Below are 72,089 nucleotides of genomic sequence, written 5' to 3'. Positions count from 1 at the left end.
GCTATATTTTTCTACACCAATATAGTCAGACTGATGGCATTCCCGTCAATTGGCTGGCATTGTTCTTTTGGGTGGGTAGAGCCAGAAGGGCTCAACTTAAGCTGGCCCAAGAAACCTGTTCCTTCTTTTGAATTCTGAATTTGAATGTCTAGTTTAAGTTCTTGTCCTTTTACATGTTGACATTGAAAGACTTTATCCAACTGTCCAGTTATCCAGCAAAGATGTATTGAAAGCTTGCAATGTGTGAGACATCGTATTGGGCATTAGGAGTTCAAAGATGAGTAAGACACGGCCCTTACATTTTAAGAGCTTACCTTAATGTCTGGAGGTGGAGACAAATGGGGTATCAGACCTATTCCTACTGGGAGGGTGATGGAGTTCCCTTAGGGCAGTATATGGCTGCTCTGCCGCGCATTTCCAGGAGGATCACGTACGAGATTTTCTCTGTGAACGGCAGCCCTTGGGTACCCTATAGGTAACACGCGAAGTTGTGCCACATGGCTGCTCTGGGAGAAGCCACAGAAAGGCTGCATAGAGGATGAGACACTTGAGTTGAGCCTTCAAATGTTGAGTAGGTAGACAAAACATAGAAGGACATTGCAAGGATTGACCCAGACAGGGGGTAAACTATAGATATGGTAAGACTAGGGTTCAGTGCACAGAGGAGGAATGGTAGGAGATGAGGTGGAAGACGGAGGCAGAAGCCAGAAATAAGTGTCTTGGGCGCCATAGCAAGGAGTCGAAATGCATCCAATTAGTGCTGGAGAGACTTTAAAAGACTTTAAATATGGCAGTGACTTGCATTTTTGAAAGATCACCTTGAAAGTAATGTGGAAGGTGGACTTATACAGGGGAAGGGTAGAAGGGTGCCCAGGAGAACAGGGAGCTAAGTTAGGAGGCTATTGGAATAGCCCAGCAGAGAAGTGATGGAAATTTGAGTTAGGGCGATGAGGGGAACAACGATTCAAGACCCTTAGGAGGCGAGATCCATAGGTCTAGGTGACCACCCAGAAGTAAGGAATAGACAAAGGGAGCTGCTGGGGAAGAAAGCCATATGGGTAAATTGTAAATCACTGAACCACAGTTGTGGACCCAATGAAGGTGACACTGGGCACAAGGATGACTGTGGTTTTGAGGCATGTTGAGTTGGAAATTGAGACAACCAGAAGGGTTGCAGAGATAAGTCTGGAGTCAAAGAGAGATGTCGGGGCCACAAAAAGCAATTTAGAGCCATCAGTGTTTAGTGTATGTTGGACGATATCCCCCTAAGTTCCTAATTTCTCCCTTCTCTCCACTCTAAAATGATCTCTGATGAACTTTCCTGATGATTGAACTTTTTCAAGGCCATCACTTGGAATCTATTCAGTCTTAGCTGTCAGACTGAATTACCACTTACATGGCCCCTTACTTGATTGTAATACAACTCCAAGTCCCTTCCTAAGGCTTCTCTGCTCTTCTCTTTCCCTGACTGCTTCCAGTTAAACAGTTGAGTAGACTTTCTCTTGGGCTCTGTTCCAGCATAATGCAGTGAAAAGATCATAAGTCTGGTTCCCTGCTCTACCACATTCGAGCCATGGGGTCTTGTGCAAATTATTAAACTTCTCTGAGCCTCAGTTTACTTACCTTTGCAAGCAATTGTAATAATAACCCGAGCGTGATTCTTTTGTGAAATTTAAATGAGATGACTCGTAACAATATTTAGCACACCACATCGACAGATGCTCAAAAGACACGAAACACGTTCATTCATCAATCCTGTGAATCAGAATCTATTAAAGTCGGGAGAAAACGTCTCTCCCAAGACTCTCTCAGCTGCTCTTATCAAATGAAAGAGGAGAGAACTGGGCCCCAGAGAATGAAAATGACTTGACAAGATTACACAGCCTGTTAACGCTACCCTGCTGTTTAACTCTGTACCATGTTCCTTCCTTCCAGCTTGTTTTAGAAGAGTCTCTGGCTCCCCATGTATCACCATGGCTCTCTCAGGAGATAGGAAAACGAAGGCTGGATTAGCTATCCTTCGCTGCATAACGAATTGCCACAAACGTAATGGCCTAAAACAATGCATATCTATCAGCTCACAAATTCTGTAAGTCAGAGGCCCTGGCACAGCATGGCTGAGTCCTCTGCTCAGGGTCTCAGAAGGCTACAGTTAAGGTGACAGCCAGGCTGCCTTCTCATATGGCGGCTCTAAGAGGGCAGAATTTGCTTGCAGGCTCACGCAAGTTGCTGGCAGAATTTATCTCCTCACTGTTAGAGGACCGAAGCGTCCATTTTCTCACTGGCCGTCAGCTGGGGGCCATCAAGGTTGATACCATCTGGCCCCCTCACAGGTCCTTCACAGCACAGCATCTCAGTCTGCCACGCCAGCCAGAGAGAGTCTCTGCTTGTCTGTGAGCAAGTCGTGTATATACAGTTATGGGACATAATTACAGGAGCGACGTCCCATTACTTTGCCGTATTCCGTTGATTACAAGCATGACCAGGTCCCACTCACACCTGAGGGGAGGGGATTACATAGGGTGTGATACCGGGGCTCCGAGATCATGGGGCCATCTCGGAATTCTCTCTGCGGAAACCGTGGTGGGGTTCATGGTGAGAGCGTCATAGAGCACCGCCTGGTTGGCCATCAGCCTCCTCTAGTCACAGTTCAACACATGGCACTGATGGACCTGCAAGGGCTCTGGGGTGACTGCGGCAACCAGACCCCAGGTGTCCTCAAGACACTCTATCAGGCCCCTAGTGGCACCAAAGGACAGGGTGGTGCTGTTGGGAGGAGAAAATATGTGTGTGTGCGCAGGTAGGTATGTGTATCTCTGTGTGTATGTGTGTGAGACAGAGGGGGTCCTTCCTGAGAGCACAGCCAGAGACACTGCCTGCCATTTGGCATTGTCTGAAGTGGCTTCTTCCTGAATTGTCAGTACACTCTGTGACATGAGTCATGCAGCCTCTTTATTAAAAACCCATCTTCTCCAGCTGAGACAAAGCAAATATTTACCCATCTCTAACTCTGGTCCCAGCCCTGGCAAATGCCTGGGCCTTCTCCATGGAGCTGTCCACAACCAATGGGAATGGCTAAAAGAAGGAAGACATTGTATTTTCCCTCAGTCCTTCTGGGGACTGAAATACTGGAAGGTGCTTTCTTCGTCTCCAGACCCCCGTCTGGGGTGAAGTCTGCCCAGCACCTCTGGACAAGCCTTCTTGAAACACTGGTCTCACCATGCCGCTTGCTTGCTTTAGCTGCCTAAGAAATGCCTCATCTTACCCTTTAAGATCCACCAAGCTTTGCAGCCCCTCCACTCACCACCTTTTCCCTTGCCTACTGTAATTTCCTACTGCTCCTCCTCACGCAGGGCACATCACACCCGAGCGAGGCCAGCTGCCATCTATCTGCTAGTGTGGTTCTACTGTCTCTCTCTTTTTTTTTTTTTTTTCCAGTACGCGGGCCTCTCCCTGCCGTGGCCTCTCCCGTTGCGGAGCACAGGCTGCGGACGCACAGGCCCAGCGGCCATGGCTCACGGGCCCAGCCGCTCCGCGGCATGTGGGATCTTCCCGGACCGGTTCATGAACCCGTGTCCCCTGCATCGGCAGGCGGACTCTCAACCACTGCGCCACCAGGGAAGCCCTACTGCCTCTTTCTCATCCCACCAAAGTCCCCTCCTTATCCCACCAACTGCTGAGAGCCTGGTCGTCTTCCAAATCCCACCTCAAATCCCACTGCTGCAACAGCCATCCCACAAGCGTCAATCTGCACCAACTCTGACCCCTCCTGGCATTTGCTAACTGAACCTAAGGGCCTATTTTAGGCAATTTATTGTGTTCTGTGTTGCATTGTTATTTACTTATTCCATGGGAATGTACCTCATCCCTCTAGTAAGATTTTAAATCTCTTGAAGGCAAGAGTGACATTTTCCTAATTTTTCTTTCTTTCTTTCTCCCTCCCCCTTTCCTTTTCTTTCCATCGTGTTTAAAATTTGAGCTTTGGGGCTAGATGGGCCTGTATATAAATCTCAGCTCCACCACTCTCTACCTGTATGAAACCTCTGCGATACTCATTTCTTCTCACGGTTATTGAGAGAAGTCAGTGACATACCGTGTGAAGAAATTAATGTACATATATGTGCTGGCACACAATAAGTAGTCAATGAACAAAAGCTATTATAGAATCTTTAACTGCTTATTAGTGACTATTTCTGTTCAATCCAGCAAGAAATATCTGAGCACCTTCCATGAGCCCAGGACTATGCTCAGGTGATGGAGAGACGACAGAAAGCCAAATGAGCATATTCATGCCTTGTAAGACCTCTTAAGCCTTCCAGGAGGCTCTGGAACATGACCCAAACCCTAAAAGAGACAAGAACAGATAGTACTTGTTTTTAAAACTTGACAAGCATTCCCTGACAATGATTTCAGTGGGAATAGCCTTTTCAGTGCACGGTGCACACCCTCTTGCATTCACGAGGAGAGCAGCACAGAGCTCCCAGCTGTGGGATGCTGTCCATTGCTCCTCGCGACCCCTGCTGGCACTGGTGTGATGAGTTGCTAGTGAGATGACAGGCGGGTCCTTCCTCTTCTGCTGTAGGTGCAGAGGGGAAGGCGGGGATGAGTTCCTCGCTTGTAGCATCCCCCTCTCTCTCCTCTGAGCTCGCCCTTCTCCCCACTTCTTGGGGAGCCTGGGGCAATATCTCACGACGCCACTGCCTTGCAGAGCTCTCGGAGTCCCTTGTGTAGGATGGGCACAAAGGTTGCGGTGGAGTCAGCGCCCAGTAAGTGTGGGCTGAGTGAGCAACTCCTTCCTCTGGGAGCTGACGCCTAAACCCTATAGCACCTGCCCCAGCCGAAGGGGATCAGGGTCCTGACAAGATGTCTCTGCACTAAAAGTTAAAAATGGAACTTGGGGGAATTGATCTCCGAGCTGAGGTGTGTTTATCTGGGTTGTTTTGCTTGCACATGAGTTTTTAGAGGAATTCAGGCTTTCTCCGCTCCCTCTTTTGGGTGGCTCAATAAAATGGGAAACTTCCACATTAATTCCTGTCAGGGTAAATCTGCAAGTGGAAGAATTCATCGCTTTTCCCTTTTACGGAAGGCAGAGTGCCTTGATTATTGTAATGAAACCCCACATTGTGAAAGTCCCAAAGGAGCACGAGATTTCTTCTCTGAGAGGCGCCCCCTGAGCCAGTGGTTGCAGATGAGGAAGGCACACGCTTCGGAGGGTGGGAAAGCCTTCTGCCTTGTACCTGATCCACCGAGCACCCCACGCTGGGTGTACTGATGCATCTCCCTGGCATTTGGTGATGTTCTGTTTTCCTGCCCCTATCTTGTCTGATTCCTAGGTCGGTTGATGTCAGTTTGCACCATAAACTACCCATTAAACCATATCACCCTTCCACCTGCTAATCAGATCATGTCCCCTAAGGAACTTGGAGGTGCAGAATGAGCTTCTGGTCCCTTAAATCTCTTCAACTCTGTGGCCAGGTGGTGGAGAAGAGTAGGAAGAACTTCTGCATCTGAGAAGACCCCAGCCCTGTGGCACTGAGGGGAAAGACAGTTTCCATTTTAGCTGCTCTCTAGCCCCATCCCTAACCCATCCTCGGGTCAGGTTGGGCTTGAGGAATTTTCAACAAATGTTCCTTACTCTCATACAACTACAGCTTCTGATGGCTTTCCCTCAGCCTTCTCCTGTGAGAGTTTAATGGAAAAATAAAGGACAAGCAAATGGTTCTTAAACTCATTACAGGATTTAGTAATAGTAGCTACCTCTACACATTGATCACCTCTTACTGTGTGCCGGTACTGTGTGCTTGGTACACATTGATTTGCCCAGAAACCCTACCAGGGAAGTGCGCCACCAGGGAAGCCCAGTTAGTTTATTCTTAAATATAACTGTCTTGGCAGACGAGGTGCTTTAAATCTATGAATGCTTGCATCTATCACTTATTCTTGCCCATCACACGGCAAGCACAGGAAACAGAATAAGTCTCAGGGTCTAGCCCAATGGGTCAGGTCCAAGAAAGGGAAGGGCAGTGAGGCTTGGAAAGGACTTGCTGAGGGAGACTTCGGCCTAGGCTTAGGTGTGGTGCAAGCACAGAAAAGCCTGCTGGGAGCAATTCAGCCAGCAGGTTTGGCTATTAAAGAGTGGGTTTTTGCCAGAGCTCAGATTACCATACCTTAACCTAGCGAGCCATCTTCACATCACAAAAAGTGGGACAACACGTGGATCCTGCTGCAATGCGCTCTGAGGCAGGCAGCATCAGCAATGAAGTCATTTTTGCCAAAACTGTTTGAACCGGGTTTTATCTAACTTCCAGCTTACAGAAGATAGAGGGGTTAGAAACCAGGGTAAATGACTCAAGGAACGAGTAACGAGACAAATCCAGAGGGCAGAGCATTCCGTGGGACCCCTGCCAGTTAGCTCTGCTGGTCAATAACATGGAAATAAAAATGTACGGACAGGAGGTGTGGTGGAGCTCTGCAAGATTCAGAGAGAATTAACAAATGGAACAACCGGGCTTCCCTGGTGGCGCAGTGGTTGGGAGTCCGCCTGCCGATGCAGGGGACGTGGGTTCGTGCCCCGGTCCGGGAAGATCCCACATGCCGCGGAGCGGCTGGGCCCGTGAGCCGTGGCCGCTGAGCCTGCGTGTCCGGAGCCTGTGCTCCGCAACGGGAGAGGCCACAACAGTGAGAGGTCCGTGTACCGCAAAAGAAAAAGAAATGGAACAACCAAACACAATTTGTGGACCTTGATTGGACGCGGCTTTGAATAAATGAGTCATAAAACACATTCGGGAGACAATGAGGGAAATTTGAATAAGGACCAAGGACTGCATAACACGCAGGTATTATTGTTAATTTTGGTAGGTGTAGCAAAGGGATGGTGATTATATAGGAAAACGTCTTTAGTTTTTAGAGATGCTGCGGACGTCTTCAGGAGTAACATGTTGTCACCATGTCTGAAATGTACTTTAAATAGGACATCAAAAAATAATAAAGTACACGTGGCAGAATGTTAATAATTGTTCAGCCTTGGTGGTGGGTGTATGGCTTCACTATACTATCGTGACTATGATAAATGTAGCGAAATGGAAAATTACCACCTTGGTTTGGCAGTGTAAGAGCAACGTAGTGATTTATAAGACCTATTTATGGGATAATTGCCACGTGTCCAATGGCTATTAGGCAGGCATTTTGTGAATATGTCAGATTCATTTTGGTGAGTCTTTCTGAGTCCCAAACCACTGTGCTCAAGTGCCCTCAGGCGGCTATTGGAGTAGAGCGGAAAGAGCCTTCTTGTGTGGTGTGGTCCAGCTTACGAAGCACATACAGGGAACCTTGTCTGAGTCCCTGAGGACACCCACGGCCAGAGGGCTGCTTGGCCCTCCACTGGGCAGACATGGGACAATGCCCGTGGTCAGCCCCTTCAGAGCAAGGAGTAGCAGCCTCTACAGCTCGGAGAGAGGATACCGTTTCCTGTTCTGCCCTCTGGTATCTCGTCCTCTTCCCCTCTTACCTCTCCTGTCTTCACAAGAGGTGTTACATTCATCAATTTTCTTACATAGAGACCGGACCCATTCTCTTGCCCTTCTTACGGTAGAAGAGAAATCTGTTGTTTAGCACTTTTCCTGCTTAATTTTTCCAAGTTGGTGCCACTTCCTGATGCCTTCCGCAATTTTGCCTGTCCTTTCTGAAGCTTTCCTTGTTGCATTTTTACAACTCATCCTGTGTTTGCTCTTCTTAAGGATTTTATCATGATTTATACTGCGGGTCTCTGTTTGACAACTTTTTTTTTTTTTTTTTTTTTTAACTGGTACCATCTGCCTCTTTGTAGAGAGCTGGTGATAAACCTACAGATTCACACACAAACGCGTACACGTACACCTCTGGTGAATGTCAGGTTTGAAACTGTTCATGTACTAAGTGACACTTAGGAAGAGGATTGCAAAAGGTGAATCGCTCATCAAAGCCACACCATCTGCCTAGCATTTGGGTCAATGGGTGAGTTTCATTTCTGTTCGCTGTCACAGTATTTTCCTCCCAGTGGTAAGAGCAGCTCACCTTCCCCTGTGGCCGAATTCTTCATCCACTTCATTTATGTCCAGCCCTGGTTTGTTTGGGGTAATTTAGGTTTTGAGGATTCTTCTTTTGTTAAGAGTCTATAATGCCTTTCCTCAATTGAAATTCTTCCTTCAGGGGGCGGAGAGCTCTGATGCTTCTAAATTTACATCTGGGTAACAGATTTGCTACAAAGTTGGAATACAGGGAAACAAATTCATTGTTTCAGAAATTTTATAATGAGTTACATTCCTCAAGGTCTCATCCAGTGAGTTCTGTCATCAAGGACAGATGGTCTACTTTAAGGATGATCAGGAAGTTTCAGAAACATGACATAATGTTTATCTCTCTTAAGATTTTTCTTTTGGGTTTGGCTTCTGAGAAATATTCCCTGTGTCCATCTCATTCTTTTTCTCTCTTTGGTGGATTCTTATAAAAATAATGTCTGGAAAGGCTTTTGCCTTGTCTCTGATAAAGAGAATATATTTACTTCTCATATACTGGCCACACATTACCATCTTTAGATCATAAAAGCTCAGTTTTTTTCTCTTATGAAAAATAATATGCTTTATTTAGAGCAAACCGATAAACCATAATCTCTCTGAAAAAGGACTATTATAGGAAAAGAACCCAAAGGTAATCATTTTGACCCCAAGTGATGATCAAAATTGTCCTTTATACCTGTCCTACATCTGACATTTAGATTCAATTTCCAGCTGCAACTCTCATGAGCTTGTTCCTAAGATGACATTTAATAGAATGGGTCTGATGACATGATGTATGTTCAGTGATTTTAAAAAATCTGAAATGCAAAACCATCTTCATGTGAGTAGGAAAATGCCCTCAAACCCAACTGCGTCCGTTCCTTTGAGGAAATAGTGTTTATTTAGAGGCAATCATACATATTAGAATTCTTTCAATTACCTTCTATGCTGATATCCTTCACTTAAAAGTAACACATGTATTCTTGTCATTTTTTCTCCCGTCTTAAAATGTAAATATATTATGCTTACAATTCGTTTGAAGCTTCTGTGCCCACTGCAATTTACACACACGGTGTCACTCCTCCCTTACATTCTACAGATCGTTTAATGTACTTCAAAGTCCTCAAAGCTTTGATGGGGGTGGGGATGGAGCACAGGGAACGCGATGATTACGCTAGGTACAGAATGACTCAGGTTCCCCGTGACATGAGGCACTCCGGTGCAAAACTGGAGTCCTTAGCTACTACATCACCTGGGGCTGTTTGTTTGTCCTGGAGGCAGATGGAAAGCAGCCTTGTGCAGAGGCTGAGGATCTGTGACTGAGGAACCAGGGGGCCTCCGCTCCAACAGAGGCAGCCAGCGCTTGGTCACCTTTTTGTGGGGCTTTTATATCTCAGAATATCCGGTTCCCTAAAATAAGGCGCTGCCAGTCAGTGTTTTTCACTTAAGGAACTGAGCCAGAGAAGTTAATTTACAAAACAAAGAAAAAATTAAGTAACAATTCTAGATGGAACATTGACAAAGGGGAAAAGAGGAAGCAGAACAAGAGACGTAAAAGCCCAAGGGATGTTATCTTTCTCATTTAATGAGAACTAATGCATATTATTACTTTACTATTTATTATTAATTGTAAATAAAACAGTAGAAAGTGGTTGCTTTGATAGAAAAGTTTAGTAAATGTAAGGTATTAATAATTGTGCATTTTAAAATTCATTAATTAGTAGTCCTTGATTTCCTACCAAGAATGGAACTTGGCTTGTCTTATTGAAATAATATATTCACGTCTGCTTTTTAACTGTATATAGAATCATCAAATGCTGAATGCAAGGGCTTTGTCTCTAGCCCCTTAAAAACAATTCCCATCGCGGTTACATCTTTGAAAGTGTTTGGAACTGATATGAAAACTCAACTGTTCTCAGGTCTCAGTTCCTCAGGACCTAGAGATGACCAAGCCAGACACACCTCCCTACACACCCCATGGGCTTGAAATAGTCAATGGCTGGCTCAGCGAGGGTCGTGCCCACCTGTAGCTTCCCTCTGAGCTTCTCCTGCCAGCCTAAACCCACATCAGCTTCCCGTCCTCCATCTTAAAACCAACAACTTGAAGGCACACTCCCTGGAGAACTGACTTACCCCAAAGGGAAATCTGGGATATATCTAGTGGCCCAAGAAATAGGACTAACACACAGCTTTGGAAAACTTAGCTTTGTTTCTGTATCATAGAAAATTTTCTAGTTTGCCTTGAGAAAAATCAGAGCTGTTCCTCAGGAAAACTAAGAAGGTGGTCAATCTTGTCTTTGGTCCTTCTGGTTTCCCAAGAAGCACCAACCTCCTCCGCTCAGGACCAAGGACTCTTCATGTCCCAATTCCCAGGTAGCTACCTGGTCCAGATTCATGCTGCCAATTAGCTTTGCAATATAGTGTTAGTCAACAATGGCTTAAAAATTAGTGTTTTTCCTCGCAGGTATGTTGTTTTTTTATTGGTTCTTCTGAAAACTAAAAAAACAAAACAAAACAAAGCAAAACAAAAACGCTTTGTTCTCAAAGGAATAATCCTCTAGTTGTAAAATTGTGTCAACATAGTAAACATTGAGGGAGACACTTGAGAAGCTTTCCTAGTGTGTGTCCTTTATCACCTCAGAGAAGCATCCATTTACATGTAAACACTCCCAATGTTAGACCAATTTGTGTCTCATCATACCACACAGACTTCAGCTGATTTGAGTCACAGCCTGGAGGTAACACAATAGAAGTTGTTGAAGGACCTTCCTTCCACCTCACAAATTCCTCAATGGCCCTATGCTACCCAGGAAGGAAGTCTAAGATGCAAAGCTACACACAGCAGGTTGGCGATAGTAGGCATATTGGCTTCTGGTTTTCTGGTCCCCAGAGCTACCTGACTAAGCAGTATGAATGCATAACATTTATACCCAAATAAAGCACACTTGCCTTTCTTCAACTCCCAGGTAATGCTTTATGGATAGCTAAGATTTGGCTTTACCCTAGAGATTTCCTTGTAATTTTACAATGTAGCTGTTTCCTAGGATTCATGCTTACTACAATTGATACTAAGTAAACCCTCCCCCCTGTATTTTTGCTTTGATTCTTTACTATATATTTGTAAAGTATAGTGGTTTGACTCTGACTTATTTGGAGGGCTGCTAAATGATGGCTATGGAGGAAGAGAGTTTGTTTAAGTGATATTAATATGGAGTCATGCAGAATGGGGAAAGGGAGAGTGTGCTCCAAGTGAGCTCTAAGCAGCATGACTTCAGCACCAACTGCTGGGAAAGACCAGTGTCCCCTAGGACTGCATCTTTCAGTGAAGGAGAAACCTGAACTAGGGCCCCGCAGCTATAGGGTCCTGACACAGCCTTCTCTTCTGCCTACAGAACTATCATTGTGTTACACCAGAGATGATGCATTTAAAACCACGACGCTCTTCTCTCTCTTTTTTTTTTTTTTTGCGATACGCGGGCTTCTCACTGTTGTGGCCTCTCCCTTTATGGAGCAGAGGCTCCGGACGCGCAGGTTCAGCGGCCATGGCTCACGGGCCCAGCCGCTCCGAGGCACGTGGGATCTTCCCGGACCAGGGCACGAACCCTTGTCCCCTGCATCAGCAGGCGGACTCTCAACCACTGCGCCACCGGGGAAGCCCGCAGGTGCACTTTTATCTGATGTGTATAGCTGGCTTCTACCTAAGATTTTATTTGAAGAAGGTGTTCTCATTTCAAAAGAAAAAAAAGTTTTCTAACAACAGATCCAGTCTATCATGGACAAAATGTCACACATTTCTCATATTCCACCCAATATCCTGTATAGAATTAACGCTTCATTCAGAATGAAATGAGGTTTGCAGTTTAAAAATATGACTTCTTAATGGAAGAGTGCTGTTGGCTAGAGATCTCATTTAATCGGGGTGGGGGGGACTTAAGAATGGCCAGTGGGTAATGAAAGACCTAGAGGGAGGGTCCTGTAGAGGGAGTACCCTTTATGTTTAGGGAGTGACTGGAGCAGGAAATTGCCTGAAACTCTGACTTTACGGAAAGCCTTTTCCCTGTTCAGAATCCCAAGCCATATTCTAGCATTTTCATTAGCATGCATGGCTAATCTCCCATCCTACCCAGAGCCAGGAATAGTTGCCAGGGATGCCTAGGATATATCTTGTTCCCAGGGCACCTTGGCCGGTCCCCCAACAATCAGAGGGGTTATTAACTTCTGGGGATGAAGTGCATGAGACCAAAATGAAGCCTTCGAGGCCACTTCTGGTTTGGATAGGAAAGACACACTGACCACCTCTCGGTGGAAAGGTCACTCTTGGGTCTGCAGCAGGACTGAGGGGGATTCCTGCTGTTCTGTGTACCACAGTAGACCCCTACTTGTTTTGGATAATTTGGCAAAAAGGAGGTAGAAAGCAGCAGCATCTGGAGGAGAGTGTTGGACACTAGATTCTATTGGAAACGGAACACAATGGCAGTTGTCCAAACAGCAGCAGAGACAAGAACAACATCTGGAAATTTGAAAAGTTACATGAACTACTATGGTTGGCTCTCCTGCTTCTTTGGTTGCTTGCAAAGTAGGCAAGTTGCTTGAAGCATGAGAAATGCCTCATGTACTCCTAGTACTCATGGCACTGTCCATTCACTTTTTATTATTCCAGACTTTGATCCTTGCAGGAATATTTCTCACCTGTGGATTGGTGAGATTTCTAAATTCAGACTGTATGGAAGTAATCTGAGCTGTGTTTATATAATACATGTTCATGTTGGCAGTTGTCCCCAGCTCTGTTTCCATAACCACGCCTCCCTACCCAGTACTGTAACTTTGGCTGAGTACAAAGCAATAGCCCACCAGCAGCTAGGAATGGTCCCACATGGACAATCTAGAATGATTTTTTTTTCCCCCACTAACTAAATAAAGAAAGGCTCATAGGTACCTGATGTTTCAGCTTGCAATTGAAATAGGCCATTTCTCACGTTGGTTATAGCTCAGGAGCTGCTTGGTTCTGGAAAAATATAACGGAGCCAATGAAAACTAGAGCTTTGTCTGCCCTCGAGATCTAGAGAGAAAAGAAGCAGCATTAAAATCAGCGTCCATTTGGGTACCCAAGGAAGGATGGCAGAAGTTGTTTCATCTGATGTCCAAGGCACGGTTTTGATGAGAAACAAGAAGAAATCATAGTTTGAAGACATCTTTGTAGACTCACGAGAGTGAGTGAGGAAGGAGGTGACTGGGCAGACGGCAGAATTCAGAGGCAGTGACACAAAGCTGCACCGTGCGGGGAGCAGGGGGGAGGGGAAGGGAACACTGAAGACACCCTGGCTCTGGGCAGCTACAGGAGGGAACTAGAAAAGGGAGAAAAATGACCGCAGGTCAGGCGTGGGTCAAGGCTCCAGTCAGCCTAAACTGCCGCTGTGTGAGCTTGACCTTGGACAGAATAGGAGTCGGCATGGTTGAGGAGAAATGGTTGAGAAGCAGAGATGCTGAGCCACCTTACTTACGGGGAAAAGAATAACCATGCAGGCTCTGTCCCTGAAAACATACTCATTTATTGACAATGTTCATTTGAGAATTCTGTGAAGAAAACAACAAATTTTTTAAGTTGGAGCCTTGCTCTATCATTAGAAAATGTTCTTAGCTGAGACAATTCTGTCTGTGGATCCTGGGAAGGAAAATCTCTGTATTCATGTCCTATTCTTTCAATCTGGTAAAGCCCAAAGGACTGTTAAAATAAACCCTGGACACAAGTCATTATACATCTGTCAAAACGTATAGACTGTACAACAAACAGCAAGAGTGAGCCCTAAGATGAACTACGGACTTTGGGTGATGAAGATGTGTCAGGGTAGGTTCATCAGTTGTAGCAAATGTCCACTCTGGTGGGGATGTTGATAATGGGGGAGGCTGTACATGTGTGGGGCAGGGGGGTCTATGGAAAATCTCTGCATCTTTGGTTCAGTATCGCTGTGAACTGAAAATAGCTCTAAAATAAAGTCTATTTTCAAAAGAAAAATCTGTGATCTTATAAAGAGGCAGCATCATATAAGATATAGATCAATATTACTTTATTACCTACTGTCTTCCATGGAAAATTTCAAGATTTTTATGCTAATGTATATGCCTTATACCTGATATGTTCAGAGTTAGTGAGTGACTTCCATAGGATGGGATGAAATCCAAAGTGATTTCCTGTAGTGATAATCACTATTATTAAAGGTAAAAGTGAACTAATTAGGTCCATTCTTAGTAGAAATATACATGCACTCGTGTGCACACACACTTGTACACACACTTCTGCACACACAGAGGACGTTTCATGATTCAGAACAAATGAAAGATGCCTAGAGAGGAGCAAAGACTCAAACCCAGCTTGCGGCTTGGGGACTTTCCACAAAATGTGTTCGCTGTGTGTAGGGAGTTGACAAAACCTGTCTGTGCTCAAGCCAAGACACACTGTGGCTGAGCTGCTTTATCCTGGAGATGCAGGGCGTGGCCTCTGAACTGTGTGGGTGTAAAATAGAGGGCAGAGAAAGTAATGGGGCAAGATGCAGCCCTGGCAGGCAGGAGAGAGTGTAATATTCTGCTTCCTATGGTACCTTCTCATTAGCGCTTAAATGAGGACATATTCAGGCTTCAGATGGATGTTTAATGCCTTGTCTTAAGTGAAACGTTCCTGGAGATAAATCTGTCTGCTTTGGGGTACGCTCTGGACGCTCAGTAAATATTTAATGTCAACTCTGTGTCTTCCTCAGTTTCAACTCAGTCATTCTCTGCTTTCTCCGGGAGCAGCCTGGCTCTTGACCAGAACCTGCCCCTCGATCCATACCTTCAAACGCAGCCGCCTTGGGCTTCTCTGGTGGCGCAGTGGTTGAGAGCCTGCCTGCCGATGCGGGGGACGTGGGTTCGTGCCCCGGTCCGGGAAGATCCCACATGCCGTGGAGCGGCTGGACCCGTGAGCCATGGCCGCTGAGCCTGCGCGTCCGGAGCCTGTGCTCCGCAATGGGAGAGGCCACAACAGTGAGAGGCCTGTGTACCGCAAAAAAAAAAAAAAAAAGCAGCTGCCTCGAAGGACTCTCAGCTGCTGGGGGCAAACATGCCACCCACAGGAACAACCCCACAGCCGCAAACACTTAGGGAGCTCATGAGCCAGCCTGCAGGCCACGGCTTTGCACCTACCCCTCCTAGTAACTTCCCCAGGTAGTTCTAATTATCACCTCAGTTTCCAGAAGGTGAAGTTTAGAAAAGGACAGTTGCCCCAATACAAATGGCTAGAGACTGGTGGAGCAGAGGTTAGAATCCACATATTTCTAACTCCACATGCGTATGCAAATCATTTATCAACTCTGTTCCCACCCTTGAAAGGTAAATCTTCTTTTAAGATATTTGTTTATTTATTTGGCTGTACCAGGTCTTAGTTGCAGCATGTGGGATCTTTTGTTGTGGCATTGCAGGATCTAGATCCCTTAGCAGGGGTTGAACCCAGGCCCCCTGCATTGGGAGTGTGAAGTCTTAACCACTGGACCACCAGGGAAGTCCCTGAGAGGTAAATCTTGAGGGGATGGATCCCTTTCCCTCTCGTCTCAGCGGGGAAGTTGTTCTCTCAGATGTGAAATCAGGAAGTGCATGGAAGTAACTGGCCTGAGGTGCTCCCACCATATTGCACACCGGTCACCAGACACAAGGTCTCCCAGGAGTCTGGGCCAACAACTGTGGAGCGTGTTTCCCATTGTACTTTGGCGCTACATGGTTGCCTGCTGTCACAGCAGTGTTTGTCTCAGAAATTGTTGCCAATCTTGTAACCAAAAGTGGAAAAGTTTTTCAACCCACGATAATCATTCATCCAACACTCACCACCGCTAGGTCCACCAGGAACCGAATGAAAGGAATCAGCAAGGCTTTACCCTTGTCCAGGACACGTTTTTGTTAAGTAATCTGCCCAGAAATGCCATTTGTTCTCCGGAGTTATTCGGTTGAGATGCCCCCTTACCTCTTGGAGCTGAAAAACTGAATTTAACAAGATGAATGGTGTGAACCTGCAGGCTGCACGAAACAGGAGTGAGATTAGTTATTTCTCAACTGCCAGATAAATCCTAACCAATTTGTAGGCCGACAGGTAATGGCGCAAATCCACAGGATCTCTTCAGGTTGCCCTGGTACTTGGAAACTTTTCCAAGAGAAAATATGTATGTGTTTTACAAAGACCAGTAAGAGGGAGTTTTCAGAAAGTCAGAGTTACCAAGTTTGCAACAGTTGGCAAAGCCCCGAATAGCATCAAGCAAGTACTTAACAAATACGTGGTGACTCCATCCTCACTTAATGCAGTTCTGCTCTGCCCCAAACAATTCTGACCTGCGTATTATTCACTGGAGCCCAAGAAAGGCCACCTCGGCTGTGGGGCTGCCCATGGCCCTGAGAGGTACTTCTGGGTGGGCCCAGGGTAGGAGGAGTGTTTCAGGACCACTCTGACTCTTGGCCTGCCCCTAAGACACCATAAACTCTTCAGTTTGACTTTGAAATAAAAAAAGGCAGATTGAGTTTGCGTTGACTTTGCTCCTCCCTCAAACCACTGAATGGACTATAAAAGGTTAAAAAAGAAAAATAAAAAATGGTATAAACCCTAAACAAAGAGGAGAAAACAAGAACCTAATTTTGCACGCTGGAAAACAGATGGATGAATGGCCGCTGACTGGGCCGATCCCAGAAAGCTGAAACCTCAGGCAGCAGCACGTAAAGACGAGAAGTAACCTGACTGTGCTTCAGAAACTCAGGCCTGGGGGTGCTGGGTGCTTTTCAAAGAGCGGGTGAAGAGAGGGTGGAAAACGGGAGCGTGGTCTGAAAATCTGAGAGGCAGTTAGATGCTAGATTCCCGCTCTCTCTCCTACTCTGCACAACCTCATGAACATGTTTCCTTCCCCCAACCCTGGCAGGAGACTTAAAGTGTATTTTTAGAGGGGTAAACCGGAGGAGTCCTGGCATGGGGAAAGACCGGACACAGCTGGGGGCAGGCCTAGTGTGCTGCATAGAGCACACTGGTTATGTTAACAATCCACTCAGCGTTCGGGGGCATAGAGGGGGAGACGACTTGTCTCCCCCTTGCCAACTTCGGAGGCAGAAATACTCCCCCCAAAGCTAATTTCAAGCTAACAACATAACGTCTCTGATTGTGGAATTGGGAAGAGATGCATATAATCAGCTTTTTGTGAATTGGGGCAAGCCGGCTACAGGACCACTAAGAATGCTCAAAATAGAGAAAATAAGTGGAATTTTACACACATAGTTATGAAATAACCTCTACCTCCACCCCCTTCACTATTTGATGCCTATATTCAGGCAGTCAGGATAATACATTATAGATAGTATATTGCAATTTTTTTCCCTTGGAGAATCTGACTAGTTGGTAAGAGATAAGAGGGACCTGGAAATTCTTAGGGTCATCAGTGCCCTCATAAAATGACCAACAAGATTGCTCTATAATGAGTTTCACCTGACAGCAAGCCCTCCCTGCAAAGAGCTATCATTGGCACTTTACCGACCCACTCATATGTGAGCAGAGAGTGAAAGATGAACAGTTGCAATAGGAAATATGCCAACTTGAAAGTCAGGAGTGGAAAAAAAAAAAAAAAGAAAGAGTAAAAAAGGAATTTGGAATAAAAAAAGCCAATGTAGAAAGAAGAACACTTCAAAAAGATTGAGGTGGATTATTACATTCATGAAACAAGAAAAGGAAGCCTTTATAAAGAAACATTCTGGAACATTTAAGAAAAGAATTTAAAAATTTTTTTCAAGTATGATAGGAAAATCTCAACAGAGGAGTTGAAAGATAAAGTTTTCTCCACTAGAAAGGAGAAAACACAAATAAGTGAACAATGAGAGAAAAATATTTTAAAATAGATAATCAATCCAAGAGGCTCAGAACCAAATGACAAGAGTTTCATAAAGAAAGAAAGTGAAAACAGAGAGGAGAAGATAATCTAAGAAGGGTTACAAATAAAATTTCCAGAATGTAAGTATGTGAGTTTCCACATGAAAGGGATTACCAAGTGTGAGCAAAATGAATAGAAAAGGCCCAAGTGCGTGCACATCATCACCAAATTTCAGAACATTAGATGCAAAGAAACATTTTCATAAAGCTTTCAGAAAGTAAAAACAAATGATCAAGATTCAGAATAGCATTGAACTTCTCAATACCGTATGGGAAAGTAGAGATAAACGATCAACACAAGCCTTCAAAATTTTGAGGGGCATGATTTCCAATCTAGTATTCTATACCCAGCCCACCATCCAGTGAGAGGATAAAATAAAGACACTGTCAGACATTCAAGGTCCAAAAAGTTTCCTCCCTTGTACCTTTTCTCAGGAAGCTACTGGAAGAGAAAATCTTCTAAAGCAAAGGAGTATGTCAATAAAAAGGCATTGGATCCAGGAAACAAATAATCAAACACAAAGAGTAGCCAAGGAAATAGCCAAGATGATGGTGAAGAGAGATCCCAGGAAGACATCTCAACAGTAAATAAAGAGAACATTAACTGTGAATTGGAGCAGGAAGTCAGAAGGCTCTGGAGGGATGTCTCAAAACAGAAGAACCAATGACTTACCAAATGTGTGTGGCTAAGAGGAGATTTACATTTATGGTAAGGAGTCTGGGGATTAATTAGTAATAGGTACCTAGAAAATTAAGCAATCCCCCCAATCAATCAATCAATCAGAACAGTTACTAACTCTGCAGACATAAAAATGAATTAAAGAAAGGAAATGTAATCAGGACTTAGATGTGAATAGTGTTCTCCAGCCTTACAGTAACATAAAAGACAATATACATATCCAAATCAACATTGCAATCTAATTGTGTAAGAAGAATACTGGGAGGGGGGTGTGTGTGTGTGTGTGCGCGCACACTGAGGATGGGGGGCTGAAAAACCTCAATTCTAGTCTTCTGCAGAGAACCAAAAAAAAGTAGCAGAAACAGTATGAGCACACTATTTAGATAAATATAAGTATAATCAAAAGAAATAATCAAATGGAAGTAGTTAAAGCAGTTGGGAGGCAGGTGAAAAGAGGCTGCTGGAACAAAAGGCAGGTGAAAAGAGCCTTGTAGAAAAAAATTTTATTTTAATCCCATGAGCACAGATAATTTTGATTAAACAGTAAATATAAAGCAAGAAAGAAAATGATTATATTCAGAGAAAATAAAACCTTTAATAAAACTAGAACTATCTATGACTACCTGAATATTCTCTGAATGATCAGGACAAAGGATAGTGTATACTCCTGGCAGAAGCAAACCATGAAGTATGACACCCAACCCCAGAGGTCTGGTGTCCTTTCACAAAGGACTGACAACAAAGTGGCCAATGGCTTGACCATGTCCACCTTACCGTGAAGTTTCCTAATGCCTGGAAAACGTGCCAATATGCTGGATTTCAGGTAAATTGTACCTATAAATTTCTCCCGTACGCTATGGCTACCCCTTGACATACTTCTATGCAGAAGAGACTTAACCAAACTCTAATGATTAATTTCTAGGTCTGCTTCATTCGCTGGATGTTGACTCTGTGAATTCAGTTTCACATAGTGAATATTTCTGGAGGACAAATACTCTGTACCAGACTATACAGTGTGCTCAGGAATCAAAGGCATTCCTTCCTTCTTTCATTCATTCAATATTTGTGCCTAATATGTCTCGGAGCTGGAGAAACTTGATTAACGAAACAGGCAGAATTTCCTCCTCCTGGACCCCCAGCCGTAAAAGAAAAAAAAAAAAAAAAAAAAAAGGGGGGGGGACCTCAATATTAACATAATCCCCCACCCCCAAAAAAAAAAAAAAAAAAAAAAAAAGACTGGAGGTGGACCGACCTTCTCATTCTCATAAGAAAATTAGATAAGTTTTCACAAGAGGATTTTAACCCTATTTTTCACCCAGTTGAGTTTTTAAGCATATGGATTAGCATCAGCAGTGCAAAAGAGGGAGTGATTAAATCTGTCTGGAAGTAACACGGAAGGCAGAATAGAAGGGTGTCTTATTCTGCTTTTATCCCTAAGGCTTAGCAAAGTACTTGCCACATGGTTGGTACTGCATAACTGTTTCTTGAATGAATAAATGGTGGAAGGAAGGAAGGAAGGAAGGAAGGAAGGAATTCACCTTGGCTTATTGCAAAGGTGATTCTAAGAGTAGAGGGGACCATACATTGCAGACTGTGTAAATAGGTTGCATTGATTCCAAAAAAGAAATCCTTTGGGTAGATCTGATTCTATGGCTTCTCTTACAGTCAGGACATGAATATTCCAGCCCTTTCAGCTTCCGTAAGTACAAATTTGAGATGAGCCTAGACTCCCAGGGGCCATACTTTTTCAAAGGGCTCATTTTTAGAGTTCCTTGTTTCCTTGGTTTAGATTTCAGGGAATCATGGGACTAATTACACCCATGGACTTCAGGATATGTTTCAGCTATTTTTATTTGACTTGGAAACACATTTTCCATGCTCTCATTCCAAGTTGTTCTCTTTAGCAATGGCTAATATACGTATTTTTAGATCCAGGTTTTAAATACCTTTTCTCTTTTTTTTTTTTGAATTTTATTTATTTTTTTATACAGCAGGTTATTAGTTATCTGCTTTATACATATTAGTGTAATAACTTTTCTGTCTAAAATCAAGTTCTGTTCCTCTCATTCTCACCCTTGTCTAAATCCAAAGACATTATATTTGCTGGAAAGGAAGTTATTTTCTTATGTTTAAAAGCCAGTATAGCTGTTTGGGAACAAATTTCTATAACATTAACTCTGGGGTGAAAGAGCCTTCTGGAATTAAACTTGTCTCTCAATCGGATTGTGTGATTTAAGCTGAGTTGTAAGGAAAGTCCAAATTGCATTTAGCTCACCTTGCTGAGCTAGCTGCTTCTGTGTTTGCTGCCAAAGGCAAAAAGAAACCCCCTAATAAATCTCAGATTGTTTTCATTGAAAGGAATCATTGCTTCAACGTAAGAATAAATGTAGGTCCACAACAGGATGACTTCCACTTACTAGAAATAAAGGGCAGTCATATCTTTGTTTCTGTCTAACTGCATTTAGTTTGCACTTAATAGGTCTTTGAAAACCGTGTGGAAAATGAGGCAGCAGTAACTTCAGTTGCTTGTCAGGTACCTAAAACACACAGAGAGACAGACAAAATTAGGCAGGTGAGCCTATAAATATGCTTAAAAGGTCTATGGCCAACTATAAAGGCACCTTTTGAAAATTAAAAATATTGGTTCCATCAATTCTCTTTTGGATCTCTGCACTAAGCTCTCTCGGCTTTGTAGGGGAGTAACTCAAGGCAGCGTTTGGACCACTTTATTTATGGAATGTAATTTCTGAGGTAATAATAAAGCGTTTAAGCCGGTTCTCAGCCCCCATTTATTCTCTGAGCATGGAAGTGCTTCCCCACTTGTTCTCAGGGCACACATCAGATGGGTACTGGTAAGCTGTGCAGCCCTGGTTGGCCAACATCCACTGCCTGCAGGGTTCACCCTCCCTCTGCAGCCTGGGTGGCTGCCCCTCTGCTTCGTTAGAGCCAAGCTAACCATAGTTATCGGCACTGACTTTTCATTCTCAAGGATAAACACTGTGGAATGAGAATCAGGAATCTCAGGTCTCCAACCTTGCTCTTATTATCATGGATGTAGCCAGAGATCGGCTTTACGGCTTGCTGAAGAGGGACTTATTTCATTTCACTCAACAATTGTTTACTTCTTTAAAACCTATTTTTTTCTGACACCACTGTTTAGGCAAAAGTGAAAAGAAGCAATTCACACTTAATTTTTCAGTGGAGTTGGAGAATGCCATGCTAAGTTTTGTCTGAGATTGAAGGTGGGATTTTCTGTGGTTTGTGGGAAGATGCTGGTTAGTCCTTAATGATCAAATTGTGGTCTATAGACAACATCACCTGGAAGATTTTAGAAATGAGGAATCTCAAGCCCTCCATCTTCTTTTCAACACAATCCCCAGGTGAATCATATACACAGTAAAGTTTGAAAAGCACTGGTTAGGCTGTCTTTCACTGAAGCCAACGCAGATTAATTCCAGTGGCATTGGACATCGAAAGGAAAATTAATCCAGTTGGACTTCATACTCTTTGGTTGTTAAGAACCCAGCATCTTCTCTTGCCCACCCCCCTCTAGAGACGTTTTCACATTTGGCTCTGTTCTCATGGCTTGTTCGTTATACTCATCATCTTGACTCCTTTTACAGCTAAGCTGGACCTCACCACAGAGGGTGAAGGTAGTCTCTGGGTGGGTTCCATGCCAGTGCTGGACTTAAGGTCAGAAATTCCCAGAGGAGTTTGGAACGTTCAGCTTCTCTAGTAACATCCTGCATTCTAAAAGTTTCAGGCAAAACTTGCATAAATAATTATGAGTTTTCATTATAATTAAGATTGTAGCCGTAACATTTTTATGAATGAACAAGTAAGCTTAAGAATCACCTTGGAAATATCTAAAATATGTATTTATAACAGAATAGCATATTTGAGATGACCGTGGATTCTATCATTACACTGACGGAATATTAACATGCCTGATAGAACTGGGAACTTAATAGCAGTTAACAAACAAGTGCTTGCCATGTCTTCAGTTGCCCCAAGCTGTGAAAATTATTTGGAACCGGTAGATATATTTACATTGTTTGGGATCCATTTTTTAAAAATATACTGAGTGATATTTTAAAAGATAGAAGCTCTGTATTTTAACACAGGGACACAGGGTCTGAGGAGTACATCCAGTTGAGATCTACATGAAGCCACCTCTAAGAATGAAAAGTATGGTGGAAGAACAAGAAACAATGCTTACTGGGCTCCAACCTTGGATAAGTGGAAACGTTCTGTACATAAGCAGTGGCTCATATATGTGAATTCTTGCATAGAGAATGCGCCTGTGTGGAGAAATGAGTGTATTTTCCACTTAACACCTGTTACTTTTGATACGTGTGCATTCGTGTGCATAGGTTTCTTTGTCTTACAACCGAAGTTCCTGCTTCAGGTGGCTTAGGGAAATTGTGAAACTGGGAAGGGCAGGTCCTAAAACCCTCCCATAGCTGGGTATCTAGTACTACTCACTGTTCTTTCACCATCCTCAGGAGGAAGACAGGACAGTCATTAAGGAAGGAAAAGGAAATTGTGCTGCAGCCCAGCCTCTCCCCACCGGCTCAGACTGGGTGGAGTGAATTTACTCATCTTTCCATATTGCTCACAAGAGTGTAAACCTGTGCAAAGTTATATTTTTATTATTTTTAAGGTCTAATATAAAACAGGTTTATTCTCCATACCTAGCCAAGATGTGGGTGACCAGAGAAGACTTTAGTCTGGACGGGGAGATTGGAAAGTCAGGGCATTTGGGGAAAGATGGCAAAGACCGCAGGTCTTGAGAAGTTCGGGCTTCCTAGGTGGGAGATTTAGATGTTCAGGGGAAGAGGAAGTGACAACACAGAAGATCATTTCCTTTGCCAGCCTGAGCGCACCGCCCGCTGCAGAATAATTAGGTTTGTAGACCACCACCACGAACAACCGTCCAATGACAACGAACCACAGCAAAGAACGAGCTCTGTCTTTACAGGTTTTTTTTTTTTAATTTATTTTATTTTGGGCTGTGTTGGGTCTTCGTTGCTGCGCGCAGGCTTTCTCTAGTTGTGGTGAGCGGGGGCTACTCTTCGTTGCAGTGCGCGGGCTTCTCATTGCAGTGGCTTCTCTTGTTGTGGAGCACAGGCTCTAGGCGCGGGGGCTTCAGTAGTTGTGGCTCGCGGGCTCAGTAGTCATGACTCACGGGCTCTAGAGCTCAGGCTCAGTAGTTGTGGTGCACGGGCTTAGCTGCTCCGCGGCATGTGTGATCTTTCTGGACCAGGGCTCGAACCCGTGTCTCCTGCACTGGCAGGCGGATTCTTAACCACCGCGCCACCAGGGAAGCCCCTGTCCTTACACGTTTGAGGAAGAGCAAGGCACCAAGCAGAAAGAGCACCATACAGGGCAAGTGCCCGCCTACAGCTTTCCTGAGCGGGCTCCACCCTCCCTTCTAGCCTCCTGGCTGTAACCTCTGTGGGCTGGCATGAGAGGACAAATGGAGGTCTTGTCCAGATACCAGATATTTACATTTGTAAATTATAAAGTTCGGTCCCTGGCTGAAGGGCAGGGACTTTGAAAGGATTGCATCAATTTTTATAGTCTTCTTCTTTTAGAGAGAGCCAAATTTAGACAAATTTTTACAATTAGAAACAGGTGATTAATTTTCTCTGTTTCTAAATAATGCCAAGGGGAAGAATGCGTCTTAGTTCCAGGCAACCCCAGTTCTGATTTTTCACCTGATGCGATACCACCAATGACTGTGTCTCCTGGGCCACAAACAAAGGTCTAGCGCAGGCCTCCAGGGGGAGAATCATTCTCATTATGTTACCAGATTTAGAAAAAGAAAATAAACTCTATTTCCAAAACAAACGCTAAGGGCCTATGCAAAAATATAGCCTGAGGGAAATGAGGAGAAATGAACGTTTTTTATAATAATCCCCTAAAAGGGGAAATGTCACTTTAATTTAATTGGGGCTTTGCTATTACATTTCTTCTCTATCTGTGACACAGTTAAACTCTATTATCTAAAGCACTGACCCAAGATGAGCTACTTTTTCTCAAAAAAAAAAAAAAAATCTTCCTGACATCATTTTTCTAATGTCTTTTGTGAGTCCTTTGGTTCTGAATTAATTATTCAGAAGAAAGGAGAGTGAATCAGAACTTCAGTTGGAAGGTTTTGGGGCATGAGTAGTTTTGAAAAGCATATTCAACATTGTAATATAGATTTATTTCTAGAAAAATTTTAAAAATGTTTTGACGATACAAACCATAGGAAGTAAAGGGTGACAAATCCTCGCTAGTAGGGACACATAAAAGACAGTCATCTGCGTACCGGCAACTCACCAGCACCAAGACACTGCCCCAGGAGGGATGATCTTATCAGAATCTTGAACTTGAACACCTAGTAATACAATTATGCTTTTAAAAATATACTACCCCGTCTAATTTTGTATTTTCTCTTCATATAATTCACACTGTCCATGACATTTGGAGTCCACCTTTGGGTATCAAGAGCCTTGAAGTCTGTTCCCAAACCTGGGTGCTGTAACTTATTATTTGGGGTAGAATTCCTCCATCCTTAAAAATGTGCTTTGCCCCCTCTATGGCTACTGTTTATCAATGTTTTAAGACAAGTACGTAGAAACCCTTTCTAATCTTAGTGGATAGTTGCCAGGTAAACACAAAGTAACAGTTTGTTAAAGATCTAAGGGGAGTGGAGAAGACACAGCGTTAAGACATGAATATCTTTAGAGTACGAAAATGGTACTCCATGTTGGTTAAAGACAGGGGCAGGCATGATTTTTTTTTTTTTTAACTTAGGAGATGTATTGTTTAGGGTGTTTCCTCCCAAATTAAATAAGCTATCGGCAGCATGGGAATCATACGAATTCAGAAAAGCCTTTCAGAGGGTCTTTTAATGTGTTCATATTCTTCCAGTAGTGGATGCCTTTCCTCTCCATCTTAATTTCAGGTGTGAACGATGCAGGTAGATAAGGCTTAGGACATGCATGTGCCTCAATTCTTTCCTCTTCTGGGTAATTCTGACTCTGCAGCGGCAAGCGTGGGGGGACCTCAACAACCTAAGGGCCTTCTTCTACCCGGATCTACCCATTGGACTCCGTTCGCATTACAAAGTTTAGATAAGAGAAGTGCCTTGAATGCTACACAACACAAAGCAAATGCCCAATAACATTTGTTGCACCAATGAATAAATGAGTATTAAAATATTGGGGGGGCTACCTCCCTGTATGAAGAATAATAATTAAAGGAATAAAACAGCAAAGAATCATTCAATTTGAAATCCCAGGAATTGACAAAATAACAAAACAAATCAAACAGAACACGTGTAGGGGAGCACACATGGGCGTAGGAGCGTGTTGAAAGAGATAAGCCAGTTGAATTGCTCTCAGATTTGCCTCTAAATTGTAGCATTCACCTACATGCTCCACATCATGGAAGCAAGCTCCAAACGTGGGAAGACCAGTTAGTGAGTTGCTTTTTTTTTAAAGGTGGATCTTAGAAATGGGAACCAGAAAGTAGAAATTCTTATAGGAAAACCTACAAAGTAAAGGGAATAAAGCATTAAAACGAAAACAAACAAACACTAAAAAGAGGGGAAAAAAAAAAGAAAAAAAAACCCAAACCAAAACAACAACCTCTAGAGAATGAACACTTTGTATTTATGAGGCTGTACTTCACTGTTTTCAAATTAGACACCCTTATTATATTTTATATTTTTATAAATCAGCTTATTTAATATATTTAGACAAGTTATAGACAAATTTTATACTTAATCATAAAGCTGGGTATTCAACTAAAGGTCTTCATTCTACATGGATCATAAACATGACCTTGGGAGCAACATTTTTCCTATACTTCCAGAGTTCCTTGTGTTCCTACGTGTAGAGATCATTTTGAAAATAGAACATGAGGTCTGAGGAATGAATGCCTTCTATCATGTCCCCAAAAGTGTATGTTTTCTTCGTCCCTTAACCTATATATTTGTCAAATTTTAAACTGACTAATTTCTTGCCACATTAGCATACATTGTGGCAGGGGGAGAAAAAGGGCCCAAATTTTTTGTTGGTGTATACTTTAAATAAATAAATAAATAAAACTGTGGTCCAGAAGTTTAAAAAGAGCAGCTGCAAAACTCATCAAACACAATCCCCCAATTAACTTTTTTTTTTTTTTTTGCGGTACGCGGGCCTCTTACTGTTGTGGCCTCTCCCATTGCGGAGCACAGGCTCCGAAGGCTCAGCGGCCATGGCTCACGGGCCCAGCCGCTCCGTGGCATGTGGGATCCTCCCGGACCGGGGCGCGAACCCGTGACCCCTGCATTGGCAGGTGGACTCTCAACCACTGCGCCACCAGGGAAGCCCCCAATTAACTTTTATTTCCCCTGTGGCTTTCCAGAATTGTCAACAAATGAAGAACAAATGAAGAACAACAAAGAAAGAACAGATATTATGTAAACGAAAGAGACTAGAAGCGTTATATAAATATTGCATTCCCCATCCCTACCTCCCTTTCCTACTTTCTTTTGCCCCCATTGAACTTGCCATTTTCTAATAGTCTATATGATTTTTAACTTTGCTTGTTTTCCTCTGCCTCTGCAGAAAGTAAGCTCCATGAGGTCTGGAATTTTGTATGTTTTATTTTCTGATGCATCCCCTGTGCTTAAACAGTGACTGGCACATAGTAGGCACATCACAAGTATTTTATGAGTTGAATAAACCTAGTGCAGGACTACAAAGATCATGCCAATACATGCAGCTCAGAGCCCCAATTTTCTGTCAACATTTATTTAGAACAGTATGTGATACAGTGTTTTCTCAAGGACCACCAGGTCATACTTTACAGAAACAATAAACTAAATAACATTTCTATGGCACTTAAGTAATTTTCAAAGTTCTTTCTCTTGCACTGTCTCATTTGATTTCCCAGCAGTCTCTTGGGGAGCTTTTTCCATTCTTACAATGTCACAAAGGAGGTTACTGAAGCTCGGACAGGTGAAAGGATTTGCCCTAAATCACCAAACACAGAAAGTGCTGGAGCTTAGATGTAAGCTGCATCCTGAGAAGGCAAAGTTTATCTGCGCTCCCTTCAGCCACATGACTTCTTCTTTCTGGATTCTTCTCAAGCTGCCCTCCATGCAGCATCCCTGTAAATGGCCATTTCAGCAACCAATGACTTGTCGTAAATGTATCCAGGTCAGATTGCTGAACGCTCCATAATTTCAGGTAACTCTTACTCGACAACCATGTTCTTGTAGTTATTATGAGACACTATGTTGTCAAATGAAACAGAGAGGGTAATTATCTAAGGTGGTTTCATTTCCTTTCAATCCTATCCCCTAATTCATTATAGACAAAATACAGTTGACACTTGAATAACACAGATTTTGAACTCTGCGGGTCCACTTACACACAGAGTGTTTTTCAATAAATAGCACTACGGTACTACATCATCCACAGTTAGTTGAAGCAGCGGATATGGAACCAGGTGTACAGAGAGCCAATTGTAAAGTTATATGCAGATTTTCAACTATGCTGGGAGGGGGTCAGCACCCCAACCCCTGCATTGTTCAAGGGTCAACTATTGATATAATGCAGTAAGGTGTCACACACTCTGCTGGACACTAGAGATTCAGTCGTCAGCAAAAAGGGCTTCAGAAAATGATGGTTTCCATGATAAAAACTCTCAGTAAACTAAGAACAGAGGGGAACTTCCTCAACTTGATACAGAATATCTACAAAAATCCTACAGCTATTATCATACTTGATGGTGAAAGACTGGAAGATTTCCCACTTAGATAAGGTACAAGGCAAGGATGTCCCCTTTCACCACTCCTTTTCAACATCATGCTAGAAGTTCTAGCTACTGCAACAAGAGAAGAAAAGGAAATAAAACATAAGCCAATTGGGAAGAAAAATATAAAACCGGCTCTGTTCATGGATGACGTGGCTGTCTATGTGGAATATCCAAAAGCATAAATAAAAAACTCCTGGAACTAATAAACAGTTATAGCAGGGTTGCAAGATACAAAGTTAAAGCTCATCACTTTCCTATAGAGCAGCAAAAATCAAGTGAAATTTGAAATTAAAAACACAATACTATTTACATTAGCATCCCCCCAAATGAAATACTTAGATGTAAACCTAGCAAAATATGTATAAAATCTATATGAGGAAAAGTATGAAACTTTGATGAGCAAAATCAAAGAACTGAATAAATTGAGAGATATTCCATGTTCGTGGATAGGAAGACTCAATATTGTCAATTTTTTCTCAATTTTGTCTATAGATTCAATGCAATCCCAATCAAAATCCCAGCAAGTTATTTTGTGGGTATTGACAACTGATTCTAAAGTTTATATGGAAAGGCAAAAGACTCAGAGTAACCAAAACAATATTGAAGGAGAAGCACAAAGTCAGAAGACTGACGCTACCCAGCTTCAAGACTTACTGTAAATCTACAGTATCAGGACAGGGTGGTACTGGTGAAAGAGTAGACAAATAGATTAAGGGAGCAGAATAGAGAGCTCAGAAATAGACCCTCATAACTTACCTAAAAAACAGAAATAGAGTTACAGATGTAGAAAACAAACTTATAGTTACCAAGGGGGAAGGAGGGGGATAAATTGGGAGATTGGGATTGACATATACACACTATTATATATAAAACAGATAACCAATAAGGACCTACTGGATAACACAGGGAATTCTACTCAACACTCTGTAATGGCATATGTGGGAAAGGAATCTGAATAAGAGTGGATATATGTGTATGTATAACGGATTCACTTTGCTGTACACTTGAAACTAACACAACATTGTAAATCAACTATACTCCAATAAAATTTTTTAAAAATAATATTTACCTAATAAAAAAAAATAAAGAGGCCTTGGGAATTTTGTGATCCAAAGGGGAAATTGAGTTGGTGATACATTTAGTTTGGGTTTAGTGAGAAAAATGTATACAATTCAAACTCAGTTGATGTAGGGCTATTATTGCTAGCTGTTCTAGTGTAAAAATGGCTTCTATGTATGTTCTTACCACTCACTGTGACAGCCTATCATTATCATCACGAGGCCAGAGGTAATATTGTGATATCAGCATGTCCAACGGCATCCAGCACTTGAAATATGTGGATAATGGAAGAGAAACAAGGTTTGAGAAGAGCTGGAAGCTTGTTTGAGGACGATTCTACCAGTAATTACATATATACAATTTCTAGTAAAAGAGTCTCATTAATACCTGCTTTAAACAGAAATTCTGGGCTTCACTGGTGGCACAGTGGTTAAGAATCCACCTGCCAATGCAGGGGACATGGGTTCGAGCCCTGGTCCGGGAAGATCCCACATGCCGCAGAGCAACTAAGCCCATGCGCCACAACTAGTGAGCCTGCGCTCTAGAGCCCGGGAGCCACAACTGCTGAGCCCACGTGCCACAACTACTGAAGCCCACATGCATAGAGCCCGTGCTCCGCAACAAGAGAAGCCACCACAATGAGAAGGCTGCTCACCGCAACGAAGAGTAGCTCCTGCTCGCCATAACTAGAGAAAGCCCACGCACAACACAAAGACCCAACGCAGAAAAAAACCCAAAACCCAGAAATTCCCTCCTCTCAGAAATATACTTGATAATGTATTTTTTTTGGCAATGAGAAATACACTATACCATCCTTTTCTTTTTGCCTGGGAATTGCACAAAAAAGAAATTTATGAATTTTAAGGTGTATAGGATAAAACCTGTGCATTATTACAAATAGTAAGTATATATCTTTGTAAAGTCATATGCATTATATATCCCAACCAAAAAAAATAGAAAATAAATTCCAACCATGTTAAAAAAGAGACTAGTTGTCTTTCTTTTCTCTGCAGAAAGTATGACAAAAATCATTGTCATATGAAGACATGATCAAAAACTATGCTGCCAACAACATTGGAATCAAAAAGTATTATTGAGGGGTGGGATAGGGAGGGTGGGAGGGAGGGAGATGCAAGAGGGAAGAGATATGGGGATATATGTATGTGTATAACTGATTCACTTTGTTATAAAGCAGAAACTAACACACGATTGTAAAGCAATTATACTCCAATAAAGATGTTTTTAAAAAAGCATTATAGATGACTATCAAGCAGTAAATTAATAAAAATACATTGTTTTTCTGGAAAAAAAAAGAAATAGACCCTCATAAATACAGCCATCTGATATCTGACAAAGGACCAAAAGGCAATAAAATGGGGCAAAGACAGTCTTTTCAACAAATGATGCTGGAGCAACTAGACATGCACATGCAAAAATATGAATGTAGACACAGACTTTAAACCCCTTACAAAAATTAACAGAATGTATCACACACCTAAATGTAAAATGAAAACCTATAAAACTCCTAGAAGGTAGCTTAGGAGAAAACCTTGATGACCTTGAGTATGGTGATGCCATACTCATACAATCCATGAAAGAAATAATTCATAAGTTGGACTTCAATAAAATTAAAAATTACTGTTCTGCTTAAGACTCTGTCAAGAGGATGAGAAGACAAGCCACAGAATGGGAGAAAATATCTGCAGAAGCACATCTGATAAAGGTCTGTTATCCAAAACACACAACGAACTCTTTTTTTTTCCTATTAGAACGACCAAAATCCAAAACACTGACGTGAGCAGATGCCGGCAATGGTGTGGAGCGACAGAAGCTTTCATACATGGCTGGTGGGGAGTACAAAATGCTGCAGACACTTTGGCAGACAATTTGGTGGTTTCTTAACAAAACTAAACATACTCTTACCGTAAAATCCGCAATTGTACTCCTCGGTATTTACCCGAAGGAGTTGAACACTTACGTCCACACAAAAACCTGCACGTGAATGTGTATAGCAGCTTTATTCATAATTGCAAAAACTTGCAAGCAGCCAAGATATCCTTCAATAGGCGAGTAGATAAATAATCTGTGGTACATCCAGGCAATGGAATATTATCCAGTGCTAAAAAGAAATAAGCCATCAAGCCATTAAAAGACTTGAAAGTTAAGTGCATATTACTAAGTGAAAGTAGTCAATCTGCAAAGGCTATATACTGTATGATTCCAACAATATGACATTCTAGAAAAGGCAAAATCATGAAGACAGTAAAAAGTTCAGTAGTTGCCAAGGGTTGGTGACAGGGGAGGGACAAATAGGTGAGCACAGAGGATTTTTAGGGCAGTAAACTACCATGTATGATACTATAATGGTGGGTACAGCCATTATACATTTGTCAAAATCTGTCGAATACACAACACCAAGAGGGAACCCTAATGTAAACTATGTACTCTGGGGGATAACGATGTGTCAATGTTAAGTTCATCAGTTACAACAAATGCACTTGATAATGGGGGAGGCTATACATGTTTAGGGGTAGGGAGTATATGGGAAGTCTCTGTACTTTCCCATTAATTTTACTGTGAACCTAAAACTGCTCTGAAAAAAAAATAGTAAAGGCTTAATACGCACACACACACACACACACACACACAGAGTCTGATGGCTTCATGTCTGCCTATCAATGTTTGTATGCTTCCTCAAATGTCCTCAAGAAGAGATAAATTAGGTTGGAAATTTTGCAAAAACAAGATTTCTCTGCTTTCATAGTTTACTGAGAAAACTCAACCTGGCCAAAGTCAAACGTTTTATTGTATTTTGAAAGCTTGTGTCCCTAAATGACATCATGAATGCAAAATGACCCTGCAATTGTCTTTTGCATTTAAAGTTCTCCATCTTTCCTGGCTTTTATAGTTGTGTATGTGAAAAGGTCAAGTGAGAACGTCTAATAACAGGACTAACGGTCTTCCTTTCACACTGCTCCTTCCGCCTGCCCTCCCTCCCAATTACGACTGGGGCCACTCTTCCCAAACCTCGTCCAGAGCAGAGGCTTAAAAGATGCTCCCTAGTGTACTCGGCACTGACTTTGCGGTGTTCTGGAAGGTTGTTTCCTACACCCATACACAATTTGTATACTTAAAACCCTTTCTTCACCATATGAATCATTTACAGTTTGAAAATTTACCATGCCAAATAGATCCTGCCTACAGAGAATACATCTAGAATTGTCCCCTTTTCTCCCCACCAGACAAATCTACACAGATTTCTTGGACACCAAGCCAAACAGGACAGGAAAAAGAATCAACCTGCGGGCATTTCATTTTCGTTGGCCCGTTCCAGGATGAAGGAGGAGAGCTTATTTTGGTGGTATCCAGCATCACAGACAGAAACCCAAGGCGCAGGGCGCTCAGGGCACTGCCTCACACTTGGTCACCTGTGAACTCTAAATCGTCCTGCTGTTGTTTCAGTGCCCTTCTGCCTAGCCCTGAACACAGTCATATTCTCTGTTCTGTTCTCTACATAAAGTGTTAGCAATTTATTTAGGGCAGAGCACTGATTTGGATGTCAAATAAAACTGATTGATTTTATGATTCTGTAAAGGTTACCTCAAAAGGTGAAATGATTTCTGCTGCAGAAGAACACCCATAAATCCCAGCTATTTGTGACAAGACCTGTCCCACTGGGGGAAGATGGATTCTTGCATCTGCATCTAATCTAGAAGAGATGGCAAATTTTCCACCAGACGTGGCTTAGGAGCTCATGCTCCTGAGGCATCAGGGAAGGTGACATACACAAAGACAGCATGGTTAAAGGAGAATTTGTAGTCAGTTTTTCCTAGGGCTGCACCATGAGAATGAGAAATGAAATCGCCATGCTATTCCATCGGCAAAATAAAACAACGATTCTCACACCTGTTAGTTACCTCACTGCCATCAGTTAGGAGCCCTGGAAGATGTTGCCTCCAAATGGTTGAGAAGGTCAGGGTGTGACTAAAAGCCTTCCAACTCTCTCTCCTCTTCCAAAACTCCCGAGAGGCCAGGAGTGTTCTTGTTGGGTATCACAGACTAGGCGCTCAAATACATTTCGTGAACTCTTTGAGACATCTTGAATTTCCTCATATCCTCAAGAGTCTTTGGGATTCTTGGCCCAGAAAATGGAGGATGGGAGCCATGGGAGATGGTGACTATGGTAGAAAAGTGAGGGAGGAGAGGGATATGGTGTGTGTGTATGTGTGTGTGTACGCACATGCGTGCACCTGTCTATAAAAGCAATGTCACGATGGATGGACGGGCAGGGGCGCATACTAGTTTAAAGCAAGAGGGTCCACTGAGCATGTTTACTTATCATGACAATTGGCCTCAAATAGCTACCAAAAGCAAGACAGTAGGGAAAACTGGAGGTTGCTTAAAAACACAGAGTGAGGAAAGGAGATGAAACCGCGTTCTGTGCGCCAAGCAGCACGTCAGGTACTTCACGGGGTCGTCCTCTCTGGAGCTCAGGATTAACCACAGGGCAGAGTGTGGTTCTGCCCTGCAGGAATGAGGCTGAATGACATCATGTACAAATGACTGGCCGAGTAACAGTTCCAGCCTGGTCTTTTGGCTGCGGTTACTGCCCTTACTTCTTCTCAATTCCTGCTCTCACCCACCGGGTTCAGGCCCTCACTGCCAATGGCTAGCCTGCCCTGCTCTCTCCTTAGTCCTTATGGCCTAATCACATTGTGTCAATATCCAAGTCAGACCATGTTGCTCCTCTTTAATTCCTTGAAGCAGCACCAAAGGACCCCACGATCTGGCCCTTGCACTTTCTAGCATCCTCTCAGGTCACCCTCAGCCTCTCACTTGCCCCCCTGCCTTATAGTTTCCCTACATGCAGCTGGAGAGTCCTCACCACCCTACACTAGCTATTCCATCACCTATTTCTGGAACGTCTGCCCCTCCCACCTGTGCCTGGCTGGTCTAACATCATCTGACACTTAGCTGAGACCTCAATTCCTCCAGAGATCTTGCCTGATTTCCAAGTTGATCTAGGGACCCTCCTGTATGTTTCCAGAGCATTCTCTATATTCCTGTACCATAAAAATTTACCACATTATGTTAAAATTGCCTTTCTGTATCATCTATCTCACTAGTTTAAAATTCTTTAAAGGCAAGGGCCAAATGCTGCATGTTTTTGTACACATGGGGCTTTAGATGCAGTGCCTTTAAGAAAGTAAGTTTAAAATAATTGCTTTTCTCTATTATGTATAAAACACATAGAAAAGGGAGATTTGTCTTAGATAGAGTAGAAATGTGATTAATCTAAATTGCTCCTGGAATGATACTGGTGGGTGGGCAGCGGGCATGAGAGAAGATAGGTTTATAACAGGAAACAAACAGGAGGGCATTCAGTGGGGAACAGCCTCATATCCCAACTCTATAGTCAAAGAGCTATCACAGTCTGTACCCAGTTCTTTCCGATTTTCTTCTGGTCACATGGAAGAGTTGGCCCTTCTCTGGACTAAAGTTTATCACTTCATCTCTAGATCCCATTCTCTCCTTCCTCCTGAAGGCTCTCAGGTCATTGATTATCTCTTAACTCTTGAATTCTTGACTGATTGAGGCCTTCCATCAGAATTTACACATGCTCTGGTCTTAGTGCTTCTAGGTAAAGAAAGTAGGTTTCATATATTCTTTACCTCCACTCTCGTCCCTAAATCTATAAGAATAAAGGAACATAAATGGTGTAGACCCAACAGGACAAAGAAAAGCAGGACAGAAATCTACAGTGGATGAGAATTGTTAACCAAGTTTTGAAGCTGGAAAGAGGATGTATAAATGGTCATTGACTTAGCAAAGGAAAAATAGCTGAAAACTGTGTGTCTACATAGAGAAATGCTAACAAGAAGCAGATTGATTTGTGCTGTTAACCCCAGCACATACTGAGGGATAGGAGGTATGAGGTATGGTACCTCAGAAGGCAGGTTTATAAGGTATGGTTGAAAACATGATCGGTTATAGAAGAAGCAAACTCCTAAATCTCATCACCCACTTTGCAACCAATTAATCACCCTCCCCTAGCTCAGCATTAGAAGGTTTGTGTTTTGGAACAGAGAAGGTTTGTGTTTTGAAGCAGAGACTCTCCAGTCTCAGAAACACTGCAACCAGTGGAAAGAGGTAGTGAGTCATTCACCTCGAAAGCAAGAAAATTCAGTGAAAGTCTGTAAACTGATAACGATATTCTCAGTCCCTTCTCCCCTCAACTCACAGATTACTGGTAACCAGATGTGGGTCTTCAGGAAGTAGACTGTAGAATTCTTCTGTTGAGACAACAACCCTCTGTAGCAGCCAAAGAAGGGCAGGTGAATAACTAGAGTTAAATCCCAACATAACTTTGCTGGGAATGTAGTGTGTCTGTAAAGGAGGAAAGAGATTACTCACTAAGAAGCTGAAGGAATTAGCTAGTATGTACTAGGAGGAACTAGCAGTGTACCCCTGGGATTAGATTTTAAGAGTAATTGATCAAGGGGGCCAGAATATAAAGGTGTATAAGCGAGAATACATTGATTTGAGGGCACTTCCTTAGAACATGGTATTAAATACTCTGGCTAGGATCCCAGGGGTTGGAGCAAACTCACTGTTAGGCAAGCCTGTACATGCTTGCCTCACACTGAGGAAAACTGAAATGCCTGGATTTCTCTGGCAGATGGCAGAGGAAGGTATAAAAGGTGGAGAAAGGTAGGCCTGCTGGAACAGACATACTACATGAGGCCCAAAGTCCCTCTTGAGGATTCTCCTCAAGAGGGTTCAGAGGATACAACAGTCACCTAGGCCATCAGGAATGCACTGGCAAGAGAGAGTAAACAGCGTTAGTAAGAAGTTCAGCTTATGCTGCATAAGAATTTGCAAGTGTTTTGAAGGGAAAAATCCCAAAGGATGTAAGACCCACCTCAAACTCTTCCTCTTCTCTCACAGATCTTGGTCCCTCAAGTCCTGGATGATTTGGTAGCCTTGTGATACCTGTCATCAGATGTTTTATGTATATTGTCATATGTTTTTAGTTATATTTTATAGATGATTATTCTGCAATGAACTACTTTGCCACTACAGAAGTAGACATCCCTCCGGCTTTTTTAGGTATTTAGGTTTTTATACCTAAATATGAATATAAGCCCATAAATAATGAGTATGAACCAGTAATCAATAAATGAAAATGTACCAAAAGTCAGATCTCCAGAGACAACTGAGAAAATTGACTAACTTGAGAGGCAGATACAAAAAAACAATAAAGAAAAAACATACTTTGAGAGATGCATGTGGAGCAGGGGCAAAAAAATAAAAATATGTAGTATACTTACCAGAGAAATAAGAGAAGCTACTGCAGCCATGAAAAAACAACAGGATATCATCAAAATGGAACATCTGAAGAATAAGTAGAAGCTTTTGAAACTTAGAAATCATTTCTAAAATACTATATTCTAAAATATGAATCAATAACTCAGAGAAGATTTGGAGGATAAAGTTCAAGATAAAGTAGAACAAAAAGGTGAAAAAGAAAAGGAAAATTGAAAAGAAAAAATAAGAAAATAGAGGATCAATTCATTAGGTCCAATGTTTCAGAAATAGGAGACAAAGAAAGAAGAGAAAAAAATTATCAAAGAAATAACAGAAATGTATTTCCAAAATTAAAAAAAGTGTAGAAAATTCCTGAAAGAACACAATGACTGAAAATATAAACAAGACACGTTATCATTAAACTTCAGAATACTAAGGATAAAAAGATAATCTCAAAAACTTCCATAGGGGCCTCTCTGGTGACGCAGTGGTTAAGAATCCGCCTGCCAATGCAGGAGACACAGGTTCAAACCCTAGTCCGGGAAGATCCCACATGCTAAGGAGCAACTAAGCCCATGCACCACAACTACTGAGCCTGCACTCTAGAGCCCATGCGCCACAACTACTGAAGCCCACGCTCCTAGAGCCCGTGCTCCACAACAAGAGAAGCCACCACAATGAGAAGCCTGCACACCACAACGAAGAGAAGCCCCCGCCCGCTGCGACCAGAGAAAAGCCTGCATGCAGCAACGAAGACCCAATGCAGCCAAAAATAAAATAATTAAAAATAAAAACTTCCATAAAGATAAAATATGTCACGTATAAAGGATCAAGAATTGGAATGGCATCAGAATTCCCATTTACAATAGTGAGAGCTAGAAAAAAATGGAAAAAGGTCCAAATTCTGGTGGAAAATGATTTTCCACCTAGAATTCTCCAAGACAAACTATTAATTAAGTACGAGCACAGATTACTCCCACTTCCAGACATTTGAAATCTCAAAAATTTACCTCCTATGCATCTGTTCTTAGAAAGATACTGGAGAATTTGCACTACCAAAATGACAGAGTAAACCAAGAAAGCCAAAGACATAGAATCTAGGAAACAAGGGGCTCCGACAGAGGAAGAGTCTGTGGGAATTGATCCACAGGATTCTGGCAAAGAAAATGCCAGGATGACAGCCCTTTGGCATAAAGAGAGAGCAACTGGGGTGGATTGGAGCAGAAGAACAGAGGTTGACAGTAAGAGAGGCTTCAGTAACAATGACAGCTATGAAAATGGACCTGATTTATTTATGTGTTTGACTATACTAAGAGGAATACACAATTCTCTTGGAGAGGTTGGGGAAGAATTAATGATCAGCACAAAGAAATTTAATGAAAAACAAACTGTACAAGAAAGAAAAAGCAATAATGGTATACTTTGTGGCTCAACATGAATAATAATTATATAGTAAACACTGAATATTTATTTAAATAAAAAATTGTTATATAACCATTTTGGGGAAATAAGGGAAAAACATACGTGTGTGGGTACATAGGTTTTCTCTAAGAGTACTTCCACCTCATCTTTCATAGTAGGGAGTCAATAGCAATGTCCAAAACGAGCATTACTTAGAAATACAATGGCAAATATCAACATGAACAGCTAAAAGCATTGAGCATGTTTCTAGGAAGTAAGTCTTGGAGATCAAGGTTGAGACAGGGGAATTATAGTCATTTTATTAGCCTTTGAGCCATTTGACTTTTTAAAATTTTGTACATGTATTGCTTTGAATATATATATATATATACATATATATATATGTATATAATTTAAGACCTAATCACTTACACAATAAGGAAGAGCAATCAGTGATTCACAAACATTTAAGCATGTACCAGTCTCTCTCATCTTAAAACACAGAACACCATAAACCTCCCTTGACATTTTGGCTTCTTCCTTTCTGCTCCATTTCCTTTTCTTCACAGACCAGCTTCTTTAGCAGTGATTGTTCTCACTGTCTCCATTTCTCACTGGCCGCTTAATCATCCCCCCGCCTTCCTGATCTCTTGCTCAACCCCATGAATTCATTTTCCTTGTCTGACCATGCTACCCACTTCTCTTTTGGCTTACCTACCACAATTTCTCCTACTCTCTGTGCCCCTCTGGTCACTCCTTATCTCCTCATCCCTCCAAAGCTTCTGCTTTTTCTATTTGACATGCAAATGTGCTCAGAAAACCTCTCTCAGTCCCTGTAACTCAATTTCCGGGTTATTTCCTAGGTTCCTCTCTGGATTGACCCTTAAGCAGAATGTCTTCTCCCTGCTTCCAGAGTTGCTCGCTTCTTTACCTGCTCTCATCAGATATGAGGTCACCAGGTTCCCTTGAAGCATGCCCTGAATCTCAGAGCCTTTTGCTCACTATTCTGCCCAGCCCCACCTTCTAAGACTGCTGCCTGGGCCAGAGAATCTGGTTCCTGCTTGTCCAGGCAAACAGTATGCATGACAGCCCTCAGGAGGGAAGGAACAAGGTGTGTCAGAGGGACAGAAAAAGAAGTCTATTACTCAGTTTTCCTTCTTTGCGATGCTGTGCATCTATTAAATGTTTCACCTGAGTTCCTTCTCTTTCCTCTCCCTGCTGCCACTAACTGATATAGTCTTACTAGTGACATACATGCCATTTAGCTCATAGGTGGAAGACTATTGATGAGAACGATGGAACACAATGGAACAAGAGGAGGAGAGGGCATCACTCAGATAATCTAGGCTTGGAGATGGATGGAGAAACTGGCAGAACTTTGGGTTACGTTCCTTTGAGAGAAGAGAATTGCTCACTTTTGATGTGTCAGGAGAGTTAACTTATGTTAGTTTCGGGTATTTTTAAAAAATTTATTTATTTTTATTTTTGGCTGTGTTGGGTCTTCGTTTCTGTGCGAGGGCTTTCTCTAGTTGCGGCGAGCAGGGGCCACTCTTCATCGCGGTGCGTGGGCCTCTCACTGTCGCGGCCTCTCTTGTTGCGGAGCACAGGCTCCAGACGCGCAGGCTCAGTAGCTGTGGCGCACGGGCTTAGTTGCTCCGCGGCATGTGGGATCTTCCCAGACCAGGGCTCGAACCCGTGTCCCCTGCATTGGCAGGCAGATTCTCAACCACTGTGCCACCAGGGAAGCCCAGTTTGGGGTATTTTTTGAACTGTCAAGATGAGCATAAAGATGTGGTGGATTTCAGGCAACCGAGTGGACTGTATTAGGCATATGTCAGATGGTGAACATCACCATCACCTTTCCAAGAATATGTTGAATTCGTTCTGGGGAATTACTCCCCTCCATTGTGTATTTCATCTGGGCAAAGGAAACTGGTTGATCTGGGGAAGGGGAGTGCATGCTGGCAGCGAAAAACTAAACAACAAAAAGGACGCGTGTCCATTGCAAGCTCCACCAAGTATAGTTATGTCTAGTGCCATATTCGGAGAATAATTAAACTCAAGATTTTTATAATGTCCATAAAAATGTCTGCATTCTCAGCACTGTGCAGTGGAAGTACATGCGGTTTGCTAGACAATTACCATGCGGTGGAGCCGAGCATAAACGCAGATCTTTCAAAATCCACTGTTACGGAGTAGGGGCTTCCTATCAGCTCTAATCTCTTTCCAACAAAGAATTGAAGAAAGCTTAATCTAGACGTGGCTACAGGATGTGTCTCAAATTTGGTTTTCTCTTCCGCTTTGACTGTTCAGCACCAGCGATCTCTGTGTGTCTCTGTTTGTCCCAAGTATTCCTTCCATTATTATGTTTAATAGAAATTGCAGGAAATCGCATCTCTCAGATTAATTACTCAACATTCAGCAACTATGTCCTTGAGCTCTAGTTACCTCTATTCTTAGTTACACAGAAGTTAAGAAGATTCTTTCTGTTTCCACTGTACCTGTAAAATTGCTTCCCTTTATTTATTGCCTGAGACTAGCATTTTTCTTTCTGGGAGATGCATTTTGGCAAATGCCTTCTCATCACCTCACTGATCTCTCCTTCTACCTTTTTCTGAGCCCTCCTCAATCTGCCATCATACCCTGCCAAACACCCAGTGGGATTTCCTCTCTGCCCAGATACCCATTTGTGTTTCTCCTAAATACATAGTGGCAAACACCTGGTGTTTGACAATTTCACACCCGCAGTTGGGTACCTCTCAGAAAGCACCTTGGCCTGATCTGACTGGAAGGTAACTGTGCATTCTCTAGTGCATGCCTTCCTTTCCCCCTTTAATTTTCCTCTTAATGGTATTTTCTTAAGGATGTGAAAGGAAAAATGTTGAAGTTTTAACGGTAATTTCTGATCCTTGCCCAGGTGGATTGTGTTTACCTGCGTTCTGTTGTTGGTAAGAGGCAGAATTTATTGTCTTACCCTTTCTGGCGTTGCCATTTTTTTCAGTTGTTGAATTGCTTGCATAAAAGTGCTTCTAGGTGACTGAACTACTTGTTTGGACTGTATAGGAATCAGATAATTTGATATGAAATCAAAGCCCCAGTCTCTTTTCTTCACTATTGCGCTTTGGTCTAATCATTCTCATAAGAGGGTGAAACTAAGGCTTTGCAAATGAGCCAGAGTTTTCAGAGATGGATATAAAAGATTACAGCTTAAATGGTCACTAGAGACCATCTGATCCAAACCATGCATGTTAAAAATGAAGAAACCGAGGCTCATCAAATGGAAATATCTCTCCCATAGTTAGAGAGAGAAAAGACTATTCTCATATTCATAACACTACCAGGCACTGCTGCTCTTTCCTGCAAGATATAGAGAGTGTCATCTAGGAAAATTCAAAGTGTACATTCAATATAGCCTAGCTCTTGTTACACGGCTCTGCCTGGCGCTTTGGTCAGAACTGAGAATCTCCTCTCTTCTCTTAAAAACGATGACAACAAAAACAACCAACACAAAAACAAAACAACTCGCTTTCCTGGTCCCTGGCTTCCAAGAAGTTTTGCTGTCATCTTTCCCTCCCTAACCAGTGATCTCCAGCTGCTGTCCTGATGGTCTCCAATATAATCCCTCACTGTCTTGTCTGCATTCCCACCTCACCTGGGAACTGCTCTCCCCCAGCCATCATCAGTGACCATCTGACTCCCCAGTTCTGTAATTCCTCCACTGCCCGCATTTCACCTCTTTTCTGTATTTGGCATTAATGACTTATTCCTTCATCCCTTCCCCGAGTCAGACTGTTAAGAAGTCTTTGGTATGTCACTTTTTAAAAGCAGTTTTAAATTAATATTTTATTATAGAATGCTTGAGAATTAGAGTAAAGGACAAAAGTACGATCTGTATTCCCATGTTTCTAATGAAACAATTACCCATTTGATATATTTCCTTTTGGTCTATTTTCGCATTTCATATGTGTTATCTCAATTATTGTCTGCGTTCCTGCCTATCTTTCATGCTTTTAATCACGGAAGCAGAGATTGGGGTAATGTACTTTGAAGATGGAATGGGCCATGAACTAAGAATGTGAGCAGCTTTTAGAGGCTGGAAAAGGCAAGGAGAGAGACTTTTCCCCTGGAACCTCCAGAAGGAATGCAGATCTGCCAACACCTTGATATCACTGTGCAAAACCCATTTTGGACTTCCAACCTCCAGAATTGTAAGATAATAAATTTGTGTTGTTTTAAGCCACTAAGTTTGTGGTAGTTTGTTACAGCAGCCATAGGAGACTAATACAATCCCCTTCCATACTCAAGGCCAGAACTCCAGGAGCTCCGTACAAAACACCATGGCTTTGTTCTAGTGACTCAGGGTCTCCTTCTAAACTCTATCACTCACCTACAAGTTCACTGCTTCTCCTCACTTTGCTACTTTTGCCCAGGCCTTGAGTTTTTCCTCTCTACCCTGCCCCTTTGGATTTGGATTAGTGAACTGGGTTGACTTTCTACCTGGATGCTCTCTCTTGATAAGTCAGCTTTCATCTCTTCAGTGTCTGGCCTCAGTATCTAAAATCCTAGGCTGAGAATAGCACTCTGAGGTCGACACTTGTCTAAAAGGGGAGATTAGACAAGGGTTTTCAGGTCCATAAGACATGGACAATTTATCACTATCCCAGAACTTTCCTGAGCTCTGGACTCATATGTTCAATAACTTATTGGGCATGTCTACCAGGATGTACCCATAGATACTTAAATTCAATATGTCAAAAAGTGAACTCACAATTTCCCCCAGTCCTAACCCTTCTCTTGCATTTCTAGTCCTGGTTATATTGGCAACACCCAATCGTCTCATCCTCAAACCTCAAAGTTATCGCAGATCCCTCCTTCTCCCTATGAAGTGTATGCCACCCTATGCTCCAATGCGGAGAGTTTGTCAGTTGTTTACTTTGGAATACTTATAGCTTACCATTCATCAAGGACCATAATGATAGTAGACTTTATTATTTTAGTATAATTTAGCTATCATTAGCCATTAATAAAAAATGCATATAATATTATATATAAACAAACACAGTATTAAAACTGGTTTGTCAATTAATGAAACAGGCCAGAGTGAATATCACCCCATATGCAATGCATGTTCCCCTTACTAACTAGAAAACCACACAGGGCCTTTACCAGTATAACAGCAGGCTCTTTCTTCTCCAACTATGGGTACTTCTAAATTCCTCTGGAGGTCACAGCAAATCAGGCTTGTATTATAGAAAGAGGTTATTCCTGTTTTCAGTTTACCCCGATAATAGCATTTAAAATGATCATTGTACATCATGATATAGGCATTGATATTTTGATCATATGCGGGAAGGGGTAGCATCACACACTTGTCATTGCCGGTGCTCAGAAAGTGCTTCTGGGTTAAGATCTAGATGTATTGAAATTGGATCCCAGGGGCTCCCCAAGTGATCTCTCAGCGACTTCATCTTGTAGGGACACATTGACCTCCACTGCCTTATTTTCACGCTCAGTTGGAAGAGTAAGAAGTCCATCTCCAAAGGATTCCCTGTCCTGTGCATTTTGTCCTACTGGGGATGACATTCTTAAAGATCCTATCCAATTTTTACTAACGGATGACTGCTTAGAAAGTGCAAGTGACATGGAGATGTACAAGCCATGTGCTTTTTGGAGTGTAGACTAGAGGGTTTGTAATTTTTATGTTTCCAAATGGGCTCCAGCCTTATTGTTTTTCTGTTTATAAAAATATACGTTCTCATTGCCAAAAAGCGAAGGTAAGTATAAACGAAGATATACAAAATAAGTGCCACCTTAAATCCACCACCGAGATTTAGTTACTGTTTACATTTGGTTCATATTCTTTCAGGATTTTGTCTAAGTAGCAAGTAACTCAAAGGCTTGTGTCTGTGCCAGAGGCGGAGAAATGAAACGGAGAAGCTAAAAGGTTCAAAAATAGGAGACGTAATCTCCTATTGGTGCTGTGACAGCAAACATAAGGAATCAGAGCCCGGAGCCATGCATAAGACTCCCTAATGTCATTAGAAAGCCAAACCTATCTGTTTCCTTCTTGCTTCAGGCTTCACACCATGCAGCATGCAGCTTAAAAAAAAAAAAGGGAACGGACACAATATCTTTCCTTAAATGAACACAGGACAAAGATATTTGTCCCTAGTCCGTGGAGAAATGATGTAGCCCTTGATTTACTAGATCTTCTGGGGAACAATTTTGTTTTTCTTCGCCACCTCTGACAGATTCATGCTTAGAGCAAGGCTGCTTTAGGTTGCAGAGGGAATAGTTTCCCTAAATTCACCCACAGAGTAATTGTCCTCAAAATGAAACTACAAAAGGTGAGAGGGTACTTAGGAGGCACTTGGGCTGACAAATGTCTCCCCTGCAACCATCATCAAAGAGACAGAGTAATTCCATCACCTCGCCAGATCCTGGCTCTCTTCCCTGCCTGGTGGGGCTGGAAATCCATGGTCGAGACTCCTCCCAGGATGCTTCCCCAAATAACGTCCTGACGGTGGACATGAGGGCACTCTAAGACGACTAGAGTCATGCACAGATATCGGGAATTTTCATCACTCCTGGGGCCATAATCGTACCCATCAACTCCGAGTGGTGAAATTTACTGGGGGACACACACACTCTTCTCTCCTCCTGTATTTCTGTTTAGCTCACAGAATTCACATCTGCTACACACACATTGAAATGTACAATGTTTTCTCCTTAACTGGATCCACTGTTTCTTATAGCTTTCTGAATCAATTGATTGAGGGAACCAAGCGTCTGTATGCAGCTGATGCACATATAATTTCCCCAGAACACGAATACATGTGAAAACCAAGCCAAAAGAAAAAGAAAAGGGAGGCAAAAATAACACACATCTTTGACGCCTTATTTTTCACTAAAGCCACCCTGATTTCCTTTGGGCCGTGGACCAGGGCTTCCTTGAGCACGCATTCTAACCTCCTCATTGTGACACCCAATGCCCTCCGTGGCTCGATTCCTGTCAGTCTCTCTGGCTGTCTCTCAGTGTCCCACCCCATCCCACTTCCCCCAACCCAGGCCTCACTGACTTCTTCACTCTCAGCCAGCATTACCTGAAATTGCTGAAAGAGCCGTGCTGTCTCAGGCCTCCACACCATTGCCCACACAGGCTCATCTCTCCCTCTGGGACTCTCCTATCGCCACCTGCTAATAAATTTCGTCCTTTAAACAACTGCTTCACTCCTTGACCTAGGAAGCCATATCTTAACACTCCAAAGTAGGCAATGTGCTCCACGCCCCTTGTACTCACCCCATCAAAACCCCATCCACTGAATTCCAGGGGTCAGTTTAGTTGCCAGGGTCCCTCACTGTTGCAGGAATGGATTGTGCTTTCTATCTTGTTTTACAGGTACTTGGTACATGATAGAACTCAGTAAATACCTATTGCAGAGGAAAAGGAAGGAAGGGAGGAAAGAAGGAGGGAGGGAGGGAGGAAGTTAGTTCAAGGTGGAATCAGAGCATTTTGGCTTTGTTAAGATGACACTGAGTATTTTGGTAGGAGAAGAAACAAAATAGTTCTTTGTTTCTGTGGGGAAGGATGCACGTCTATATATGGGTGTGTATACACACATACATATACGTATACACGTATCAGCAGAAATGTGTATACATATGCATGTACATATATTTATTTGTATATACGTGTGTGTGTGTATGCATCTGTATGTCTGCAAGTGTGTCTGTATGCATGCATGGATGCATGCAAGCATACATACACACCTATTCTAGTCTTCCTGGATCAGCCAGCAGCATATCTACGCAACCCATGTATGCAAGATGAAATTAAGATGATCAGAACTTAAGGGGACAGGTAAGGACTTTGAGCCAGTTTTCAGCAAATGGTTATCAGTGTTTACCTCTGAAACCACGTGCACAGCATGTGCAGCTGGAGATGCTGCGTGGGCCACCTGCTACCTCGTACTTCTTCAATCATGCTTGATTACAAAGATGACGGAGAAAATTACCAGATAGCCCAGGCTGCTCTGTATTTTATCATTTAGTCTGTGTTTGGGCAAAGGAGTTCAAACCACGCATGTCAGCAGTATATACGACGGCCTGGGGCTCTGGCCACCTGCCGCAGCAGATCCCTTGCTTGGTTTCCATGTGCTCTGTAGCATGACAGAAAGCAAATCCAACTGGCCACAGTAGGTGACAGGAGCTGAAGCTCAGTCCTTCCTGAAACCGACCTGTGGCCTCGCTGATGCTGACAAGGTTCTGAATAAATTTTCCAGTTCCCTTGTCCTGTGTAAATAAATTAAAAAAAAAAGAAACAATCACCAGCAGTGAAATAAAAGCATTTTATGAAGACCAGCATAATTATCCTCCCTTTCCTTTGGATGGCACTTCACAGTTTGTTCATATCTATCATTTTGTTCGTTCTCTGGAATAATAGAGGAGAGAAGACAGAACATGATTTTTTTAATGAAGATAATGCAAATAGAGAAGTGAAGTGAATTTCCCGTAACTGCTCATGATAAGCGTTGAAAAGTCATGTTTATTTTGTATCACGTATTTATTTATCCTGAAACAAAAGTTCAAAATAGTAGCAGAACAATGGGCTTAGAGGTAGAAGAGCTTTGAGTTTGTCCACATACATCTACTGGATTTGGGTGAGTCATTTGCTTTCTCTGGGACTGATATTCTCATCACTAGAAAGGAGACATCTGCCTTTTGCATGTCCGAGGAGATGGTGTGTATGAAAGGACGTTATGAGTTATGAAGGACGGACTCCTGTAGGGGGGTGATCACCAGTGTGGCGGGTGCCTATCATCTGCACCGATTGCTGGTCTTCAGAGGCCCATCCGACAGAGTCCGAAGCCTGAATCTGAATTCATGGTATCACTAGAATACATCTGCTCCTAACATCCCTTTGCAAACAGATTACGTATTCATAAATCACAGACTGGTTTCATCTTTCATTGTAACTTATCATCTCTTGGTTAAAATATCTTCTGTTGCTTTGATTATGGATAGTAACACAAAGTTTTAAAAAGAGATGTGTACTTTCATTAAAAATAAGTCAAATGAAATCGAAAATTTTTTTGTTTTCTTGGGAATCAAAATGCCTAAAATCAAGTCATGCTATTGTACATAGAACAATGGAATGACTGGCTCTGATAAAAGAGCTGTCACCTGAACCCTCTGTAGGAGCATTTTTCGGTTTACATGAAGATTGTGTTCTAGAAGTTCACGTATAAGTTTATACTCATTGAAATTTATAATTCAAGTCCCGCAGAAAAACATGTTATCTGTGTCAGCCAGCGCACCAACGCCGATTGAATCACAGTGTGGGCAAAATGTAAGAGGAATAATTCTGCTGTGTTTTGGATTAAAAGGAATCTCGTGGACTAGCACGGTTTTAATCTATTCACCGTTCTTGTGGGAAAATTTACTCATGACTGAGAACCCAGGATGCTGTGAGTATACACTCTCATTTTCAGAACAGTTGCAAAAGACACGCCCCCTGCCAATGAGAAGAGTCCCCTGGGGAAGGGGACTCCCTCTGCAGCTGTGCCGGGCACCTGGTACAGGATGAGAAGGGACCTTCCTCGATGCATCTGCCATGGCGTCTCAAAGGAGAAGAAGAAAATGTTCTACCCACGCTTTGGGACTCAGCACAGGATGTTCTTATATATAGAACATTCGTAATTTAGGTGTTTATAGGTCAGGGAGTGACTATGATGCATTTCCTAAGTTTTATTCCCTGCTACAGACATGTGAGACAGGCAGTCCTTAACTATAAGATCTAAAAACCAGAAATCACCTGGCCCGTGGTTAACCTCATTACTATGACAGCTTGGTTGGCCTTTTCAAGCTTAACATTCACATCCGCAAATGAAAGAAAACAATATGAGAAATTAACATCTTCAGTAACTGAGGCAGACCTGATATTAAAGGATATTTATTCAGGAAAAAAAAATCTTCATTGTTCACGCTTTCACAATGTACCAACTGCTTAATTTAGCTTTGATCTGACCCCATCCGTATTTTTCCAGCATAATTTTTGCTACTGGTATGGATATGACCCTGGGCTGGACCTGAACTGTCACTAGAGAAAATAAGATCAGACCCGGCCCACATGGCAGATGTCAAGTGGAAACAATCGGAGGCAGAAGTGAGACTAAATACCTTGGAATTGAAGGCTTGGTTTATACAAGAGCTTAAGAAAATAATTAATACTCCTAAGGTTAGGCCAGTTGGAAAACAGATGGAACTGAGCCCGTCAGCATAGACAAGGGTGCCCAAGAATAGCTGAATCTGAACAGGCTCGTGGGTACCTGGGCAGATGAGCTGCCCTATTTACTGTCCATGGCTTGGCAAGCAGGAAACCCAGGATCCTGAGAAGGGGCCAGGAAGTCATTATACACCAGAGGTTGGAATTACCCAGAGGTTAGAATTACTCCACCTGCAGAGATTCTGATTCAGTTGATTTATGGCAGGCCCAGGAACCTGTGGGTCACACTTTGGAAAACACTGTACTAGGGAATACTATTCGATTTCACCCCAAAACAAGTAGGTCATCTGTGACACTGGTAAGTGAGTAAATTAAGATAAAGAGGAGGTGAAGTCAAAGTGTGTACGGATGCCCAGTATCAGTCGGCAGGTTCACACGAAGCTTGACAGAAGCCATGCGTGAAGCCAGCAGATGAAGAATAAACACTTGGGCTTTGGTCCCAAGACAGCTTAATCAAGAGGGACTTGGTGGATATTTGGATGTGATAACTCTGCCGCCCGTTTCCCATCCAAGTCTGAAGAGCCCTGACAGGTTTTCAGGTGGATGGTTACATAGAGGACAGGACCTTCCTTGAGAGAAGGCTGCAGGGAGGCACCTGGTGTGGAGGGCTGGACAGAACATAGATGGTCGGGAAGAGGTAGCAAGGGAAGGGAAAGTCAGCGGGTTAAAAAGGAACAGCAGCACCATTGTCCAGGGGATGCACAAGTTCTCCTAAGTACTGTCTTCCTTAGACAAGCCAGCCCTGGAGAAAGATCTACCCAATCAGCTGGATTTGGTTCTACCAGGTTTGGTTCACACCCTGAGGGCCCCTGGGATGGTTGAGGGCAAGATGTGGAACAGTGGGAAGGCAGGACCCTGAAAGGTATGTTTGATGGACATTGAGCTGGTAGGAACACGTGGACTTGTTGGCTTCTGCTGGTATTAAAGCCGACAGAGTGGGAAGGAAGCACAGTGCAGGGTTTTAAGAGGCATCTCCTGCAGCTGAACGGAGTTTACATCTTGGTGTTAGCGCTTTATGGCTTCAGAAACCGTGGGCAAAGTATTTGAATTTCAACTATTTTATCAGTAAAATGTAGATAATTACAGTTTCTACCTCTTGGGTTCTTGTGAGGATTAAATGTGATAACAAGGTAAAGTGACTAGAAATTACAGGGTAGATGCTACCCATGAGGGATGTTGCTATATTAAGAAGGTTTTTGTCTTCTTGGTCTTTTTCTGTCAATCAACCCTCCTTCTTTTCACGTGCTCCCTGACCACTGGCTCATTCCTCTTAGCATATACAAACGCGGCAATTTGCTCCACGTTTTAACACTCCAGCTCAAGCTGGCTTTAAAATGAGGCTGCTTGAAGGATTCAACTATACTCTGTCATTTCCTCACCAATCGTTCACTTCTGCCTCCACCCATCCCCCTTCAGCTGCTCTTGCCAGCGTCCCTGATGAGACGATGGCCGAATCTGCAGGTGCCTCTCAGAAGGTTGTGTCTAGGGCTCCTGGCCACCCCTGGCGCTCACCCACTCCTTCCTTCTTGGGTCTCCCTCCCTCCTTGCTGGCCATTCTTCCAGGCTCAACCGTCTCTCCATTTCATGAGCTATCGTCATACCTTCTCAATGTCCCGAAGCTCTCCCTCCACGGGACCACACTTCCATTGCTTGCCCTGGCTGTCCTCACTTCTCAGCAGCCTTTGTCCCTACTGCAGTCATTTCCCCGGTGTTTTATTGCAGCCTTCTTAACCTCAGAACGTAAAATCTTCCAGTGACTAGAAGTCTCCCTACCTTCCCTCAAGTCCCACACACCCCGCAAAGCTTAGTACATCCACCAGACCACAAGATTTTATTTCTACAGTGTAAGTGTCATGTTTCCTGTTCCACTCCACCCAGAGTCTCCAGAAATTAAAAGACCAGTAAGGCTGGAGCATTGCGAGAAAGGACAGTGATCTGAGATGATGTCGGAGGGGTTACCAGGTGTCAGACCGCGGAAGGCCCGAAGCCATGTACATTTCAGTAAGCGGCTTCATCACTGACATGGCTGTGCAGGCCATAAAGCTAGGAGACAAATGTGATGAAATGCTGGCCACCATGTTGCGCGGCAATGTTGTCAGAAGACAGAGCAGTGCTATCTCCAAAGTATACCCAGTTCTTGTCTCCCCTGCCACCATCCCAAGTCCCAGCCACCATGACTTCCTTCCTGAACAACTGCCGTATGCTTGGTTTTCTTGCTTCTCTTCTTGTCTGCCTGCAGCCCACTCTCTACCTAGTAGCCAGGGCTCTGTCACGTCACCTCACTGCTCACGGCCTTTAAGTGCCTTCCTAGGGCATCTTCCATGAACCTGCAGCCCTTTAGCCCTGGACTTCGGGCCTTCCGTGGTCTGACGCCTGGTAACCCCTCCCACATCATCTCAGATCACTGTCCTTTCTCGCAATGCTCCAGCCTTACTGGTCTGTTAATTTCTGGAGTAGTGCCGGTTCCTCGCCTACCTCAGGGCGTAACATTACCTGAATATCCTGGCATATCCTGCCTGGAATATTCACCCGGCTGTGTGTGTGACTGCCTCAGCTCTCAGGCCTTTCCTTCCATAACAACTCCTCGGAGTGGTCTTCTCTGAACGCCCCGCCCAGAGTCCATTCCCCTGGCCCACAATTCTCAACACGCACCTTATTCCCTCGGTAGCGTTAATAACAATATGTACCTATTTTATCCATTAAAATTGTTTTCCTTTCAATGTCCGCCTTACCATACCTCCTTTAGAATCTAAGTTCCGTGAGGATTAGGGACCCTTTCCATTTTGCTCGTGCCTATATCCTCAATGCCTAGCATCATACCCCGTATACAGGTAGGTTCCTTAAATACTTGTTAAATGACCAGATGAGTTAAACTGATTACAAACTTTAGTGAAATCCGGAGATTACACAGCACAGATCAAAGGCTCCGCACGCACGTGAGGCCCCTGCCCACCTATCCATGCCCTTCTCCTGACGTCTCTCCATTACTGGCGGAACAGCGAGAGCAATCTCTAGGCAGCCTCTCTCAGGATGGTACTTCTACCTGGAAGACTTTGCCTTGTGTTTGTCCTGCTAGAGAACTAAGGCATTATCTCCTCTACCATTTCAGCTACCTCCCAGCCCACTCCAAAGATGTCAGCTCACACCTTCCACTATGCATGGCTCCCTGTTTGGAATTATTTGTCTCTTACCAACCCTGCTCTCCTTTGGACTGTGTGTGCCTCAGGGACATATTATTTGTCACTGTATTGTCAGCATCTAGCACCTTACATAGCACATAATTGGCGCTCAGAAAAAAACTGTCAGATAAATAAATGAATGAAAAGATAAATATCCCTCTTGGAAGGTTCTTAGAACAACTGTATTGACTACTCATTTATTAGTCTTACTGAAGTTGATCATTTTAGACTAGAAATTCAATATGGCATATAGGGTGAACTAGCATGATGTAGGTCGTGGTACTAAAATGATACGTTATAGCATAATTATACCTGGTGTCAGATAATTAGATGTGATAAGTGACTAAAAGGTTTTAGGTACATTTTCACTAATGGTTGATTCTTGGTAATCCTGGACATTTTTGATATCGCCAATTGACATGTAGCTTGGTGACAATCCATTTTAGTTGTGAGAGCCTCGTATCTGCGGCACGTTGTTTTTCTCACTAATGGTAAAGCAAATGCTATTTTATAGATTCATTACACTGGGCAGCCTCAGTCAAAGGTAAGTGGAGGATAATCTCCAAGGAATTCCACAGTCCCAGCAAGACAAACGTGTACAAGCGGCTTCATTTGTTTCAGCCTAGAGAACATTAGTTTTCAAATAATTTTGACCTTAATCTTTCCCTCGCTGTGTCCTGTATCAGTCCCGTAAAACAATAACAAATATAAACCACCTTTTTGTGCTTTGCAAGGTTGAAACTCTGTGCATCCTCTGTGGACGTGGCGGGAAACCTCAAAGACTGAGAAATGACTGTCTTAAGGAGGAGGTGGATCCAATTGACATAGGATGCGAACAGGCCTGCGTAGAGCCTATAATTCATCAACAACTTCTGAACAGAAATATTAAGATTGCATTGCATCTGAAGTGCCATAGAAGGTGTTTTGGGAATTATAAGACTATACGGTCCCTACCCTTCAATTTTTTGTTGCCACTTAGAAATTACCTAGCACTCTTGTGTTATTCAGGGGAGCAGAATCCGATCTAAATGGTTCAGAAGACTTAATAAAGAAGGGACTGTCCACAAAGGTAAAGAAAGGCAGGGTAAAAGCAACCTATAAGAGATGTCGAGGCACCCAGGGATTATCAACAGTGGGAAGCCATTATCACCTTCAGGTCTGAAGGGGAGAAGCGAGGGACAGTGTTGCTGGGGCCACGGAGGAGGGGCCCACGACAGCAGCCGGTGCCATGGCGGGTCACAGTCACTTCCAGAAATGCAACTGAAAACGAGGCAGGAAGATACCTCCTCCTGGGTGTCCACAGAGGATTAATTCCAGGGCACAGAAAGGTGAGGATGGTGGGGAGAGAAAAGCAGAATAACTAGCTAAATTCTACAATTCTAATTACCATGATCCCTCCCCACATACTTTCTTCTGAACCTTACCCATTTCCAAGATATTCTTTGCCACCATATGGTCCTGAAGCTCCATCTTTGAAAACCAGAAGCCTAGAAACTTGCTATTTAAATTGAATGTCTCTCTAATGTGCCTTTTGTGATCTTTTTTATTCAGGTTGTTTACACAGACCAAGGGTCACCAATTACTTTGCCCCTAGAGCTAGATTGTGGAATGCCAGGAAATTGCTTTCAGTGATACTGCAAATTAAAAAGCAGAGTCACAGAACCTCAAAAGGCATTGATTATCCAGCCTGCTACTTGACTGGGGAGGTCAGATACCTCCCGTATTAACTCTCCCATCTGTACGCTTGGTGAGAGGTTTTTCTCTAGCTTGAGTAACAAATATACTTTATTTCTCACGTAGATAAATTGTCTTGATATCATGCTTCTACTTTTATTTAAAAAATGACTGTTCTTTGCATGCACGATCATTCTGCCTTGTACCCTACACTTTTACTAAATCAGAACAAACTGAAGAATGAATTCATAACCTCTGCAATAGATTCATGTTTTTATAAGTGAAATTATCCATTACCCATCCCTGGTTAAAACACGAATCCTGGTATTCCTAGCTCTTGAGTTTCTACGTTTATTCCATTAGTGTGTCAAGCTCAGCTTTATATTTATTCATTTTCCCGAAATAGTCTTGATAATCTCTTGAAAGTTTGCTGCTACGGTGGTTTCTTTTCCTTTGCCCTAGAGGTAGTTTTTCATCTGTTCAGGCAATTTTCTTCGTCTTGTTTTGTTTCGCCATTTTCTCTCCAGCCCGCTGTGCTCGTTCCCTCTGCTTTCCCACACCCAACTCTCTTGATGAAATTCACATGAACGATATGTTTGCCTTCTTTGATCTACAAATGGACTACCACTTTATCTGAAGTATTTATAATTCCCCTAATTTTGATTTCAGTAATGTAATGTTTCTCTAGAGAATAATATTAATGGGTCTTTGGATTATATTGAGATCCAATTAAACTAGTTAAGTTTTTTTTTAACTCCTTAAACATTTGCCTGATTTTTTATCCTTAATTCTTCTTTCTCTTTTTTTTCCACTGTGGTTATCTATTGAGCCTCTACTTCTATCCTGGATCCAAATGATAAACAAACATAGATCCTGCTGTCAGGAAGACTTAGTGCAAACAAGACTCCCAGGATTGGATCTCCCGCCCAGCCCTGTCCACGGAACTTCAGACTCTCGTTTATCTGCCTCCTCTCAAATGTCTAATGGGTACCTCACATTGAGCGTGTCTCTAACCAAACCCTTCACTTCCCTTGGCTCACCTACTTCTCCCACAGTCTTCCGTTCCTCAGTAAATGGCAGCTGCATCCTTCCAGGTGCTCGGGCCCAAATCCCCGGAGCCATCCCAGGCTTCTCTTTTTCTACCACATTCCACAACAATCCTTCAGAAAGACCCATTGGTTTTATCAAAGCATATGCAGACCCTCCACCCTGATCCAAGCCATCACTGTCTCTCACCTACTGCCATCAGCAATAGCTTCCTAGTCAACCTCACTGCTCCCACCACCGCCCCCGTCATCTGCCCTCAATGCAGGACTCAGGTCACATCACTCCTCTGCTCGAAAACCTTCCAGTGGCTTCCCTTTTGACTCAGAGTAAAAGCAAAAGACCTTACAAATTGCTTGCATAAGATCCAACACGATTTGCCCTTGCTACCTCTCGGGTTTGTCGACCTCCCCTTTCCCCTTTGCTCGTGCGTACTGGTCCTACTGGTCTCCCTGCTATTCCCGGAACAACATGCCAGGCCTCCTTCTGATTCAGGCCTTTGTACGCACTGGCCTCCCTTCCTGGAATACTTGTCCTCCAGAGCTCCGACAGCTGGCTTCCTTACCTCTTCCACGTCTCTACTCAGTGGCACCTTGTCGGAAAACCCTTCCCTTCCCTTCCTATTGAAAAGAGCAACCCTCTCTGCTTGACAATTCTAATTGATCTTATTTTTCTCTGTAGCAACTACTGCCTCCTCACGTATATTATACACACTCTTTAATCTGACGTCTCCCCACTAGAATATAAGCTCCATGGGGGCAAGGTGTTTGCGTATTATGCTGCATCCTAGCATGAAGATCAGGGCCTGCCCCCATATAGATACTTAAGAAATAGGAGTTGGCTGAATAAATAAACAGACCACTGCTGAATGCAGAATGTGTAACTGCTATCCAAGACTCACGAGACGAGAGCTGTGCATGTGGAGATGAGAGATGACTTCTGATGGGAAAGACCAAAGAAGGCTCAGGCCTGAGGAACCTCTGATCCACATTCGGATAGGATGGAAGGCTGATGGCACCTCGGTTAACAGCTCAGGCTTCCTATCAGACACACCTGGATTCAAACTCCGACCTTGCCGCTTACAGCTCTGGTGACCTTTGGCAAACCTCTTCGCCTTTCTCACCCTGCGTTTTCTTAACTGGAAATGAGTAATAAGGCCTGTTTCCTAGAGTAAGGGGTGAATATAGGTCATGTTTCACAGGCTCGAAAAGCACATCTCCACACGTGGTCACTCTTAGAGAAGCAAAAACTGGAGAAAGCATTCTAGGTATAGAGACCTGGAAAGGAGCCATAAGAGGTGGGGAAGTACAGGATGTGGCTGGTGAAAAGCAGGACGGTCTGATCTTTCTGAACATAAGGGCCACGCACGGGGAACGTGAGATAAAGAGGCAGAGGAGATGGTTGTAGCAGACGGTTGAGGATCTTATATGGCAGCCATACCTGTGAACTTTGTCTGAAGGCACCAAGGAATCGTCGAAGACATTGCATAGGGGCGCAGCTGGAATGAGATGATCCGAACAAACCCATTCTAATCAGTGTGAAGGAAGGATTGAGGTATCCGCGTGCAAGTTGCCTCCGCAGCACGGAATTTAGAACGAGATAAACCTGGCTCCCAGACCTCGCTCTGCAACATTCTAGCAAGTTAATCTGAGACCTCAGTCTCTTTGCCTCCTTCATGCAGGCAGTAAATGGTGCATATATCGCACAGCTGATTCGAAGCTTCAGCGAGTTGATGCACATAAAAAGCTTAGACTCTTCTGATATATGGGAAACACCCTGCTAGCTATTTACGGAGCCTCGCTGGGTAGTGACTTTGGGAGAGAAAGATGAGGACAGATTCTAAAGGTATTTTGCGGATCGATGCAAAAGGACTCAGATCTTGCAACTGCTTAGAAATGAAGAGGATTCTGACGTTTTGCTCTTATGTGTCTGCATCAGCCAGTTGTTCTTAATTGCAAGTAAGAGAATCTCCTCTAATTGGATTAAGTGTTTAATCCTGCCTACCTAGCTTGTAAAATCTTCAGAATATACAAAGAAACAGGCTTGGAGACTCTTTAACAGGAACAGTGCACAAAGCATACCACAAAGTCCCTACCATTGCCATGGGGAGCAGACACCACAATTCCCACCTCAGAACTGGGCAACAGAAACCAGAACCTCTACCCTTGCTGTCCTGGAAAGCCAAAAGCATCCAACCGCCACTCTTGCCAGAAAGCGAGTTCCAAATGATACCTACTCTGTCCCATTAGTCTCCTTCAAGTGGAAGTCTTGCCTGGCTACAACTGATGGGTATAGATTATGTCAGACGCCTTACTGGACCTGCAAGGAAGGTGGGGAAAGAGAGTTTTCTAGGATGAGACTAACCACGTGCGAAATTCCCCAGACATAGGAGATGTTTTTAAAAGATACTTGGAGGCCACAGATCATGACAAATGTCAATTTCTGCTGTGAACAGAAATTAGGAAGTCAGGAGAAAGAGTGTATTTGCTAGGGGAAAGGAGATGCTGAAAACTTGAGTTTGGAGTTGAGATTCCACTGGATTATTTGTCGGAATACATCTAGCAGACATTGGATGTGGATTTGGAATTCAGAATGGCATTATGGGGAATATAATCCCAAAGTGGAGATTGCTAAAGCAATGCAAGTTCATGAAATTGCTAAACTCTTAATGGGTGGTTTCTGGACACTTCTCCAGGATTTTGTTTCTTTAATTCTGAGAATTTATTTATAGTTGATAAAGTGAAAATATACAGTGAAGCTCAAAAATCTACATTGTTGGATTTCATTAACTGACAAATTTATCTTCCTGTAAGTTCTGTAATGGTCAAATAATTATTTAATTCAACAATTATTTAATGAATTGTTCAAGTTTTTATTAGGATTATTTATGTTTGAATATATAATTAAGTATATAATGTAAACTAGGATTATTATTTACAATTCATTTAGTTATTAAACTATTTTGTTATTGTTTTATTAAATTAATTATTATTACATAATAATTATTAGAATTATTCATTATTTAAAATTATTTAGGTTTTGATCTTTTAGTCTTAATGAACAGAATATTGATTAATAAATATCTTGGTGAATGAAGAAATATGAGTTACACTTTTATATGCAATATTCATATGGTTTTTGCCAATTTGGGGGACTTTACATGAATTCTGGAGGACATTTTTTCTTTCAAGCACTGAATGAATTTTAGTTTCTGAATTGTTTTTCTACCTCATATGGTTAGTGAATCAGTCGAGGTTTGATCAAGAAGCAGAATTGCTACGCATGGTAAGACATAAGGGATTTGTTATAGGGGTTAGACCTGTCTGCAAGTGTGGGAGCTGGTGGTGCAGTCCCTTACTGCTGTTGGCTCTGCACCCCATGTTAAGCCTAAAACATGGAGCCTTTGGACCAGCCAGATTGGCAAGTGGGGAAGAAAGCTGGATGTGGCTGAGAGCAGGGAGCTGACACTGATGAACTGGAGCCCTATGAAGTCAACCGTAACCTTTGAGACCAGTTGGGGCCTGCACCTGTGTCTCAACCCCTGCAACCCCGATGCCGTGGCGGGAGAAGCGGGTGTCTCAGCGCAGAGGTGCACGTGCACCTGCTCCATGCCTCGGAAAAGTAGAAGGAGCAGATCTCGTGGGAGCTGGAGGTGCGGTGAGTCTGGATGCTGTGCTACACCAGCCCCGCCTCCGGCTAGCGGGTCAGCAGTGATGTGCAAGGTCTCTACCGCAGGGCCTGGAGCCTGGCCCTGACCTTCAGAGGGTAGGGAATATGGCTGCAGCTGCACTTCCCCTTCTCACTTCAAATGTCTCCGGTGACCAGCGCTAACCCAGAACCGTACAAGCAAAGGAATCTGGGAAAACACAGTTCCGGCTGAGCCAAGCTGACCCACCACAGTTGTAAGAATTTCTACTCAAAACATTTGCGTTTTGCATGTTACCTCTCTGTATAGAATGTTAATAGGCATTGGACAACAACAAAAAAGTCCTCTTGGATTGCATTTTTTAATGATTTTGACTGTAAAGAGTTTTAAATAAATTTTGGTCAGATCTCCTTAAAATTTGCAAGTTACTTATCCCTCAAACATGACTTGTATTTGAGTACCTTGTTTAATATTCTAGCACCTGCAGACAGCACTTAAAGATGAATGAAGCAGTTGTGGAGGGTTTTAAACTAAGTAGACATATTGAATCACTGTGTGCTAAAGAAGCACTTTTCTCTGCCCTCTGTTCCTAGAGACAAGTTCCAGATGCGTTAGGGAGGTGGGTTCCTTCCAGAACCTAGGCTGCCCAGCCTTCCGCCCAAGGTCCTGCAGTACTATATGCCCGTACTTGTTTCATTTAAACTCTACCTTTGTTTATGGAAGTTCATTATTCTTCATCCACCCTAGCCCTTTCCCCCTACTTTTGACCTCAGACTCTCTTCTCTCTCTGAAATTATTTCCTCTCTCTTGCTCATTAAGCTAATAGACTAGAAAGAGAGAGAGAAAAAAAAAAGAAAGTTCTTTGAAAGCCTCTTCTTCCTTGAAGCCCTTGAGTGATGAGCTTTTAACGATCTATCACTTTCTTCTTGGTAAAGCAAGGCTGGGGGCGGTCAGAGTCATCTGCCCATTAGAAGAAAAGTGAAACTTCAAAGACCATCTTATCTTTAGAAACACATAAGCCCTCCTGTCTGAGTCTCACCTGAGTTTGCAATCCTTTCTTTTTTTCCCGTATTACATAACAAAGCAATCGTACTTATAATGTTATAATTAACCTGCTTGCCTATGTTTTTGGTTCTGTGAAAAATAATAGTTTCATTTTACATATTATTAAAAGACTACTTTTAGACATATGTCTTGCTAGATATATAGGTAGGCACGTTGATTGACAGATGCATAAATGGATGGGTAGATAGATAAATATACTGAGTGTCAGAGAGGAAGAGGCTATTTGAAGGTATTTACCTATTATTCCGTTTTAACACCAATGACTCCACTTTTCAAGTTTAGAAAGACAGTCCACTAAGGAAATCATATTTATGAAATAAAATCCTTTTGGAATATATATATGTAAAATAACCTTCAGAAAGTTCTAGAATTTGAGAATTCCAAATTATAAGTCACTGATAGTTGAAATTCCTCATTTCATATATAAGAAACTGAGGCCCTAAGAGTATAAGTAGTAAACTTAAACATGGAGCCCAAACTTGAGAACTAGATTTTCTAAATCCTGTTGTTTTCTGCTATGCCACTTGGAGAAATATATGGCCTCAGCAACTTGCATGTAAAGTAGCCTCATTTGCTCAAACACATCTAAGTGTCAATGCTGGAATACAAATGATGCCATTAGGGGTTTGGTAGATTTATTCCTTCATCTGTACCAAATCTTGTCATACCTATAAGATTATGGCCTTGTAGTTAAACTGCAGCTTGAGACTGGGTATTTGTTGTTTTTAATGAATTATTGTTAATACTTTTAGGTGTGATAATGGCATTGTGGTTATAGTTTTTAAAAGTCCTCTTTTAGAAATACATAATGGGATGTTTATTGACGAAATGATCTGGGTGTCTTGGACTTGCTTCAAAGTAAAATAGTGTTGGGGGAAAAATCGATGAAACAAGACTAGCCTTATTTGGTAATTATCGAAACTGGGTGATGCATACCTAGGAGCTCATTATACTATCCCTTCTACTTCCGTTCATGTTTGAATGTTTTCACAGCAAAAAGTTAACTTAGGAAAAAAAAGCACTGTCACTGGAACACTGAGGTGATGAGCATAGGCTCTGGAGGGGAGTCAAATGAGGGAGATTTCAATTCCAGATCTGCCACTTACTACCTCTCCATTTATAGAACGCATGTCAAGTAGCTTCCTCATAGGGTTATGAAAATTAAATGAGATAATACATATAAACCCTTAAAACAACCCCAGCACATTTGTAATCCCTCTACCTAGTATATTATTGCTGTGATTGTTGTTATTTGAAAAGCTGCCTTATCTCCATGGCTTTCTGTTCTTCCACACCTACTGCAATGGTTAAAAAAGAAATGTGACATGAATAAAAGATGTGAATACTATTATCCTAGGTTCTGAGATAGAGAGGGTTACTCACTGGAGAGAAAGAGTTACTCACTGAAGTTTTTCGATGACGAGTGGCAGAGAAGTCGAAAGGTTCAATTACTGACTGCAGAAAGGAAAAGAAAAGAAATGTTCTTGATTATAAAGATGAATCTTTACCAAAGTCAGAGAAATCTTATATCTTACACTCAGCTGAGAAGTGGGCACCACAGGTGGCTTTGGCCTGGGGCTGGATGTGTGGTCTGTTGCGGCCGGCAGATTCCATTCATTGCCAAAGGAATTGCTCGGTGCAGACTCCCTTTGGCTTCTCTTCTCCTTCTGTGCTTGTCTTTCTTCCTCACTTCGTCCACCATTGATTTTCTTGTCTTTTTTTTATGGAGAAGTGACATGCTTAGAGTGATGGGTAGACCAGAAGGATTTGTCTGCCAGGGCTGTTCTGGAGATGGGAAAGCTCTAGGAAAGGATGCCTTTAACCAGAATCAAGGAAGCCGCACTTTTTTCATAATATAGACCACTTTCCATAAAAAGGTCAAGACCTACTGCTTTGCAGACGACTCTGGCGGGGGATCGGGGTCGCAGGGTCGTCATCAGGACTTAGCCAGTGCCCATTTTAAACACTGCTAAGTGCAGGGATGTGGAAACAAAAACCTGGTATGTTTTCATTGTTAAGGGTAGAGGTCCTTGTTAATTCACATATACATTGTTAAATGCAAAGCAGTTTAATAATTCTAAGTCTTTAGAATATCATAGAATATCATATCTTTAAGTGCAGGGATGTGGAAACAAAAACCTGGTATGTTTTCATTGTTAAGGGTAGAGGTCCTTGTTAATTCACATATACATTGTTAAATGCAAAACAGTTTAATAATTCTATGATAGAAGCCAAAGTCTTTAGAATATCATAGGAGACTCTACACTGGAGCACCGCTGGCCGTCACCCCCCAACCCCACATGGTAACTAGCCTAATCTCTTCTCGACAGCTTCCATTGCCAGCCCAATGTGCTCCAGGTAAGCACACCCCTACTTCAAGCTGTTTGTGCTTGTTTTTCCTCCACCTTGAAAACTGACCTCTTAGGGGTCACTATGGCTTGTTTCCTTAGTGTCTAATCAAATACAGCCTGCTTGGGGTGGCCTCCCCTGACAACCCATCAATACAGTAAACCACCACCTGAATCTGCATTCATTATCCTTTTTCTGTGCTTTACTGTTCTACGTAGCATTTATCATCTTTTAACACATTATGTAATTTACTTACTTATTTAGAAAATGATGGCTCTCCCCCCACCCTACGAAGGCGTGTATATATTTGTGTCTGCTTTCTTCTTTTATGGATCGCCAGTGCCTAGAACATTGCCTGGCACATAGCCATTGTTTAATTGAATGAATAAATAAGGGAAAGAAATGCTGAAAAAAACTGTAAAACTTGTCATCACAAGGTGTTGCTCATTCATTTTTCACTGGCAAAGACCAGTTCCCTCTTCTGCCTACCTACGTCTGTCTTCTGAGTCTCAGCTACCTGCCTGAGGATCTCATTTACCCCAGACAGTCACAGTAGTGACGGATGTCCCCTTTCTAAGAGAACTGCCATGTCACCACCTCCTACAGCCCACAACATGAAATCATCTCACTTCAGTAAGCCCTACTTTTCCACATGTGGAATAGAGGCTGCAGTGAGTTACAGGGTCGCAGAGCTTAAGCAGAGAGAGTTTTAAGGTCTATGCTTGGATTTAATGCCTTGACCAGTTATTAAATATCTTAGGAAAAGGCTTATCTGAAATAATAAAACATCCATTTAAAATATTTTTCAAAATACATTCAAAAGAAGACAATTTTGGTAATTCCCTGGTGGTCCAGTGGTTAGAACTCCTCGTTTTCACTGCCGAAGGCGTGGGTTCAATCCCTGGTCGGGGAACTAAGATCCCACAAGTCACGCAGCACAGCCAAAAAAAAAAAAAAAATCAAAAGAATACAAGTTTGTTATTCTAAGTACATAGAAGCAACTCAAACTGTTACAAAGTATTACCAACATGAGGAGTTCCTAGCTTTGTTTCTTTGAACACATAAAGTACATTTATTATGGAAGCATTTATTTGCATAAACTGTTTAAATATACTGTTTAAGGAAGAAAAAAAGCTATACTTTCTTAAGAATGTTGAAAAAACTTTTAAAATTATGTAGCAGTTGAATGATGTATCGACTTATTTAGGAAATCTCTTCTTCTGAAGGAGGAGGACGGGGACTGCAGCTCCACCAACGTCAGCCTGCTCGCACATGTGCTACATGTCGACACCCCAAGTCCACGCAGTTGCCTGTACAGCAGTTCAGTGGTTTCCGTAATGTTCTGCATATAAAGTAAATGATGGAAGCACAGCGTTCCCCTTGAACTCTCCCCTTTGTCAATGTTCTTCTGTGACAGTGAGTTGGGATCTATGAGTCTTGCATCTGATAACAGAGTATCCTCTTAAAAGACTCTGCATCTGACATTTAGGTTGGATTACAACTTATATCAATTTCCCTCTTGTAAGAAGAAAACTCTCACTCAGAATAAGATCTGCCAGAAGGTGACAGCTGTTTTTTGTTGGATGTGAATTTAAGTAAACAGTTAAGACAGTGGAGCTTTTACTAAGATGATTTAATAAAGCTCATTAACGTGGCTGATTTACATAGCTGACCCGAATAGAATATGACATTCATCTCTCTGCTGCAGTAAAGTGTCATCAAGATATATTAATGTATTAAATGCACTGCCAATGTTAAATTTTAATTCTAAATGTAATCAGCCTTTATGATGGAGGACAACACAAAGGGAGAAATATTGGAAATAGTTCACACGTATTTTCCTGTGTTTTTAACCCATATAAATTGCTCAGTCTACCTTGTCAGGAAAGTATTAATAGCATTTCCATTGGTATGGGAAAAAAAACGGAGTTATTTTCGAGATTATAGATCAAAGCTATTAGATCAATCAATATAAAAGCCAGTGAGTAGCTAGAGAAGAGCTTTAGCTCTCAGTAAGCATCCGCTTGTCTCGCTCAGCTGTGTATCCACAGTCATGAGTCAGCAAGAAAGCATTTGACCCAGCAAAACTCACCCCTGTGTCTGAATCGTGATCCATAACAATTCTGAGCCTCGGAGCACAAGCCACTTGGATATTTTCTATTTTCTAGTTGAATGCTCAACGCTCTCACTCTTCACCGCACAGTGACTGAGGGTATCATAGAGTCCACCTGACAAGTATGCGATTTTTCACATAGAAAGATCTCTTAGTCCCCCTTCAGCTTCAGGGGAGAGGAAGGAGAGAGGGACTCTATTTTACATTTGATCCCAGCAGTTCCTGACAGTTCCTGACATAGCCTTGGCTATGAAACTTGTAAAATTTGAGAATTAAGCTGTGAAAAGTAATAATAAAAACAACTGGCAACATCTGTTGTTTACTCAAATAGTGACGGGAAGTATTCAAAGTATTTTCTGAACACCAATTCCTTTAATCCTCTCAACAATCCCATGTGGATTACTATTCCCTATTGCAGAGATGAGGAATTGAATCGGAGGCACAGGGAACCCCAGGCAAAGTCACGTGCCAATCAGTGGGAGGGATGGGACGTGGACTTGAGGACTGGTTGGAGCCTGCTCTCACCACTGCACCATGGTGCCTTTTCCACAGTAGCGATATTAGCCAGTGTAAGATGATACCAGAGGTAATGAAATGGAAGAGCAAGGGGTTTGGAGTCAGCCATGCGGGTTCAGGTGAAAGCTGTTCACCGAATAAATAGCGTGAGCTAAGCCAAGCTATATAACTTCTCTAAGCCTCAATTTCCCCATATGCAAAATGGGTTTAATAAAACAGGGCCAGGTAACAGGCTGACCTTCCCTGAATTCCCTTGGTCACCTGTCTGTGGCTCCTTTCCCTCTACTTTGCTGTCTCCCTAGGCCCCCTGCTCCCTCCTTCTCTTTCTTGTACGCAGGCTGTTGCGAAGCTTAACTCATTATATGGTGAAATCCTGTGAGGTGCTTGGGAGAACCTGTAAACGGTCAAGGTTGTGCTGTGCACGTTATGGAGGCTAAAACCTAGCTAGCCAACGAGGCTGAGATCAGGGAAGAGTCTTAAGTCATGTTGAGAAGCAATGTTTGTAGAACTTGTTCTTCTGTAGACTAATATTTCCCAAAGTGCATTATTGTTATTAATAGGAGTTACCAAAAATAAATAAGTAAACTTGGGGATAAACAAAATTAAACAGATTTCTTTCTTGCAGGACTTCTCAATGCCTTTGATATGCTAACACACTATGTGGATCTCCAAGTGGACAATGTAGTGTGCAGTGTTTCCCAAGCAAATCTAAAAAGGAAGCCATTTTTATTTCCCCAGATCATCTTGCAAGACCAGTATTGAGCAGGAAAAAACTGGGGAAGGTTTTGGGCTTCGGTGGCGCCAACGAATAGATGTAGAACTCAATGCTGAGGACTGTTTCTGTGACTTAGGGAGTGGAGCAATGAGACTAACCCTATACCGCTGATTCCTTTGTAGAGCTGGAACTCAAGCCTTTTGAGGAAGCTGCAGCCTGGCCCAGATTGTACAACAGAACTAGATTGTTCCTAGGACTGTAGAAGTAAAAGCTGATTCATGGATTTATTTTATCAATCTCCTGGGATTTAGAAACCCTAGTTATTAGTCCTTAGGCTATTAGGAGCAGTGTAGAGAAGTCTCAGTTGTAGATGTATATGGGTCAGGGGCTTAAGAAAGATTTGAAAAAATAATGACTAGAGGGCTTCCCTGGTGGCACAGTGGTTGGGAGTCCGCCTGCCAATGCAGGGGACACGGGTTCATGCCCCGATCCGGGAGGATCCCACATGCCGCGGAATGGGCTGGGCCCGTGAGCCATGGCCACTGAGCCTGCGCATCCGGAGCCTGTGCTCCACAACGGGAGAGGCCACGACCGTGAGAGGCCCACGTACCACAAAATAAAATAAAATGACAGGATTTACAGAAGACTAGAAAAGAGTCAGGGGAGAAGCACAAAGATTATCTAAAAGTGGTAAATCTGTGACCAGCCCCTATTAGTGTCTACCACCCCAGTCTTAATCTGAAGATGTTAACTGGGCAGACACGTACGGTTGAGCAGGTTGTGTACCGCATAACTCCAGGGGAGCACGTATTTTATGAATGGTGACTGCAGAATGTTGACTACAACCTGAATAATGCCCTGGAGATCTGCCACGCATAACCTCCTTGGTCATACACAGTGGCCTTGGACGTTAACCTCAGGGACTAAGTAAACTAACTGAAAATGTGTTCTTACAAAATATTTAATTGGTTTATCAAGCTGTAGCTGGTTTGTCCATTAAGCAGAGTTCTTAAAGTTGGGGGCAGTAAAATCAAACAGCTACCCAAACAGCTAGAAACACACAAGAAATGAATTCAAAATACCATAAGGATATGATCTGAGTAATTTAATTATGAATTTAAAAATTAAACCTCGGTATTTCCTTTAGAACATTTCAGGAAGTGCTCTATATTTTCATGTTTTCAAGACAATCCCTTTCCTTATTATTTTCCTCTTCATGAGCAAAAGAACCCACCAAAATCTCACTTGCAAACTCCCCGCTAAAACACGGCAAGTGAGTATGAATCTTTGCTCAAGTTTCAGGATTAGACCGTGTCTGAGTGTTTGTGCCACTGAAGGGCCTAAATTTTACACAGAATCTGGGTTCACCACCCACCTCAGCCATTAGGTTCTTTAGAGACCCAGGATGAAGCCTTCAACCTTCGGCATCTCAGTTTCTCCACTTGTAAAATGAAGGTAAAGAAAGTGACCTCCCAGATTGAGTACAAGTATGAAGTGAAAAATGATTGTAAAGTGCTTTTCGAAAGAGAGTGTACAATGAGTGCTTGATAATAATCTTTCCAATACTGAAGACATAAAGATAAATTAGGCAGCCCTCTTTTCTCCTCTGAGAACGTATTTGGGTGTCAGAATAATTAGGGCAATAAGTACTTATTAGTTGATTCGGTATGAAAAATATGCTCTAATTGCCCATTTGGTGAAATTTCCATTTTTCTTGAAGTTTGGGAATCTTTTGTTTCTCTATTTTCAATGTTAAAAAGTCCTTTCCAAGGAAAATGTTGATTTCTAACCAAAAGGCAGTTTCCTCATTATATTTAGATGTGAAATCTCGAGAATAGAGAGTTTTTTAAAGTATGGTCCCAATTATTAGCTCAGCAATGTTATGTAACTCAAAGTATATATAAAGCAAAGTTATAAATGCTTAATTATGTTAAAAATGTTTATGCTTTAAGATTAAAATAGATTAAAAATATCATCTGTGCTTCTTAGTCAGGGATCCAGCAAATTGAGAACTTTTGAAATTACTTCTGGAACGTGACGGTTAATACGTGATGAGAACTCATGAAGGAAGTCTTTGTTTGTAGCAGAGCTTGTGGTTTTGAAAGCTGAGCACCTGCTTTTGCCAAGGTGTTGCATGTATGTGGATAGTTTGCTACTCATTGATAGCAAATTTTTCCTGTAGATATATACAAATATTTACTACTGTAAATAAACATAGCTTAAATGATCCTACACGACTGCGAATTTTTAAATGTTATTTATTTTGAGACCACAGTGAGTATTTAAACTCTTAAGTGGAGGAGTCTCAGACCAGTTTCTGGTACAGGAAGGATTTCTGGCTGCTGTAATTCAGCCAGTTGGGTGTATGGAATTTTTGTGTATGAAGGAGACCAGGGGGAGGCGCCTGGGGCAGAGATGCAGGGAATGGGGGCCAAGTATGCACCCAGTGCATAATATGACACCCTGTAATCATCCTCACTGAAATTTTGAGGAAGTACAAACTTCCAGAGGGTTAAAATCTCTTCTGCTTTCATAAAAGCCAAGCATTGTGTTTCCTCGCCTTCAAATAAGGGGCTAGAATCTAGATGAATAGTAAGATATCTTCCAGCCCTAAGGATCCATGATTGTAATCTCACCATAATCGCCTCAGGACTGGGCTCCTTTGCAAAATAAAATAATTCCATTTGTAAGTGATCAGGTTTGTTGGGGAGGCTGGCAATCCAACGGGCTGGGGGGCACAGAGAGGGAGCTTGCGGGCATCAGCATGACGCGGGAGATACAACGGTATCTTAGGCAAAGCTGTAGCAATAATTGGAGTGAGTCGAAAAGGAGTGAGTGGAAAAGGATCAATTCTTATTTTGTTTGGCTGTAGACGAGAGACCTGCTAACAGAGTTCAGGATTATGACTCAGTGAATATTTAAATGTGGTTATTTCTTCCTTTCTCATTAAGCCTTTTAGGTGCAGAGTTCTACAAAGCATTGAGATTTAAAGGTCTGAGATTTTAGAGGAAGAACACAGTGACATGAGACCGGAATGATGTAAGGTGGTGACATCAGCACCAGAATGCTGTTGCTAAGGTGAACCTATTTTTCTCTCTGATCCAGATGGAAGGCTAAATAATTGCCCATTTCTGGTAAAGAATCTATCCATGGCATTTTCCCTTTTCTGTAGCAGATGAAACAAAGCCAGATGCTTTCTCTTTGCACAAATTATTTCTTAAAGACAAAATTTTTATTACAAAACATACCACCTGTTCTTCAAAGAAAATTCGGAACACTTTATATAAGTTTGAAATTTTGATGATCAAGAATATACACTGAGATCTAAATGGATTATCTGAATGAGATGATGATTTGATGAATCACCCCAAATTTAGTGAAAAGAAATAGGGAAACATCTAGAAGGGAAAAGAAAGATCTGTCACCTTCAGATTGTTGACAGAGGGAAGGCAGCGAGGGGAGTCCTGGGTTGGAAGACAGAGAGACAGAAGATACCGTTTTAAGGCTGTGGACTGAGCAAAACTGAATAATGGATTATGCCATTAGTACGGAGAGAACAGGGCAGAGCCGAGAAAACCTATGAAGAAACAAGGGGTGGGATTCAGCGACAAGTTGGAGGCCAGAGCAGTTGAACACAGAAGTCCCTCCTACATGAAGGTCTTCCAGAGTTCCCCCTGGAGTTTGCATCTTCCGCTGGAGCAGGTTTCTCCAGGGATCCATGACAGACTCCCCCAACCCTGCAAATCTTGGCTCAAGGGACACTTTCTCAAGGAGGCCTGTCCTGCCTACTTATTGTAAGATGGTCTGGTCCCCTGCACCGTGTCCTACTTTTCCTTTTCCTTTGTCTTTTCTTTTTTTAACAACACTTGACACCTTCTAATTTACTGTATGATTTTTCTTTCTGTTACTTTTAGAGCAGCATACTGTAGTGGCAAAGAAAATGCACTCTGAAGCCAGCCTGCTTGGGACAAATGGGCTCCACCGCCGACTCGCTGTGTGGCCCCGGAAAGGCTCCTTAACTGCGCAGGTGACTTTTCTCCTCTGTAAGGTAAGGCTGGGATAATAGTAGCATGTATTTCATAGTGTGGTGCTCAACATAGTAATTGCTATGTAAATATTTAACAATATTAAATATTATATTAATATTTACTATGTAAGTAAATTGTATCTACCCCCTCCAAACCCCCAAGACTATGGGAAATCCTGAGAAGCACTTGTCATGAGTGACATTTGATGGAGGAGAGAGATGAATAACACATTTTCCAGAAACTGGTATTTTCGTTGAAGCATAGAATTTAGGTGGGGTTACGATTTGGAAGGGTAGTTCTGCCCGTAGGTCACTGGACAACCACCAGGGGCCCTCTGCTGGCCAGAAAAGCCTGGGCAAATTGTCTCCAAGGTTTGACCAAGAAGGACGGTTGTGAAGGTCTGGTCCAGCCAAGACGTCCTGGAGCCACAGGGACTTCCAGGTAACTGTGGTCCCAAGAAATGAGTAGAAAGTAGCACTAGAGACGTGGTAGATGCCTCACAAGTTGTCGGCAAAGTTGAGGACCTCAATAGAGTAGGAAGATCTGGCATCAGATAAAAGACGTTGAGGTGAATGAGGTAAGCAGATATGGGCATGGCCCAAAGAACAGGACAAGAAAAATAAAAAAAAGATTTATCTGGGCCAATGTTCCCCAAAATGCATCACCCATATAGTTAGATGTTACACCATACTAGTTAGATGTTTTTTAATTAAAAGGGTCCGTGGTAAAATAAATTTTCAAACATGGCAAACTACATATCCTTCCTTGGAGATTCACAAAGCATATTCCTAGAATTAAACCTCTGAGAAGTCCTTTGATGAAAGCACAGGCTTAACTGGTTATTCCAACATTTCCTGAACTTACTTGGCTGTGGCCCTTTTCTTCAGGAACATTTTGAGATCTGTGGATCTTGCTTTGGGGAACCTCTGTGTAATTCTTCAAGCTTCTCAGGGTCAGGTCCTACTCATCTTTATATCTTCCATATCTCAGTTGGAACCAACGTATGGCAAGTATTTCATAAATCCTAATCAGATGAGTGAAAAAGCAAATCTAGGTAGAGTGGCTGTCCTGGAAGAAACTGGAAGAGATGGAGATGGGAATGAGAGCCTTGAAAAGCGTTCCATCAAAGAACGTCATATTGTACTATATCAAAACTGGTTGTATTTATTTTTAAAATCAAGCTTGCAATCAAAGCTGCACTTACACACATGCCACCCTTCATTTCCCACAACTAGTTCATACTGGCGCTCCAGGACGACAGTTGTCTTCTCTAGTCAACAAGCTCACGTTCTCCTGCTGTCACAGAGGTTCACCCAAGAACTCACCAAGATCTTTTTCTCAAACTCACCACCCACTTCTCAGCCTTTTGGAAAGGAGGTTATTCCCATTCCATTCAAGACCCTTTCCAGTGATCTGGGCTGCTCATTGAACATAAGAAACATGACATCCCAATTCTGCCAGAGCTCATGCTGTCAGGTGGCACAAAGTTGCACCCTCAATAGCCGGTCTTGACTCATCCCTGGTTTGCACACATGTGGCCCTAATGACCCTTGGAAGGCCCTTAGGAAGTGCCACTCCAGCTTTGATGGTTTCCTGTGTCTCAAGCACAATCTCCTACTCACCCTGTGCCACATTTCAGTCCTCTCATATTTTATTCATTTACTTAATGAATATTTATCATCAGTCCCATATGTCAAGTATGTGGTAGGCGCTTGGACGATACCAATGAACAAAACAGGGAAAGCCCCCTGTCCGTGGGTGCCTACATCCTAGTGGAGGAAATGGACAACAAAGAATAAATATCAAGTACATTATATATTATGATGAAAGGTGACAGGTGCTATGGAATCTCCTTCCATCCAGTTGCTATTAGACCCCAGTCCAGCTTGACCCTTCAGTCAGGAGATGGTCAGGAGGCAATGGATGGGAAAGTCTTTCAGGTAATCCAACAAGAGGAGCACACCAGCCCCCTCTAGCATTTCAGGTTTGGAGGATTCTCTGTCATACACACCACTTTACTATAAGGAGGTGGAGACAGGGTCTAAGAATAGTCACCCTTTCTTATAGGTGAAGGGTCAAGTTATGGTGGCCATAACAGGAAATATGAGGGAAGCATGGTGATCCACCAGCTAGCCTAGAAGAACAATGGAGATGAGCTGCAAAAGATGTGTGTGGTCTTAATGAAGAGGAATTATAGGAAAAAGACTCATTGTCTCTTCCTCTTTGCACTTATTTTCAGAATTCACCATTTTGAAAGGCAAATGGTCACTGGCAAGTTCTCCCCGTGAACAGCTGGCAGCATCAGCATCCTCTTTGGCCCATCACGTTCTTCTCTATTTGACCCACAAGCATTTGAAATTCTGAGGACCATAAGGTTCACCCACTACTCAGAAGCTTGTTTTCAAATGACCTCGGTTTCAGGGCTGGACATGTCCTGACCTTGTCTTTGCAACTCCAAATGCCCTTGGGCCTCAGGACAGGAAGCCTGATGCAGCCATCACACCAGAAAAAAACACTGGAACAGATGATGTTGGCCAACCTGTCGCGACCCTTGCCTTAGTGCCATGGTTCCCAAATTGAACCATGAGTCACCCTGGGAGACGGCAGTGAACACACAGGGGTTCCATGGAATATTTTATATTTCCAGGGGAAACACAGAAATATTTAGCATTTGTCAGAAACTATGCAAACTACTAATTCAAAGTAATGCAATTCCAATATTAGAAACACACTACATTCCTTTCAATGGTGTATATATCTTTGCAAAGTTGGACTTTCAGCAATTGCTAAGAAGAAAAGCAAGTGCAACACAAAAATCAATGTGGAGCAGGAAACGAGAGCAGTGCTTCACTCTTATTTCAAGCTTTGAGAATTGCAGGCAGTGCCCAATAGACACTCACAATTCATTAATAACTAATTCAGCTTATTTAAGAATGAAATAAAAATACTGTTTTTTCTTTTAAACTTTTTGTATTAACTTTTCAATCATCTACACACTTGTGAAAACATAAACTCTTACTAAGTTGTTAGGATCTAGTTAATAAATAGAACAATTAGGTGTTTCTTTTGGCCTAGGAGCATGGTGAAAAAAATACTGCTACAAACCAAGAAAGTCTGGAAATCTCTACTTTAGTCCATTACCACATAGACTCCTCAGTGAAATATCGCTAGAATTCTAGAAACTAAAAATGATGATGCCGATGATGATAACAGCAGCAGTAATAACTGTCGTAGTTAACATATATTGAGCATTTATTATGTGCCATGTCTATGCA

Source organism: Neophocaena asiaeorientalis, unplaced genomic scaffold, assembly GCF_003031525.2.
Source record: "Neophocaena asiaeorientalis asiaeorientalis breed wild unplaced genomic scaffold, Neophocaena_asiaeorientalis_V1.1 scaffold9, whole genome shotgun sequence".
Lineage (NCBI taxonomy): Eukaryota > Metazoa > Chordata > Mammalia > Artiodactyla > Phocoenidae > Neophocaena > Neophocaena asiaeorientalis.
The sequence above is the reverse complement of the archived record's forward strand: the minus strand, read 5'-3'. Positions refer to the sequence as shown.